The sequence below is a fragment of the Carettochelys insculpta genome, chromosome 29, assembly GCF_033958435.1.
Source record: "Carettochelys insculpta isolate YL-2023 chromosome 29, ASM3395843v1, whole genome shotgun sequence".
Taxonomy (NCBI): Eukaryota; Metazoa; Chordata; order Testudines; family Carettochelyidae; genus Carettochelys; species Carettochelys insculpta.
This window is the reverse complement of record NC_134165.1, coordinates 11,157,606-11,227,676: the sequence shown is the minus strand read 5'-3', so window position 1 is coordinate 11,227,676 and position 70,071 is coordinate 11,157,606. Positions and strand designations below refer to the sequence as shown.

Sequence of the window (70,071 nt, the reverse complement as noted above, 5' to 3'; positions counted from 1 at the left end):
GATGCCATTAACCACACCCACTCCCTGTGGGGAAGAGATAAGGCTGGCAGGAGGGCCAGGGCCTCTGTTTAACCCCTCCCTACTGCATGGGCCAATCTAGAGGACTAGTTTTGTGAGTGAGTCACCATCCACAGCCCACTGTGCTTCTGGGTGTGGTGTGGAAGCTGGGAGTCAGGCCTGCCCGGTTCTGGACTTAGCTCAGGGAAGAGATGGGGGAGGGATCAGAATCAACCCACCGGCATTCTGAGCCCCTGCAGAGAAGGTGGCTCCTGCTGCGTGGAGGGGGAAATGGCTGCTGTGTGCCTCAGTTTCCTCCCAGGGCAAATAACATTTAAGAAGCGTGATGCTTTACGAAATCTTGGCTGTCATGTGCTCAGGGGATCCTCAGCTGAGGGGCCGCAGAGCAGAGTTATCAGGCAGTTATTTTTTCTGGGAGGCAGGAAGTCAGACCTGCGAATGGCTGGGGCTGGACCCAGCAAAACACAAAGCTGTTTCTAGGCCAGCCGCTGTGGTTTGTTGCCCAAGAACATTCCCTGCCGGGATTTTGGTGGCAGAGGTCGTAGCAGGAGGGGCTGGAAAAAGCCCACCATTTTCTTGCTGAAAGAGCCTACAGTATTAACTAGCAGCTGCTCAGAATAGCTGGGGCCACCCAAGCGTCTGTGTCTGTGCAGAGTCTGAGAGCAAGTCAGGGCAGCTCAGGCTACCAAACCACACCCTGGCTGGCTGGGGTTCCTGGCATGCTTTACAGAGGTTTGCCTCTAAAGAGAAATCCCACACTGGGCCGTCCCCCTGCCTTCCAGCCCAGCCCAAAAGGCTGGCCCAGTCCTCAGAGGGAGGGCAAAGGGAATGAGAGCTGGCAGCTCCGCATGGCTTTGTTGTCCTTCTTTTGTGGCTCTGTAGGTTCAACCCACTGAACTGGGTTTTAAAGAGACAGGCATTCTTTTTGAACCACTGTGAAGGAATGCTACAGTTCAGCTTCCTAGGTCATGGTTGTTAGGAATAAGTTCGGAAGATTCCACTGTGGTCACCTAGTCTGACCTGTATAACACAGGCCATAAAATCTTCCTGGAAAATTACTAGAGCATATCTTTGAGAGAAACATCCCATCATGGTTGAAAACCAGAAAAGCACCTATGAAGAAGTAGCTGTTCATTTTTTTCGCCTTCAAATGCTCTCTTTACTCTTATTGCAAGGTGTTTGTATTGATATAATGGTATTATAAAACACAGTAACACTCAGCTTACATACATTGCTTTTCTTCTGTTCTCAAAGCACTTTGCAAAGGAGACGCTTATTATTATCCCCATTTTGCAGAAGGGGAAACTGAGGCACAAAGCAGCAATGTGACTTGCCCATGGTGAGCCAGCAGGCCAGTAGCAGAATCCAGGTCTTCTGAGTCAGACCGGGTGTGCTAGTCTCTCGTAAACATGGTTTGTCATACAGTGTTGGCTAACATGTCTGTCCAGGGCTGCCTTCTACTGGATGCAGAAAAGGTGTCAGAATGGCAGGACTCAGGAGACCTGCCTTCAGTTCCTTGCTCAACCACAGGATGTTCTAATTAAAGTGATACAACTTTTGTATGTGTGCAAGGCCAAAGGGTGTGGAAGAGGTAAACTAAGGCACAGAGAAGGCTCATACAGCAGGTCAGTGGTAGAACTAGGAAGAGAACCCTGGTTTCTTGAATTTCCATCTACTAGTCCATTAGTTTCTTTTGGCTGCATTACACAAAGCATATACGAACAAAGAAGTGTTATTTTCCCTATTTTACAACTGGGGATTTTTGGCCCAGAGAGATTAAGCGCCATATTTTCAGAAGATCAGAGCTCATGTTTAGGCATTTAAATTAAGTGGCCATATTTTTCCACAGTATAGAAGCTGGAAGTAGAACCTATGCTTCTAATAGGGTGAATCAAATCTCATCCACTGAGGGCGGGTCTACACTAGACATTAAAGTCAATTGTGGAGATGCAATTCTAGCTTGAGTTGAGTTATCTACAATCAACTTAGAAGGCTGTCCTCCCTTAATCCTTACGATATTGAGGAGTACAGGGGTCCACTGTCGAACCCAGACAGTTCAATTCTGTGCATCTCTACTACATGCACAAAATTGAACCTCAGAAGATTGATCCTGGCTCATTCGATCTGTCCTTTAGTGAAGACATACTATTAAATCTCCCTGGGGAAAAAACAGCATGCGTTCAGCCTGTATTTACAGCCTGTAATTCTTCTGCATAAGAGGGCAGAGTTAAGGTTGGAGGGACAACCTTAATTATGGCATTTGCTCATTACTAAATGTTTAATTTTGCAAACTGAATAATGTTTTCAACAGATTTTTTTTTGTTTTTGTTTATAAGACAGGCTAGGTGAGGTTTATTGGACCAAATTGCTAGAAGAGACAAGCTTTCAAGCTCTGTAGAACTTTCCTTCAAGGTTTCACAGGATTTTTTTTTTCAATGTGATATACACACACATCCACCAATACCTGAGCTATTTTCACTAAGCCGCTCTGATTTGCAGCCTTGTGAAAAGAGTGCCTAAATGCCTTAGGCCAGGGCTACATAAGAAGCTTTTGCCAGCATGGCAGTGTCTGTTAGGGGTATGGTTTTTCTGAGACATTGCTACACACTCATCCCTTGTTAAACGAGTATTTTACTTATGAGTACTTGCTAAAACGAGGGACACACATACCTACCTTTGTTCACTAGACAAGTGAACTCCCCCCTGCTAATATAAGCCTTACCCCCTACCCTGCAGATCCAACCCGCTGCAGCCTGACCCCCCCCCAAAAGGCTCCACAGCCCTAATTGGGCACAGACTGAACCCCCCACCAGCCCCGCACACCCAACCCGCCACAGCCTGACCCCCCTGCCAGCTCCATGGCCCCAACCTGTCTCAGTATGAATCCCCCGCCGGCCCCACACACCCAAACTGCCGCAGCCTGACTCCCCCCACAAAACCCACTGCTCCGCAGACCCAACCTGCTGCAGCTTGAACCCACCCCCTGCCCCATCCACCCCACAGACCCAACCCACCACCAGGTTTTAACCCTCCCTCGCGCTCATGGCCCCTAACTGCCCCCAAACTTTAACCCTCCTAAATCCTCCCACCCCCCAACCCAAAGTTCACTTCCCTTGCAAAAGCAGCGTCCCATGCTGCCACTCCTCCGCCGAGTTAGGAGCACTCGGAACAGATCAGAGACTTTTACGTGTATTTTAATGGGAATCTAGGGTCCCTTTTACGAGTTTTCACCTATGAGCAGAAAGTTGGGAGCCAATTGTGCTCGTATAGTGAGGGATGAGTATACTGGCAAGAGCCCTAGTGTAGACATGGTTATACCTGCGTGAAAGTGCTTTTGCTGGTATAACTTAATTTTGCACACTGAAACCAGTGTAAGCTATCCTGGCAAACACACATTTTGCTCGTATAAACTATCCCTCCTTCAGGAGAGTATGCTGGTGTAACTAAAACAGTATGACCACGCTGGCAAATCTCTAATGTAGCTTAGGCCTCAGACAGCTTGAAAATCTTGGACTTAATAAATAAAGCCACTTAGCCTTTGCTGCCTGGAAGCAAATGGTGTCTTTGTTAGCTATTGTCTCTTACCTCTGTTTGCCAGAAGCTATGAATGAATGACAGATAATGGTTCCCTTGACGATTCCCTGTTCTGTTCATTTCCTCTGGGGTACCTGGCATTGGCCGCTGTCAGAACACAGAATATTAGGCTACATGGACCTTTGGTCTGAGCCACTGTGGCTGTTCTTATGTTCTCTGTTCTGTAGCAGGGGAAACTGAGGCAGCAACTGGCCATGATGTATCCAGCAAATCAGTGGTGGAGCTGGAGAGAGGATGTGGGCTTCCTGACTTCCAGTTCTATTCTTTAACCACATCCTTCCTTCCCTCTGTGATAATGATTTAATGTAATAATAGGAGTGGGATGCTATTTAACTCCGCAAATCCTCTTGGGATAGATAGATGGTTGGTATGACAGATGCATTGTGCAACAAAACAGTGTTGTAATAAATAGCAAGTCATCTCAATGGCTCATGGGCTGCAGATTGGCAAAATAAAATTTCTTTGAGGCAATCCAAGTTAGAAAGCCACACTCTAAATCTGGGCTGCTCTGGCATTGTAGGCCTTTGTGTTTGGCTATTAAATAAAAGCTTGGTGGCTTGAAGACATGCAGCAATGTCAGAGCCTTGGTTTTTATTAGGAAGACAATATGTCTAGTGGTTACAAGGACAGAGGTTATGTCTAAACCACAGCCTAGGTAATCATAATTTATTTCACTTGAGATGGAAAAAAATAATGCACGCCCCAAGAGTGCTGGAATATTCCCAAAAGTGGGAGGCTGGGAGTCCCACCCACCAAAGTCCTGGCCTCACTCCCAATTCCCCACCCTTCTTATTTCCCCCTGGCTCCATGCTAGCCTGGCTAAAGTGTGGGAATTGGCAGTGGTGCAGGGGGAAAGAGGAGGAGAAAGGGGCAGGTTCCACCCCAGCAAAAGGTGGACAAGCCAGGCCTAAGCACTTTCAAAAAATGGGAGGGCTATGGCTCCGCTTGCTTTCCCAGTTCTGGTGTCCCTGCTCACTTTGAGTGTGTCTACACAGCAGAGCTATTTCGGAATAACAGTCGATATTTTGAAAAAACTTTGTGAGCATTTATACAATGCAACTGCTATTTCAAAATAATTTTGAAGTAGCAGATGGCTTGTTTCGAATTTGGTAAACCTCATTCTACAAGGAATAGCGCCTATTCCGAAATAGCTTTTTTGGAATAGGGGCTGTGTAGACGCAGAATAGGGGCTATTTTGAAATAAGCTATTGCAGAATAGTTTATTCCGAAATAAAGCTGCTGTGCAGACACAGTATTTTAGATTAAACCTCCTGAAATCAGTGCTTCCAGGGGCTCTAATGTGAAATAGACTGTATTGTGTGTGGACACACTGTTTTAGAATAAGTTTTGCATATTTTGGGGCTTCCCTGTAGGGTAGGTGTGTTATTCCAGAACAATTTATTTTGGAATAATAACTCTGGAATAAGCTATTCTGGAATAATTCTGAAGTGGAGGCAAACTGTTAGGCTATGTCTATACTTAGGAAAAACTTTGAAATGGCCATGCTAATGGCCAAATCAGAGAATACTAATGAGGGGCTGAAATGAATATTCAGTGTCTCATTAGCATGCTGCCGGCCACGGCACTTTCAAAGAGCCGCCTTTTGCTCACTCATGGCTCATCTACACGGGGTCCTTTTCAAAAGGACCCGGCCAACATCGAAATCCCCTTATTCCTATCAGCTGATAGGACGTTGGCAGGCTCCCCATGTAGGTGAGCTGCGTTTCAGCCCCTCATTAGTATTCTCCAGATTGGCCATTAGCATGGCCATTTCAAAGTTTTGCCTAAGTGTAGACACGGCCTTAGTGACGTAAATTAAACTGACCTAAGTAATTGTGTGCATAGTGCTGTGTCGACAAGAGAGCCTCTCCTAATCTACTAATCCAGATTCTCTAAAAAGATGTTACTGGTTAGTAGGATCTGTAGTTGAAGATTTGAACCAGATGCCTAGAAGGGAGAGGCCTGAACTAGTCAACTGTGTCACATTATATTATTTCTCTCTCTAGCTAATGCTACCTCTAAAATATGGAGGGGTAGATATGTTTTAAGGCCTAGAATGTGATCTTCATTCTAGCACATGCAGGGGACTTTTAGGAGTACCTGGGCATGAAATATCCTAAGCAGAATTGAAAATATTCAGAATTTGATTATTCTGAGATTGTGAAATGTCTTGTTTTTACGTCTGCATGAAAAGAGAAGCCATTCTTGAGCAAAATGGGTTTAACGGAAACACATTAACTTTTGTACCCAAACGTCAAACAGGAGTAAAACAGGAGAAAACAGATTTTAAAAAATGTACTCCAGATTTTTCTGCAATTTCACCATGGCTGGGTCTACACTTGCCCCCAGCTTCAAAGGGGTCATGTTCCTCAGGACGATGGGAGATTACTAATGAAGTGCTGTGGTGAATATGCACTGCTTCATTAGCCGAATTCTCCCAGGCGGCAACTTTGAGGCATCAGACTTCGAAGTGCTGGCATGCGTGTAGCCACAGGCACTTCAAAGTGTCGTTAGTCCTCAAAAATTTCGAAGTTTGGTGCTTCGAAGTTGCCGCATGGGGGAATTAGCCTAAGGAAATGCTGCATATTCACTGCAGCACTTCATTAGTAATCTCCCATTGCCCTGATTAACATGCCCCCTTCAAAGTTGGGGGCAAATGTAGACAAGCCCCTTGTGTCCTACAGCTTTTTTGATTTCAGCCTTAATGGGCATGGAACATCATGGCCTGCCTTACCTATCATCCGTTCTATATGAGAGAGCCTTTGACCCTTGGGCTGCTCTGCCGTTGATGCCAACCTTCATTATCTATGTGCTGAATATTCCATGTTGTTTAAACTAAATTAGCACTCAAACCAAGGTTGTCTTCTACAACCGTTCTTCTGTGAGGGCCTCACTGCTAACTAATCGGAAAGCTAAAATGACATCCCCTTATTGGTTCAGCAGCTATTTAATGAAGAAATCTGTCAGTTATCACATCCATAGAAATCTGGGCTCTACTATTTATTATTAGTAGCGCTCATTGTCCATTCTATAGCTGTGAAATTAAAGTGTCCCATCATCACACAATTCCTATTAGCATTTACTTAATTAAAAACATCCCTTTGTCTTACCCATTTGGTCACTTCTAATTTCTGCCACTTCTAATTTCTTTAGTGTCCCTCAGCATTCATACACAGTGCTATTCCACCACCTTTGCCTTTATTTCTGTCTTTCTTGAAGAGGTCATGCCTTTCAACACTAGAATTACAGTTCACCAGGTTTCTGTTATCCTTGCAATATCTGGTTTCACTTCCTGTGGTAGTTCTAGGTGTTCCATTTTGTTACCCAGGCTTGTTGCACTGGTGTACAAACACCTTAATTGTTGCTGCTTGGTTTTAACCACATTCCTTGCATAATTGGGCACAATCATTTAACTGCTTACCTGACTGGTATACGACTGTCCTTCTTCTTAATCCATTCCCATTGTCCACTGCCACTCCTTTCTCCAGTTTCTCCCTTTCTTGATTTTCTTCCCTCTCAATGTAAAGTCCAGTGTAACGATTACCTGAGCATCTCCCAACTGTATTCCCAGAATTCTTAGCTTAAAGCTCTTTTAATTAGTTGGGTCAGCTTCCATACCAAAAGCCTATTTCCTTCCCTTCAAGGGGAGCCCATTTCTTGAGAACTGTCCTCTCTCCATGAATGCCTCCCAGCGGTCAAACATCCTGCCAAAATCCTCCTCATAGCACCACTGTCTGGGCCATCTGTTGATAATCTTGTCTTCCCTTTGTTCTCATCTTGTGGCACAATCCCATTGAAGATCAACTTAAGCATCTTCCCCAGCCTGGCATGGTTTCCCTTACTATGTTCAAATCTCTCCCTAAAATGTCCCTCTGCTGTGAGCCCTCTAGAACACAACACCCAGATGTCTAGGTGCTCTGCTGCTTATTGAAATTATTATCATCCTTTACAGTTGCCTTAAGCACATTCCACCTGTTTGTTGTACCCAACTGTTATCTCTCACCTTACGGGGCAGGCGCCATGTTTTTGTTATGGGTATGTATAGTTCCTAGTACAACAGAGGCCTAATCCCTTACTGGGGCTTCTTGCCACCATGATAATAACAATAAAAATCAGTTTGATTTTTTGCTTATGCTGGATCTTTGTATTTTACAAGACCATCAGTATTATTATAATCACTAAAGCTGTTGCACTCTGTTGGCTGGGACACACTGTTATTGGTCTTTTGCTGCTTTCTGACCTTCGGGAGCGAAAATAAAATCCCCAAACAAAACATTCAGAGGTAGAGTGAAGTCACATTTTGTGACAGCAGAATTTTCAGCTGCAGAGAGAAAGAAAAAAGAAGTAAACTGCAGGTGCTCTTAAGACTGCATTCAGCTCCTTCTCAAAGAGAGTCAGTCGAGGAACACTGAGAGGGATCAGACCAGGCTTTCGACTTCTGGGCTCTTGATCTCAATGAAGCCTTGACAATCAACAGGAAGAGAATGTTTCGCTTCATCTCATCTGAATCGGGTAAGCTTCCCATGAACTACTGCAGAACTGTTCTGCTCATTCCATGGGATTGAACTCAGACTGTGGCCACTGGCCAAGTGCCCCAAACTTACTCATTTACATTTATCGTCATGGCACAAACAATAAAAAACATTAAATTGTCTGCAAACTTTGACATCTTCAGTCACCTCTGCTTATTATGTTAGTGTATTGCATTTCCATAGAGAAACTAGCGCAGCAGTGCTCTAGGTTATTACTGGGATCTGCAGGCAGCACACAATGAGAATTTTGTGGAACTGTTGGGAACTGCAGAAAATCCATCAAGCGACAGCAAAGGTGTCTTTGTGCCTCTACCTTGGGCCCATTCATCTCAGCTAGGTGTGAACCGTACTCCCTTAACACCCCCATTTATTCAAAGCGGTGTCAATTTCAACTTAGTTGGCTCCATTGGATACCATAATATTGGGATAAATCAAGAAACATACAATTGGGAAGGCAGTGCAGTAATTCATCCCTGGTGGAACTCCAGACTCATTGTCCCCACAGGTCTTATTTATAAAACATATTCATGCTATTGGAGTTTTTCTTTTAGCTCCAGTTCCTGAAATCTCATGATTAGTTGAGTATCAATCTTAGCTTTCATGTAAAAAATACATTAATATTTGTAGTCCTTGTCATTGGAAAAGCTTGGAAACATGAAATGAGTATCACCTAAAGGCTTAAAACCAAGAGGCAAAGAAGACAGCATTTATTATTTCGAAGCCATCTCATGATTTCTGGGAGCCTGAGTCATGATTTTTAAATAGCTCATGGTTGAGTAGGTGGGAAAGAAAATGGTTTCTATTCTCTCACAGAGCTGGGCCTAACCTTCCTACGAGGCCTGGCAGGGAGAACATTCTCTGCAGTAAGATGGGCCCAGGTCCTTAGAGGCAGCATGTTAGAGGACACAGGGTGTGGTGACAATTCAGGCAGCACCTGGCAGGGGGAGTAGTGTGGGGAGAATTTCAGGGGGATGTGCAACTTCTAGGGAAACATGTTGAGAACATGGAATGGTGTCGTAGGGGGACCTCTGTGTCTCAGAAGTTCATGCTGACATGACTGGGTTTTGGCATGTTGTATCAGTTTCTTGACGCAATGTGACCTCTCAGAATACCACGTTTGTGTCACAGGGAGAAATGGAGCGTGGTCTCATAGAACTACAATGTTCCATAACAATGTCTTGGGGTGACATAAATGAGTGAATTCTGAGATGTGAGTCGTTGTCCCAGTGGGATGTGGAGGGCGATACGCACTAATGGGATGTTGTGATATTTGGGGGATAAGGCTATGTCTCTGTGGCACAAACTGTGACATCTCCAGGTGATGAGACTGTGTTGTTGGGTGATATATGTTTATTCTGAGAACAGACATAAGACCATAAAGAACACCCACCAAAGGTCCATCTAGCCCAGTATCCTGTCTTCCAACAGTGGCCAGTGTCCCATGTTCTGGGGAGAATGAACAGAATCAGGTAGTCTATCCCGTCGCCCATTCCCAGCTTCTAGCAGCGGCTTGGGACACCATTCCTGCCCATCCTGGCTCACAGCCATTGAAGGATCTATCCTCTGGGATAAATGCATCTCGTTCTTTTCTGAACCCTAGTAACATCCTGGCCCCCACATCCTCTGCAAGGAACTGGACTGTACACAGTGCTAATGCTTCCTTTTGCAGTCAGGTCACATACTGACATGACAGGGGCACACAGCATCAGGAAAGGACCTCAGGGAGATGTGTTGGGACAAGGTGTTGTAGAGAGTCGGTGCTCACAGAACAGGACTTCTTGGGGGGATGTGCATGGTTCTGACGAGATCCCGGTGGGGGGAGGGGGGGATGTTTTGGCAGGACAGCGTTGAGGGAGTTGTGCTACCATGACAGTGCCAAGTTTTTGGAGGGAAACTCAGTAATAGGAGGTCAGGGGACACGGCCCAGGGGTATTGTAATGGACTCAGCAGGACCCACTGTTCCAACAGGGTCTCTGAGGAGCCATGCTATCAGCATCACCTCGTGGTGACATCATGTCACGACAGCAGGACGGGGAGCAGGTGATGACAGAGGTGCACCCTCCTGACAAGCTCTGGAAGGGGAGGGTGCTGTCACGACTGGGCCTCGGAAACGAGCCAGGTAAGTGGGCTGCTGCCAGACTCCTATGCAGCAGGGTATGGGAGACATGCAGTCGTGATCACTCTGGGAGACGGAACAGTGACAGATCTCGGGGGCTTGGAGCAGTTGCGTCAGAAGCTCGGCGGGCTATCGTGACAAGGACTCGCCGACGGACGATCGTGACAGACGCTCGGCAGCGGGCTGTCGCGACCGCGAGAGACTGTGCCATGCGGTACTGGTGTGAACGGTGGGGCTGCTCAATGCGGCTCCTCTACTAAATGGGGGCAGAGGCAGGCGCTCGGATCTCGACATAAAATGGCGCCTTTTCCGCCGCATTCCCCAGCTCCGACCAACCCAGCCCAGCCCTCCAGGCTTTCAACGAACCCTCTAAAGCCCCTCCCATTGGTCGAGTTCGGTCTGTTCACCTTTTTGATTGGCTCTGAACCTCTCCTGGCATTCCGCCCGATCGCTGATTGGCTGATCTACCTGCCAGATTATAAGCTTGCCTTCTGCCATCTTTCTCTGGATTGGTTTTACTTCATGTCAATCGAATTTGAGTCCCGTCTAAGAAGCCCGCCTAACAAGCGATTGGCCACGTTGCACCTCAATCATCACTTATTTCCACGCTCTTCAAGCCTCTCGCATACGGGGTTTCCTCAGGAGCCAGCACGATCATTGATTGGCCATCTGCCACGTCAATTGTTATTTTGCCTCATCCCTTCGTTCCTCCCTCAGTCCACCTTTCACCGAATATGCCTTCTGCTTTTCTATTGGCCATAGCTTCTTTCAGTTCCTCCAGCTACCCTCCCTCATTGGGCGGAGCCGCGAAGGGGGCGTATCTTAGGGTAGGGACTTTTCGTGGCTTGCTACCACTCCCTCTTAGGACCCGCCTGGTTTTCCATTCGCCGTTCAACCTGTCATCCGCCATTAGTCCCGCCTACAGGGTGCCTCCTTGCCTCCTGATTGGGCAGATCTGAGGCGGGAGGCGTGTCACGGTTCTGGGGCCGTGTCGCGCAGCTCCCCCCCCAGTCCCTCCCTCGCTAGCCCTTTGGCGGTCACCGGCGGGGTTAGGCTGCCTCGTCAGCGAGTCGGGCTCCCCCGCCCCTCCCCCCGCCCCGAGAGCGACTTGGGCTCGCCCCCCGCAGCGACCATGAGCGGTAAGGACGGGACCATCCCAGCCCCGAGGGAGGCGAGTCCGGCCGACTCCGACAGGCCGGCCCCGCCCCAGCCAGCCCCCACCCCCGGGTCGAGGGGACGTGGGAGGGGAGGGACCGGGGGGAGGGGGGAAGCCTCGGGGGTGGACCCGGGGGTGGGGGCTGGAGACGGGGGAGGATCCCGGGGGGAGGGGGCTTGGAGCGGACCAGGATCCCCGGAGGGAGGGGGAGCGCTCGTGGGGGCGGTCCCGGGGGAGGGCAGACACCGCGTGGGCGAGGTCACGAGGGGAGGGAACTCGACAAGGGGGCGGGAGAGCCTTCGTGCCCTCGTGGCGTGGGGCCCCCGGGGAGGGAGCAAAGATCCCGGCCGCGTAGGGGCGGGGGTTCTTTCGGGGTGGATCTCGGGGGGGGAGGGGCGTCCCTCGTGGGGGTGGATCTCGTGGGGGGTGTCTTGTGGGAAGCCCCGAGGGGAGGAGCGGCATCCCGTGGGTGGGGATCCCTCGTGGGTTGGGTTCCTGGGAGAGGGTGTGAGGATGTGAGGAGGGGAAGGGGAGGAATCTCAGCGGAGTGGGGGGAATGCTCCTGGGGAGCGGTGCCAGGCGTCTAGCAGAGAGAAGTGAGAGAAGCCAGGAGTAACGATCCTGGCAGGGGATGGTGGGGGGCGGGCTCTTTTCCGGTGAGTCCTGGAGGGAAGGGAACCAGGATCCGGGGGAGGATCCCTCATGGGAAAGGGGCTGGGAGGAGTCAGCCAGGGTCCCCGTGGGAATAATTCTTAAGGGGGGTGGCACCCTGGAAGTATGGGGGAGGATCTCAGGGAATGGGGTGGAACCCTAGAGAGGCTGGTGCCTCTGTGGCACTGATTCGGGGGGGGGGGGGAGATCCCTGGTGTGATGGATCCTCTGAAGAAAAGGGCTGAGAGCCTCACAGGTAGCCCTGGGGGGGGGTTGGTAGCTTTCATGGAGGCTCCACGGGGAGGGAGAAGCTATGGTGTGATGGATTCTGTAGAGGCAGAGGGGTGTTAGTGTGGGACAGGATCCGAGAGGTGGGGGAGAGTGCAGAGTATTGTGCCCCTTATATTGATCTGATTTCTCTTGTGTTCCCACAAAGTTCCACCTCATTTAAAAGCGACTTGCTTACAAAATCAGACATAAAAATATACAAGTGCCATAGCGTACAGTTACTGAAAAATTGTTTAGACTTTCATTTATTTAATTATAAAAGAAAATCAATCTCAATTTAGATATTGCGCTTACCTTTCAGTGCGTAGAGCAGTATAAACAAGTTATTGTCTGAAATTTTAGTTTGTACTGACTTGGCTAGCGCATCTCATGGTGGTCGCTTGTTACTGAGCATGATCATCTTTGATGGGGGTTGTGGATCCTTGGGTGGCTGATAAGGCCTGTACTTGAGCCATAAGTTCTGTTACAGTGAGGGCAGATGTTTCCTGGCAGGGCAGAAGGCTTTTGACCATGACTAACAGCCTGTTGTCCTTCCTGCTGCGCCTCTTGTCCTCCTCAGCTTGTCGAGGGGCATGTGCAAAATGCAGGGGGCAATTGCGTAGGACTTCTCTCCATTTTGAGCGATCCTAGGCGAGTGTCTCCCAAGCATCAATGTCTATATTGCACTTCTTTAAGTTACCTTTTAGCAAGTCCTTACAGTGCTTCCATTGGCCTCCTATGTTATGATACCTTCTTTCAGGACCTGTTTTGGTTCGCAATGGTCTGGTTGATTGCCCATTGCATTTTATGTTGCCTACCGTAAAACTAGGCCAGTATCTGGATGAGTTGATGGAAGACCTCTGTTTACCCCCAGGGTACATGTACCACCAGTTGGGAACCACTGTGCAGGAAGGGGAACCTTTGTAGGGGTTGAATCTGGGAGATTGGGAAAGTCTGGAAATAGGAACACTCAGGGAAGGGAGGGAGCACATGGGACACTGAGGAAGGGGTGGTAAGGAGACTGATGGGGAACCCAACAGGGTGGAAAGGGAAGCAGAGGAAGGGATTTGCAAGGCTAGAATGGGGAGGAACCTGAGAGAGACAGGTACCACGTTCGTCCCACTTCTTTCTTCCTGTGTTTCTGTGGTAAGCGCTCCCCTTTTGTCAATTTCTTCTCCATACTCTTTTCTCCTGCTTGCTAGTCCCCTCCCTTCTTTTGGCTTTCCCCTTCTGTCTTCATCCTTTCAAGCCCTCACTTTACTTCTCTTTGTCCCATTGAGTGGCTAGATACGAGGGGAGGTTGAGGCCCTTTAATTACTCAGAAAAACTCCCTTTCACCTTTCTATTCTCACTTGCCTTCTTTCTGTTTTTCCCTTCCTGCATGTCCTCCGGTCCTTTAGCTTTCTTGTTTTGAAACTGTTCTCACCCCTCTTCTCAGCCCTTCTCTGTACTCGGCTTTTTGGGAACCGTTCACGGTATGATTGTAACCGTGTCTCTCGTTTCCTCCCCACACAGACCAAGAGAGTACAGAACAAATGGCTGTTGTGAAGTCTGAGAAAGAAGAAAGCGCCTGTAGTAGAAGCAGTAGCATTGGAGGCAATGACGAGGGCCAGGTGAGTGGAGTCCCAGCACAGTGGGGAAAGGAAAGCTTGTGCGAGGTGTCTTGTGGGACAGCATGCGTACTAGTGAATAGCTGCATAGGACAGCCTCTCATACCCTATCCCATCAATTGTGCACAGTGTGAGATTGTGAAAGCTTCAGACTTGTGTGTGGCAGGCTTCCCTGTGGTGGCACCCATAGCAAAGGGCAGGGGCTAGATTAGGGGGTGGAGAAAGGAGAGCTTTGAGACTGGGAATATCAGTCACTTATTTGACATTGCATAACGCATCGTGTGCATGCATGGGTATAATTTCAAAACAAACATTCCACTGCACACGTCTTCCCCTGGCGAGTGAGCAGGAGAGAACAAGGATGTGACATGTTAGTCAGATTGCTCAATGCACACCTGAAAGATACTGTGATGCTATACTGATGAGCACAGTAAGGGAACACAGAAAGAATGGAATAGTGGCTGTACCGCAAGGTCATATGTAAAACTTCTGCTGGTGCGTCAGTTTTAACATTTCTGCACCTTCTGCAAGAAGTAGTGGTGTTGGGCTCTTCTTTAAACCTCTGTTTCATCTATAGGTTGAACCTCTTTAATCCGGAGCTCTTGTCTGGCAAACTCTCTGTAATCCAGCATGATTCCAGTGAGCTGAATGACCACTTATCATGGCTGTGGCTACGTTTCTTGTGGTCCCATAAAGTTTGTTTCCAGCTACCAATCCTGGCTCTGTGTTCTGTGCTGTTAATTAGCTATAATTCACCCCCCGTGTCTTCCAAGAGCCCTGTAAGCAGCGGAAGTGTTGGAGACTATATGCCCTCCTGTGCTCCAGCCGCAATTAGAGAGGTTCAGCCTGTAGCAGATGCATGTTTGCAGGGTCCGTAAGTGGCTCGTAGTGGTAATATTACCTCTTAGGAGCTCTCCTCTGGAAGATGGGTCAGATATCATGGCTGAGGGAAACTTCCTTGTCTGGGGCAGAACTGTGAAGGCAGTTTCTGATGTCTCTCCTTGTGTTTCATTGCAATCCATCCTCCATTGGTGCTCCCTCACTTGACCATGCCTGACAGCCCTGTGTGTTTGCTAGTTGTATTTTCCGGCAGTGGGGGTGTGTGCACATGTCACCAATGGGCGTTTCCCTTCATTGCAGCTGAACTCTCCTCCTTGTTTGTGCCTGTTTTACACTGCCAACCAGAGTGGCTAATGAATACTTAACTGCTCCTCCTTGTGTGTCCTTAGGAATCCCAGCCTTCACCTCTGGCTCTGTTGGCAGCCACGTGCAGCAGGATTGAGTCTCCCAACGAGAACTCCAACAGCTCCCAGAGCCAGCAGGGGGGCTCAGGAGAGCTGGACCTCACAGCTGCTGCTGCTCAGCTTGCCCAGACTGCAAATGGTTGGCAAATCATTTCCACTGGCTCTGGGACACCCACCTCCTCCAAGGAGCAAGAGAGCAACGGCAGTGAGTCACCACCAAAAAGCCGATCTGTGTCAGCTGGGCAGTATATGGTTGCTGCTGCCTCCAATTTGCAGAACCAGCAGGTCCTGACTAGTTTGCCTGGGGTGATTCCTAACATTCAGTACCAGGTGATCCCACAGTTTCAAACAGTCGACGGGCAGCAGCTGCAGTTTGCCACCACCCCCGCCCAAGTGAATGTCCAGCAGGATGCCTCTGGCCAACTTCAGATCATCCCTGGAGCAAATCAACAGCTCATTACAAACAGAGGTGGGACAGGTAATATCATAGCAGCCATGCCAAATCTGCTGCCGCAGGCTGTCCCAATCCAGGGGGTTGGCTTGGCTAATAATGCCCTCTCGGGACAAACTCAGTATGTGGCAAATGTCCCAGTGGCTTTAAATGGTAATATCACCTTGCTGCCTGTCAGCAGTGTTGCCGCCAGTTTGGCTTCCACTTCTCAGACAGTCACTTTAAGTAGCTCTGGCTCTCAAGACAGCAGCTCTCCCATAGCGACTTCCAGCGCAGCAGTCAGCTCTTCCAACATTGCCTCATCCAGCGCCAGCTCTGGTTCCTTTTTCACCAACGCCAACAGCTTCTCTACCACCACCACCACCAGTAACATGGGGGCCGTGAATTTTTCCAGCAGCGGAACCCTGGGGACGAGCGTTCAGGCTCAGACGCCCCAGAGAGTTCAGAATTCGGACTCGCTACAGAGCCAGGTTTCTGGTGTGGCCCTTCAGCAAGGTCAGCAGAAGGATGCTGATCAAACTCAGACGTCCCAGCAGCAGATCCTAGTGCAGCCCCAGCTTGTGCAGGGCGGGCAAACCATTCAGGCTCTCCAAGCTGCTCCTCTCCCTGGCCAGAGCTTTACCACCCAAGCCATCTCCCAAGATGCTTTGCAGAATCTTCAGCTTCAAGCAGTCCCCAACTCTGGGCCAATCATTATTCGAACACCTACCGTGGGGCCAAATGGGCAGGTCAGCTGGCAGACCATCCAGCTGCAGAATCTTCAGGTGCAGAACCCCCAGGCTCAGACAATCACCTTGGCCCAAATGCAGGGAGTATCTCTGGGGCAGACAGGGAACACCAACACAACGCTCACCCCAGTAGCCTCTGCCTCGCTCTCCAGTGGCACAGTCACTGTAAACGCTGCTCAGCTGTCTTCTATGCCAGGTCTTCAGACCATTAACCTCAGTGCCTTGGGAGCATCTGGAATCCAGGTCCATCAGATATCAGGGCTGCCGCTGGCGATAGCAAATGCCGCTGGTAAGTTGGACGTTTTGTTGAAATGGCTTCTGAATTGTTCTTTTTCACTCTGATCTCACTTCCCATGAGGCGGTGTGTGCTGGTGACCCCCTTTGGACTTAAAAATCACAGCCATTTCCTAGCAAAAAAACTGTTCCTCCTGCTCTTGCCTTATGCACTGGGTGTGGGGCTGTGCCATGTGAATTAGCTTTGCAGGGTCCATTGGCAGTTGCCCTCCTCCTTATCCTGTAATGTTCTGCATACTTATGCTTCCCACATCTGTCCCGTGACTCTCCCAGGTTGAGAAAACACTGCTGTGAGGGGAGGAGGCCAAGGATCTGAAGTGTCCAGGCTATGGCACATCAAGCCAGGGATGAGGTGTTAAACACTCAGTCTGTAAGCGAGATCTGACCTCCTTTTTCCTTGGTTGGGTCATTTGACAAGTTCATCTGATGCTGTATCTAAGCTTCCATTTTTAAAAAGTTTTCACAATTAAAAATCCTGAAATAGGAACAAGGTATTACAGAGGCAGTGTTGACTCCCTGAATCTTCAGAGAATCTGAAATGAATCCTGAGAAGATAGGAACAAATTAACCACCCTCTACTGATGGGGTGTTCACACCAAAATCCAATTATGAAGGTTAACTCTTTTGCTGCTGATCATTTTAACAGGTGAAATGGAGGGAGGTGATTGCGACAGGCCTGTCTTGCCTTCCTGCTTTGGGCTGTCAGCTAGCCATCAACAGGGATTCAGAAGAGATTCCCTTGCTCCCCAGTGCATATCTGGGAAGTGGTCTTCTAATATCCTACTGAAACATCAGGGATATACCACAACTGGCTGGAGGTGTCCAAGCAGGCAGGGTGGACCGTAGCTAGGTGGCACCAGACGTCCTGTTTGTTTCAGGTGCTTGGCTGAACATGTTCCAGAATCACGGAATTATAGGGTTGGAAGGGACCTCAGGAGATCATCTAGTCCAGCCCCCTGCTTCAAGCCGGATCAACCCCCACTAAATCATCCCAGCCAAGACCTTGTCAAGCTGGGACTTAAAAACCTCAAGGGATGGAGAATCCACCACCTCTCTAGGCAACGCGTTCCAATGCTTCACCACCCTCCTGGTGAAGTAGTTTTTGCTAATATCTAACCTCCTCCTTTCCCTCTTGTTCTGCCATCTGACACCACTGAGAAAAGTTTCTCACCCTCCTCTTTAGAGCTCCCTTTCAGGAAGTTGAAGGCTGCTATTAAATCACCTCCAAGTCTTCTCTTCTGTAAACTAAACAAGCCCAAATCCCTCAGCCTATCCTCATAGGTCTTGTGCTCCAGCCCCTTAATCATTTTTGTTGCCCTCCGCTGCACCTGCTCTAGCAAATCCACATCCTTTTTATACTGGGGGGCCCAAAACTGGACACAGTATTGAAGATGTAGCCTCACCAGTGCCGAATAGAGGGGAGTAACCGCTTCTCTAGATCTGCTTGAAATCCTCCTCCTAATGCACCCTAGTATGCCATTACCCACTGTTTACTCATATCCAGCCTTTCATCCACCATAACCCCTGGGTCCCTTTCAATCGTACTGCTGCTGAGCCAGTCGGTCCCCAGCCTATAACAATGCTTGGGATTCTTCTGCCCCAGGTGCAGGACGCTACGCTTCTCCTTGTTGAACCGCATCAGATTTCTTTTGACCCGTCTTCCAGTTTATCCAGGTCCCTCTGGATTCTGTCTCTACCCTCCAACGTATCTACCTCTCCACCTAGTTTGTGTCATCTGCAGACTTGCTGAGGGTGCAATCCATCCCTCATCCAGGTCACTAATAAAGATGTTGAACAGCACTGGCCCTAGAACCAAGCCTTGTGGCACTCCGCTTCAAACCAACTGCCATCCAGATATTGAACCATTGACCACTACCCGTTGTCGCTGACCATCAAGCCAGCTTTCTATCCATCTTATAGTCCAAGGATCCAATCCATATTTCCTTAACTTATGGACAAGAATGTTGTGGGAGACCATATCGAAAGCTTTGCTGAAGTCAAGGTATATCACTTACCCATGTCCACAGAGGTTGATACCTCGTCATAGAAGCTAATGAGATTGCTCAGGCAGGACTTGCCCCTGGTGAATCCATGTCGGCTACTTTTGATCACTTTCCCCTCTTCCAAGTGCTCCAGAATGGATTATTTGAGGATTCCCTCCATTATTTTCCCAGGGATTGAGGTAAAGCTGACCGGTCTATAGTTCCCTGGATTGTTCTTCTTTCCTTTTTTAAAGATGGGCACTATGTTTGCCTTTTTCCAGTCATCCGACATCTCCCCCGATCTCCAAGAGTCTTCAAAGATAATGACCAAAGGTTCAGCAGTGACCTCTGCCAATTTCCTCAGTACCCTTGAGTGCATTAAATCCAGACCCAGGGATTTGTGTGCATCTAGTTTTTCTAGATAGCTCAGAACTTGTTCCTTTCCCACAGATGGCTGCCCTCCACCTTCCCATACTGCATTGCCTAGGACCGTCATGTGGAAGTTGACTTTGTACATGAAGACTAAGGCAAAAAAAGCATTGAGTACTTCATCTTTTCCTACATCATATGTCACAAGGTTACCTCTAAGTTTAACTGGTTACTACACATAGTGTCAGGAAGGAGTTTTGCAGAGGTCAAACTGGCAGTGACGTTGGGGGCTTCTCTCCTTCCTCTGGAGTGCATGGATGACTTGCTGGGATTATCTGGATATACTTCATTTAATTATTTCCCTGCCTCTGCAGGAGACTGGTACACCTCAATCCCTCTGCCCGTAGCACATGGTAGTCTAATCTCTTGTACTTTGGTCTCATTTCCGTTAAGTGCGCAGGTGGTGTTGGTGGCCTGCGATATTCAGGCCAGACCAGATGATCTGAGATTCCTTCTGATCTTAAACTCTATGGCTTTGTGAAGTGTGGGAGTGAAGCCCAGGGAAGGAGGGAATTGGGAGAGACCTCACCAGACAGAGAAGAGGGAGATGGCCAGCGAGGAGGATGAGGAAGGAAAAGAAACACAAGGCAGAAATGGCAATGATTCTAAAAGGGAGGTTGTTCTCCCACTAGGTGATGCTGGGTATGGCAATAAAACCCGAACCAATTACGAATCACTAAAAGGCTTTATTTAGAAACACAATGTCTTGTATTCCTGATCTTTGTCCAAACGCCCTATTGGGATCTATTGTACGTTGGAGGCAGTATGTGGTCGTAACAGAGGCCTAAACATATGTAGACCATAATTAAAAGTGGAATTCAGTGCTTTCTGTAGTGTGTTTGACACCCCTAGCCCAGGGCTTAAGCCACCTAGAGTTACAAAGTCTACAGGGAAAGAGTCAGATTGGGGGAAGTTATAATATTTCCTCATCTACAATTAGGAATGTTCAGACTGTGACTGTGTCAGTAGAAAAGGATGGTTTAAATGCTGTGATCTCACCTGGAGAACTTCAAACATTGAGACTGGCACAGAGCACCCTGACGGTTTTCACTGAACTGATACTGTCTTCTCCCAAATGGTTCCTCTCGACAATCGAAACAGCAAACCCTCAATGTTATGAACCACAATTTAGAGGACTTCAGGAACAGGTGGGGCCAGGGGCAGGGTGTCCATTGTTCCCAAAGTCCGTTGGGGTCTGTAAAATCACCGCCTCTCCCCACAAAAAAACTTGACAGACTTACTGCCACTGCAGCCTGGAGGAGCCGACACCCCAGGGGTGGGGTGCGTACACAGGCAAACTGTTACTTGCATATGCCCCCCATCCCTGTGGGGAGGAGTGCGTGGCAGCTCCAGCGGCGGCACCACCAGGCCACATGTGGCGGGGTTCAGTGGCTTCCCCCACATTTAACAGACTTTTGGGAATGGCGGACACCCCGCCTCCCCATTAGTCCATTAAATTGAAGGTTCCCTGTAGTTGGTACAGCCTTATAGGGTGTCATATTGCAATGCACGTTTGTGGTCTTACAAGTCCCGATATTTGGAAATTTCGTTCCTCCTTTTGAGACAGAGCGGTACTTAAATTCCTTCGGTGAAAGAAATTAACGCTGAAAAGTAACATTTTTAAATTCTTGTCTTTTCTGAGTTAGGATTGTGTGTGTTTCATAATCTTAGGTTATGTCAGCTCTTGCAAGTGAGCAACAAAACTCTTAACACCCTCCCTCCGGAACAGCAAAACATTTTGCTGTGGCAAGTGAAAGTTTAAACACCACCCGTGCCAACAAAGTGCATGCTGCTCATAAGGGCTAGAAGTATTTTATCTGCAAAAATGCCAACAAACGGCATTTACGCGCATCAGCTTTTAGCGACAGGGCAGTGTTGATGCAATCTGGTCATTACAAGCTCCTCAGCGTAGACCTAGCCTGAGTTAGTGCAGCCACTCAAGTGAGTCACGTAATTTAGAAGCAATTTAAATGTTGTGCAATTCAACTTCTGTTTCCTTCATGAAAGAGAATAAAGCCACTTCCTTGGAATTGTTTTGCTGAGTTTTGTGACCTGTTGAACCGCTGTTATATTGATCTGGGTTTTGTTTGTCTACGAGCTTTTTTCATAGCTGATGAACTATAATTGTAGGTTTTCCACTGTACGAAATCAGTGAAATAGTGTGTGTCTTTCCTGTAAGTAGTTGGTGCATCTGCTAAGAGTGACTGTTCTCGTCATTCATCTGATTTCTTTGTTCAGTGGATTCATGAGTATTGTCGAGTACTGTAACGTCATGATCCTTCCCAGTATATCCTGTGTTGCCTGCATGGAGCCTGTTCAGCTTGCTCCATTTTAAACAAGCTAAGGTACAAAATACACACTGAAACCCATGAGCAGCTCCTCATTCCTGTACTTGTGAGAGAGTTCTGCCCTTCAGGGGTGGGTTGGGGAGGAGCTGCCATGGAGACCACCCATCAGATCTCGTGTTTCTGAGCAGTCATGTTCCTTTTTTTAAAGCCCAGCAGCTGCATGTTAGTGTAGAAAGAGAGCTGCTTTCGTGGAAATCACCTGATTTGTGATGACGTGTTTGCTGCCGTAATTTTTAATTGTCTGACATAATGCATTCTGCAGCAGAGCTAGCCAAAGGTCTTTGTCCTCCATTTGGAGGAGATGATGTTTTGGTAACACTTTGGTTTACTTAGATGTTTAATAGATAATGTGGTACAGGCTTCGAGGGACACAAAGGCACCTAATTGGGTGTTTCTGTCCAAGCTCTCATAAATAAATTATAGGCAGAGCTGGAAGTGATGCCTATTGTTAAAGTTGTCTAACATTTTGTCTTTGAGCCCCTGTTGCTTACAACTCTGCCAGATATTAACAGCTTGTGCTGGAGCTTTCAATGGTTGCACTCTGCTTCAGAGCTGATTTTTTATTTGTTTGAAGTTTTGGTGCGAATGGTAAATCTGCATCACAAGGTGAGGTCAGTGCATAGCAGTGTATAACAGTAGTGCGCCAGCCCTTGCTGTTCACAACAAAATCTGCCTGGATCTTCTGAATTAGAAGACTCGGATCATCATCATTTGTATGTGCTTGGCAGCACTTGTTAGAGGTTTACTGTTAAAATTGCTGTATGTTCCACTTGCACTAAGAATACCCACTAACCCTGTATATTCCAGGCCTCACAGAGCTAGAGCTGCAGGTGCAGAGGAGAAGTAGCTGCCATTCCTGTCCTCAGGGAAATGGTGAAAGCTGGGAGAGCACAGCTATTGGCTTGGCTTTTCAACTATCTGTGTGTACTTCTTGGCTTCTGGTTGCATTATTGAGTAAGAATACTGTTTTCTTCATTCAGCTGAGTGGAGGCAGGGGCTCGCTTATAGGGAACAGAGAGCTAGAATCCTGGTCTCTAATGTGAGCTGCTCAGAGCTCCTCCGCAGCTGTTCAGAGTGTGTGTGTTCTGCATACACGCACATGCGTTTTCTGTAACCACTAGACTACATTGCCCTCCAGAGCTAGGGAATTATGTAATCCTTACTTCCAGTGTTTCCCTGCTCTGAGCGCATAGCTGGGTAAGCCATTGGTGAGGTGAAGTGTGTATTGTATGCACCTTTAATGGCTAGTCCCCAAAGTAAAAAATGAGTCTGCTACTGCTGTTTCACTCTTTTTAGCTCCACTGATGATGCCTTATATGGTGGATCTGTTGGCTCAGGTTTCCAGCACTGCTGCTGATCCCTGCCGGGGCTTGGTGTGGCTCCATGTGGTACAATTTCTGGCTTTCAGTTTTCTCTTAAAATTCAAGAGAATTAAAAGAACTAAGATTCAAAGTCAAGAGCTCAAGAGTTGGCGGGTACCAGAAATAAGGGTGCCTATGCAATCTTAATTGTGCTCTTGTGTGTTAGGCAGTTGTTGCTTCCATGGTCCCAATACTTGTTTTGTAAGACTTCTGCTTCCTTCATTGTTACAGGGGAATAGTAAATGGGGCAGAGGGCTAGAAGGGGAGAGAGGATGTTTTCTTGGCAAAAGCACTGGGTTGGGACTAAGGAGAGCTGACTTCTTTGGCTGTGTCATAGACTCATGATGTGTCTTGGGCAAGGCTCTTTTGTGTATGCAAAAGTTGTTAGAATTGCATTTGCATAGACTACCTTAATTCTAGCATTCCCTAGCTCTTTTTTGTGGTTACTTTGCCAGGAAGCCTTGACAATATCAGTGGCCAACAATTCTCAGCGGTGGTCACATTCAGAAAGTATCCTTAACAATTTTCAGCCACAAGGGTGTTTATAGTGGCATTTGCATGTAATAAACATATAGCTGAAATTAGGTTTCATTGTTATGCTGAGGCTTCAGTAGTGCCAGGCCAGGTGGGTAGAACACTAGACTGGTTCTTAGGAGACCTGGGGGTATTTCTGTCATGACCTGCTGGGTGACTTTGAGCAAACCACATAACCTCCATGTTCCTCAGTTTCCACATCTGAAAAATGGGGCTAATGATGTTTATCTCCTTTGCAAAGTGCTTTGAGATCCACTGCTGGGAAGGGCTAGGTAAGAGCTCAGAGGTATTATTATGTATTATTATTATCATCCCAGTAGTCACCTTCACACCGTGGCTGTTTCCACTTTTTTAATAGGAGTGAGGATTGTTTTGATGACATGACAAAAGGGGTTTGTGGTCAGACTTTGTCCTGTATGGACAAGTTCAGAATTTGTTTTAATGTTACATGCTTGTAGAGTGGGATTGCAGCCTTCAGATGTCACCCATTTAAGCATCAGAGAAGGAGATATGACTTCTACTATCCATCTTTGAAAGAACTCTTTAAAATGTCACTTGTGTCAGAAATTTACCCCTGCCTTGAGCAAGGAAGCCAGTGTGAAGACTGATCTCTTTTTGTGATGTAGCAAAGTCTGGAAATTTCTGGGGCATATGACACTTAGACGCACTTGAGGCACTGTGGTTTCCTTTCCCCTTTCTGCTTCAGTTTAAGAAACCAACCTTTTTAGCTTCAGGTCGTTGTTTGGCAGATTTACTGTCGTTGTGTCCTTGTGGGTCTTTGGCTCTGTTGGTGAGAACCAGGAGAGGTGTGTGTGGATGTGGGTGTTCGTTCACTGGTGTGGACCAATGACTGCAGCAAAGTTCCCCGCAGACGGGGCAAGGATCGAAGGTGCCTGGCCAGAGTTTATTGCCAAACAAGGTACAAATAACACTTGATAGGTATAGTATGCTGTACTGATTCACTTCATATATGCACCTGCTGCAATGGACTGACACAGAGAGTTGAAATTCCACTGCCCCCTTAGGTCGGATGAAGATGGTCCCTCTCAAGATATCACAGTATGTACAGGTACAAACAAAGCATACTTCACTGCTGATGTATCAGGTTGCCACCCTCTGACATTGTCGGGTTACTATCCATTGATGCTGCTTAGATACCATCCTGTACCTTGTGGTTTGGTTAAATCATCTCTTATCCATCATGCTGTCATTTTAGACTCTTTCCTGACCCTAGGTCTGTATCTGTGCAGAGTAGGTACCAAGGTCTTTTTTTAATGAGCTGGTGAGATCTTGTGATTTCAACTTATGAACTGTACCCATTAGCGTTGTGTACCTGGACCGATTATCAGCGAGTGTTCTGTACTCTCAGCCCTGTCTGAGCCAAGTTTTGTTAGCTGAGGCCTGCCCCTTGCTCACAGCTTAGCTTTGTATTGAGCCATGTATTGAGCCATTGTTGCTAGGCCTTGGACCTCAGACCAGGTCTGTGCTGTGAGACTTAGGCCTTACATCTTACTACATAGGTCATTAACTGTAAACTCAGTGGCATGTGGTAAAATGCACCAGGCTTGCATCTTGGACGCCTGTTAATAGTAAAGCACATACAGGTTAAACCCCCTCTAATCCGGAAGTCTCTCATTTGGCAAACTCTGTAGTCTGGCATGATTTTACTTAGCTGGATGACCACTTATCGTGGGTCTGGCCAAGTTTCCCACAGTCCCTCAAGTTTGTTTCCAGCCACCAGGCCTGGCTCTGAGTGTTCTGTGCTGTTATTTAGCTGTAATTTACCCCTAAATGCGTTCTCAAAGCTCAGTAAGCATGGGAAGTGTTAGTAATGTTGCTAGAAAATATGAACACCCGAGGTCCGACATAGTCTCGTCCGGCACTGGTCAGGCCCCAATGGTGACGGATTAGAGAGGTTCAACCTGTAGTATCGTGGGATCCAACACTAGCAGTGTGTGACTGTTTGAGCGTGACTTGGCTTGAAAAAGAAGTATGTTTTCAGAATAATGTGGCTGGTTAGTTCACTATAGCAGTAGCCACTATAGTATAATTGGAGATCACAGATGCACTATTCAGAGCTGCTTTGGTTTTGGTGCTGGTTGACTTCAAGGTAGGTCTGTTGCTTGGTTAAAGTACGTACTCGGTAAACAGAGGACTGTAATGGGTTCCCATTAGGCATCATCCATGGGAGGTGTTCATGATCTTAACTGAGGAATGCATGAGTTAAAGTACTCACTGAGGTGCTTTTTTGTAGTGCAAAACAGCTGAGCACAAAAGAGGAGGCTAACAAGCCCATGCAGCCAGCTGGGGGAGAATGGTGCTTACAGGGTTCCCTGTCTTCCAACCACAGGGGGCTAATGGCTGGAACAAGACTGCATTTTTAAATTTGCAAAGCCTTGTTTACCTTTCAGAGCTGAAAGGAAGTGTTTTGTGTGGACTGCTGGGGACAGCACATGCTCAGAATGGCTACTTTTTGGGCCAGGGCAGTATTTCCTAATCAAGGAGTCTGGCTAAAGGGAGTGGCCTTTTGCAGCATTCCTAAGGCTGCTAAAATCTATACCAGGGAAGTACCCTGAGTCTGTGTCACCCATTTCCTTTCCTACAGTCTAGGTACATCTACACTTACCAGGAGATAGAGCCCAGTCAGAATCGATCTTCTGGGATTCGATGTCACTCACCTAGTGGGAACTCACGAAATCGAACTACCAGAGCTTGGCAGTTGACCCCTGTACTCCTCATTATTTCAAGGAGTAAGGGAGGTCGATGAGAGTTTCTCCCATCGAACTCATTTAGTGAGAATGACCAGGTAAGTCTGTCCTAGATAAGTCGATTCCAGCTGTGCAGTTGTCATGTATCTAGGATCGACTTCCTGGTCTAGTGTAAACCTGTCCTCAGTTTGCGTGTTGTTTGACAAAGGGTCAACTTGAACCATAATCCTGTGGAGCAGTGAGAGGCATCTTAGGCTAGTGAGTGACCCCATGAACGAATGGCCCTCTTTCAGCTCAGTGGACCACAAGATTGTCATAACCAACATGGTCTCCTGGGATAGGGCAGTTTTGCTAAAAGTGCTTGTGTATCCAGTATGTGAGGGGTGTGCTGATTGGACCATAGCAGCACTTGGATTGGATGCAGAGGGAGCATATGGTTTCCACAAGGTTGCGTGCAATCAGCACGCACCTCATTTGGTTCTCACAAGGTTGTGTGCAATCAGCACGCACCTCCCTTCACGTTCCCTTGCTTTATTTGTTTGTGTCACATTTGTAATACCAATAGGATGAAAACCAGCAGAATATGGCAACCCTGTGTGTGGGCAACAGTAAACACAGTATCTCATGGGACACACATGAACCCTGATGGGCCACATGTGGCCCTTGGCCCGCAGGTTACCCACCACTGCTGTTGTCATAATCAACAACCACCACCATGTGCTCAGCACCCATTAGTGTCTTCTGCCTATCTCACTATTTTGAATACTAGAACTGCAAGAGATCTCAAGAGGTCATTAAGTCCAGTCCCTTGCTGAGGAGGATGTAAAATTTCCCCATGTTCAGTTTTCTCTGTCATTCTTTGCCTCTTTGTACCTCAGTCCCTTGTGATTAGTTTTGCAGCAGTTTGTTTCCTCTGGCTTCAAATAAGGAGTGTTTGGCTTCTCCTGGATCAGTTAACAAAGATGGCACTGCTCCATTGAGTCTCTCATGCATCATTCATGGTTCAGCCCTGTTTGAGAAGATGAACAGGAATTCTCTTTTTCTCCCACTGCCTGCAAAAAACCATACTCATAGAAGGAAGTGGACTTCAGGCTTCAGTGATGTGTTTGAATAGGTGCATTCTAAGGCTTGGTCTACACTAGAGAGTTAAATCAATTGCAGATATGCAGTTCTAGCTGTGGCAATTGGATAGCTAGAATTGACTTATCTGCAATTGACTTACCTGTCCATTTACACAGAGGGAGGTTGATGGGAGAGTTTCTCCCATCCACCCCCCACCTTACTCCTCGCGATATTGAGGAGTCCCCAGGGGTCAGCTGTCGACCCCAGATAGTTTGAGTTTGCATGTCTTCACTGGGTCTGCAAAATCTGGGTCGATCTTCCTGTTTGTGCGCACATACCCTAAGCTATTGAATGTAGGAGACGAACCCACCAAAATGTAATTTTAAAGGCATTGTTAAAGAAATAACCCTCTGAAACCTGTTTCGTTGTGGTTACCAAATGCATTCCTAACTTGTTCATCTTTGTCTCATAACTCTTCTTGTGGCAGTTACCCATAGCACAAATACATGTTGTTGTTTGTTTTTTTTTTTTTTTTTTTTTTTTTTTTTTTGAAGACCGTATGTCTGGGGGAGATGAAACCTCCATATGGTGCATACTCCTGGGAGGTGGGAAGTGGGGGTAAATTAGTTTACACTTCAGGGCAAGGAGCCTTGCGACAGATCCCTTTTTAACTTACTGTAATTGTTTAATTTATAATATAAAATGACAAAACTTCAACAAATAATTCAATTGCGCGTTATTAACACTCTCACTGCTTATATTTAGGGGCAACCTACAGCTAAATAACCACACAGAACACTGAGAGCTGGGGATGGTGGCTGGAAACAAACTTTATGGGACCATGGGAAGCTTGACCAGCCGAGAGTGCTTCTGATTAGGGAGGTACAACCTGTACTAGAAATAAGAAGAATATGTTGCCTCATTTTGAAGCACTGTATTTGCATTGGCTTTCATACTGTCTTTTAAGTCAGAAGCAAGCATATAGTAAAGCTGTTAGTGAAAATGCCCGTCTTTTATAGTGACAGAGAGAGAGCGCCTGCTTTTTTTGTTTTCATGTCTTTTATATAAGTGTTCTGAAAAATTTCACTCCATTTGAACTCCATCCGTTGCAGTATTGAGGTTGTGCCAATTTTAAAGTCACTTTTCCTTCTAATGCCAGAAGTGAAGTTTCTGAGAACTGTAACCAAATTGATTTCTCAGACAAATACTCCAGGGCTGCTGCAAATTGTAGTCTGTTCCTTAGCTTGCACGCACATCACTGTAGAGCTTTGACTTGTACAGCTTATGATTCAGGAAAGTATTAGCAGCTATACTGGTTTGACAGCTTTGGTGTTCTGTGCAGCTATCCTGCATTGTTTATATCAGATCTGACTGTAAGTAGCATCTGCTAACAAGTGATTGGTAAACTCGGCCCGATCTACCCTAGACCTTAAAGTCAATTGTAGATATGCAATTCCAGTTACTGCAGTTGCTGGAATGGACTTGACTTACATGGCTGTCCTCATGGTGGGAGGTCGATGGGAGAACTCTCCTGTCAGCCTCCCTTACTTCTCTCAATATTGAGGAGTGCAGGGGTCAGCTGTCGACACCTGATAGTTTGATTTTGCATGTCCCTGCCAGGTGCACAAAGTCAAACCCCAGAAGGTGGACTCTTACTGGATCAGTCTTCCAGGTAGTGAAGACATATTCTCAGTTGCCATTCTGAATCCAAGCTTGTTCTCTTACAGCAGGAAAAAGTGGCTAAAGTTTTGTTTTATGCCAGATAACTTCATTTTTTCCCCAAAGGAAAGAACTCGATTTAGCTTGCAGCATAAAACCTCTCACAGTTAATAGATATCATAGAACTAGCTGAGTAGATTCAAGTCATTAAACACCAAAGTAAAATACAATTACCCAATATGCTTTAATGTAACTTGCAATCAGCATACTCTTCCAGGGAGTATCATGTGTTCCCCACTCCGCTGCCTATAATTCAAAAGAATTAACATAGACCATCACCACTTTACACAAATGACAGTGATTGCAGATTAATGAATTCTGCAAATTAGCAAGCTAAGCAAACAAGATAAAAATCAAGGGTGTTGCATTTCAAAGTGTATTTTACTTTATGTGGCTAGTATAGTTTAATTTTATTTGATCCTTTATATTATCTATAGGGCTATATATTAAAGAGAGATTACAAATATCGGATAGCAGAGGATCTTGCTGCCATTCTTGGCTATCAAATCTGTTGAGAAATGGAGAGAGAATAGGGGTCTTGAGAGAATTATTGGGTTTATGAGCTAGAAAGCTTGTTTTAATGGTTTTCTGAAGCTACCAACTACCACAGACCAAAAATAAACTTACTTACACAGAAGCATTGCATGTGTAGGAGATATTTGTGTGTGTTTGGATTGGTCACTTTAATTCCTCTTTGTTTGTATTTGACAGTGTCTCTGTAGTTTAAAAAAAGTATGGTTTTTGTCTTTGTAATATCCCTTAAATTTAAGAGTTAAAATTTATTTTCTCATGTAGTAAACTATTTTTTCTTTCCTCTTTCTCCAGGCTAGGTTTAACTGTTGCAAAGTTTGCATAAGACACAGTTGCGTTCAGGTCTTGTTAAAGGTGACTATTGTGGGGTTTTGGTTTGTTTCCCCCCTCCTCCCCCAAGGTCAACAGTGAGGGATCTAAAAATATTCTGTCCAGAATCCAGCGGGCATTCCTCACCCAGTTTTAGAACATTTGGGGGGAAAAAATAATTCCAACGTACCCATTTTGCTCAGCCCGGTGGCTTGAAATACAAGAAACTACTTTGTCTGTAAGACCTTTTGCCAAGACACTTGGTTTCAGGTCTTTAGTTTTTAATGTCAGTGATACAGAATCAGCAGAGTGCTTACAGCATTTTGAATCTGACCCCATAGACAGCAGTAGTTGCCCTACCCATCTTCATGCACCCTTACCTACTGCTCCACTGTCCAGAGATATGCAGGGTTCTGCTTACGAGCGCTGCATTCATACCCTATATGCTACTTACAGTAAACTCTTTCATATGCAGCAGCCCCAGGACTGGGAAGCGGCCAGATATTCAAATACTTTGGATAATAGAGAGGTATATATATCTAGCCATACATAACACTAAAGGAAAACAAGATTCGATATTAAGAAACAAAAATGTGTGTAGAGTACTTTAGTTACCCACAACAGTAGCATTGGACACTGTAAGCTTATACTGTATTTGCTTTATTTATTTGTATTTACTGTCACTGTACTGTACTTACGGAAAACACAACTAAAATTTACTTATGCTTAAAAAGCCAGTTATTTGAGAGTTCTGTATGATAATTGCTGATATGAAAGAGTTTACTGTATATGGCCCTGAGAAAGTAAAATGGGCCACAGCTGTGTGCTGATTGTGCTGTGTGTTGAGAACCTCTGATCCATGTTCAAGGGTTCTGTAACCTTAACCTTCAGAGATCCGGATGGCAACCATGACAGCGTTGGGTGGAATGGTTTGACAAGTGATCTGTGTCAGTGGTTTCCAACCTCGGGTCTGTGAGCACCTGAGGTCAGGGGGAGATAAATATAAATGATCATAGAAAATAAGCTTTAAATAAATTGCAAGGTTACAATCCATTATTTTTAAATTAAATATCTTCCAGTAATGTTACTAATTGCTCTCTGAAAATGGATGTTGTGGTTTCCTTTTTCCATTTAATGAAGTAGCTACAGTTGGCTTTGATGGGGGTCTCTGAACAGTTTGACGGGAGGTGCTGGGGTGGGCGGGGGTCCCTACGATTAAAAAGATTAGGAACCACTGATCTTTGTTAAGGAAGATGATAAAAGTAAATTGTCAGGCTTTATTCACGCACCCGTCCGTCTCTGTGAAATACCACTGTATTCTGGTGGTGACTTCCAAACATTCTGATAAGTGGAGAATGAAAAATCCGTGTCTTTTTTTTTGCCCCCCACTCAGTGGTTTTTCTTCCCGGGCCCCTTGCAATAGTTGTTTGATATTGTGGGTAGAATCAAGTAACTATCTGCCAGAAGGAATCTATTTTTTTTTCTCTTTATGAAATGCCATCAAAAGATGGAGTATAATGTAGGGTTATTTTTCTTGTTTTTTGCATAGTTGAAAATTAGCATGAAACTAGGAGTCCAGTAAGAACAGACAGTTAGGGTTTGCAGCCCCATTACTAGGTTTGTACATATCTTCTCTGCACATTTTAATTCATGTTAACAGCAGTTCCTTAAAGATAGCATGTAAGTGTTAGTGTGTACACGCAGGGCCGTACAGGCTGTTGTCAATTTATGAAGTTAAAAAAAAATCCCAGTTTTACTCCTTTGTTTTCAGAGCGTAAACATCCAGCAAGAACTTGAGTAATGAAAATGTTCTGTCCTAAAATTGCTAAACTTTGTGGAGAACGTGGAATGCTGCTGCTAGCTAGATAGAGGAGCTGCAAGCCAAGACTTTCAGAAGGGACTGGAAAGCTTGTGTGGGATGGTTGATTTGGTGGGCTTTTTTAGGTGGATGGTGGTTAACTTGAGGCACCTTTAAAGGGGCTGATGTTATAGGTTATCAATGTGCAGTCTAGGCTGAGTAGGCCACATGCCTGGCCCTCCTTCATCTCAGTGGGTTGCAAGATTGTTCCTAACCAACCGGTCTCCCAGCAGAGGCAGTTATGCTAACTCCCCTTGTGTACCTAAAATTGGCGAGATGTGCTGGCTGGGGCAGAGCAGCCCTTTGAGTGCACACAGAAAGGACCACCCGGCTCTCTGTCAGTGCAGGGTGCAGTGAGCATGCACCTTATCTTACTTGCCTGCCACTTCAGTAATTCAGGTTGGGAAAAATTGATGCGGATGGAAACCAGTGGAATCTGGCAACACCGAACGTGGGCAACAGTAAACAAAATGACTCATGGGCCACATACAGAACCCTAATGGGACGCATGTTGCCCACCCCATAGAAACTACTGAGTTGCCTGTCGCTGCTCTCCTAGTGTAGGTGCGTTTGTTGATCATCCTATACCTGTTTCCCAAAGGGAACAAGCTGTATAGCAAGAGCACTTACATGGTGGTGGTATTGCATCTCTCTTAGGGATTTTGCTGGTATAGAAATATCATTAAAAACCAACATACTTAACTGCCATTCCTATACCAACAAAAGTGTCTGATGTAAACCTGTCCTGAGTCGCTAGCCACTTTTTAAAAAAAAAAAAAAAAAAAAAATCACCTCAGTTCATGGTGGTAGCGTCTTTAAATGATCTAACCAGTGTATTCTGGAGAAGGCGACTGCGTTCCTGTCTAAAAAAATATTACATTACGTTTACCACAGAAGCCCATGCCAGTACAGCCTGAAAACGATGGCCAAACTATCCTAAATGCTTAAATTGAATTATGGGAATGGGTTACTCACTTGGATTTTTAGTCACAGGTTATTTTCGGTTGGTTCTAACCTAGTCACTTAGCCTAGAGTGGTATTGGTAGTTTCCTTTCCGTCCCTTCGTTCTTCTGTAACATTCATATCGTGCTGTTCATTTTATATATGGTCATAGAAGGCCTAAAGCAGTACTGAAGAACTTGGAGTTGATTGTGCCGTGTTCAGGCTCTACCAAGTGACCAGATCAGCTATTGAATTGCACTGTGCTTCAGGAAGTGGTGTGCAATGCATGGTTTGCTTCTGAGAGATCCCTTGAGGGATGCTTGTTCTAGGGCTGATAGTTTGTTGGGTGAATTTGCTGCTACCTAATGTGACTGGCAATAGAGTGATAGGTGCTGCTTGAATGCAAGCAACTAGCTGGGGAAGGCAGAGGGTCTTGCATGGATTCCTGACTTGTGGACCATCTGGACCTCTTCTTGTAGCAGTGGGACGATAGAAAGATTGCTTACTTTCCCGACTTGCCAAAAAAAATGCACGTTTACTTTGACATAGCTGCATAAACTCGAACATTGCGCCCAGGTTTGGGCTGAAGTGTTTGTTTTTTCCTAGTGCACCAATGCTACACTTCCACCGGCTTACCTAACATTGGGTCTGATTCCAGCGGGTGGGAACTGAGGAAACTCCTCATCTCTCCTCTAATCTGTATTCTTCAAGTATTCACTGATATTACAGATTGTGGTGGCTTCATAGTTGTCCTCCAGGCCTCTAAAATTGACAGTCCTATCATGCATTTACTTTGTCTCCTGCTCTGCCCTGTATCTTACTCTGGATGTGTGTAAGTTCCCGCTTTTGAAGGATGTACTGATTTTATTTGCAAATTGTGACTGAGCTCCTTCCTTCCAGAAAAAAAAAAAAAAAGTTTCTCTCCTTCCCTGCAAGGCCAAACAAGCCATCAGGTAAGTGAATCTGTTTTCCCCACCCGCCTTTGCTTTAACGGCTGCTCGTGGCCATTGCACTGGTTCTCACAGCCTAAGGTCCCATGTAGACTCAAGGGTTTACTGTGATTACAACAGTAAGTGGCACACTTAGTGCAGGCAGGTGAAACCACTGATTACGCTATTGGCACTTTCCCTACTTTCAAACAGTGGTCAGCTCCCTTGGTGCAGATACCGGCTTTGCCTGTAGGCAGTAGAGGTGGTATTGCTGCTTCTGTGCAGGCAGCTAGAAGCAGGACAAGCCCCTTGCTTACTTTGGAGGTGAGGAAGAGAAAACTCGGTGGCGGGGGGGGGACGACACTGACAGTCACAGCAGTGCTGGTCAGTTTCCCCTCTCCAGTGCGCAGCAGGTGGCCCAGAGCCAGTCTCTTGGCTGCTCCTTCCCACAGGACCCCAGAAGATAGGAAACTGACCGGCACATCACTAGTCAGTTTCCCAGTTCCCATCAGGGAAGAGGAGCCAGGAGGCAGGCTGCCGCCTGGTTCCCAGTTCCTCCGGACTTGTGCAAAATTTGAGTTATGTGAGGTTGCCCAGGAACAACCTTCGCGTAACTCAGGGGTCTACTGCATCTGAAATTAGCCATTTATTCATCTATTATATAGTTCTTAGTTTGACCCTTGGGTCTTCTGAAATATCCTTATTCTGACAGATTCAGGACTGTAGTGACACCTGCTGGTAAAAAAAGACTTATTAATCAAGTGAGAATGGTCTGGTGAAAGGGTCACAAAAGTTGTGTAATTAGTATTGCTGAAAATGTGAAGCTGTTTTTCAGCTGCAGGAATAGATTACAGTTAATTATATATTGACTAGATAGTTTTAATGTTTAAACTTTGACTGTAACATCTTGTATCTCAATTAAAATGTTTTTACGTTTGAAGTATCTTAAAGTGAAGATTTTAGATGCCTGAGTTTAAACCTTGATTTTTTTTTTCTCCCTGTTTTGCAAAGAGAGGTGATCTTTTCACTTCACACCCAGTCCCTCTACTGGTCTTTTTCTTTCTTTAAAGGCTTTGCCCTATGTCTGTCTGTATGGTGTTAGTGAAAAAAAATACATTCCAACTATGACGAGTGAAGCTTTAAGGTAGTTTAACATATCCTTTAAGGTAGTTAAGGGAAATCACAGCTGGGTTGAGTTGCAGAGCTGCTTCTACAAAGAGTGTGCGTGGGTGCTGCATTTACAGCCTCTGAACACTTGTAATCTGTAGCTTTGCTTCTCTTAATGGTCGCCTTGGAATCCCAGAATAAGAATTGGATTTTCAAAGGGGCTCAACCTAGTCTAAATTACACACATGAGAGTATGAGGCAGCTGTTGAAAACAGATCAGTAATTCCAGGCTAGCCGGGCTTTTGTCTCTTCCAGGCAAGTTTCTCCCAACACTTATCTTCAAAACAATATCCCTCTTTTCTATGATTTTGTTGTCCCCCCCCACCCCCGGCTTCTGCATATTACATTGGCACTTTCATACTCTAAGATGGCACAGTACTTAGGACAAGGGAGATGCAAATATATAGTGAGATCCCTGCCCAGCAAGCTTTCAATCTAAGCAGAGGAATCCAGCAAAGGATGGCAGGGGACACAAAGATCTCAAGGGGTGGAATGGCTGTGTAACAATGAGCAAATGTGTACTAGAGCTGGGAAGAAAATTCTCTCGTCTTCCAAGACCTGAACTAGTATGTTATCCACTGAACCATGCTGCACCTCTACTCCTCAGTGCTCTCTGTCTTGAGGGAGACTTTACATCAGGAATTTTAAATGGTCCCATGTACTCTAATGGGTTTAAATTAGTCCTTGATAGAAGGGTTTTGTGAGTCCTGTACGGATCTGTTGTGTGTGTACTTGAATTGCTTTTACTAACCTTAGAAGCTCAGCTTGGGATCTGCTGAAATTTATCTAGACTGCTATGTCGTGTGCAGATCTCATTCATGCGAATTGTCTGTGTCTGCCTATGAGTTCTTCTTTAGCTCAGTTCCTTAACCTTGTGGTGGTGTTTATTGATTTACATGGCCATAGATAATGTCTTAAACGGGACTCTAATAAAGACAAATTTCTCATCCCACTTGATTGTAATCTGTATTAATCGGTGTGCTTAGTTGCAGTATCCCGAGTTCTTCTCTTCGTAATCCTTCTTTTTGTCACTAAAGTAATTCCATACTCTATCAGCAGCCTGAGTAGTAGCTTAAATGACTGTTAAGGAGAGGGCTGGCCTCTCCTTTTGAGAATGAGCACTGCTCAGCAAAGGCTTGATTCTCTTTTGTTTATGTGTGGACACTGGCAGCCATTTAGACTGGAATCAGTGCAGACTGCAGCAACATCACTGAATTCCCACTGTCCTGCAGCATTTGCATTGTTCAGATGCGCCTTAGTGGGGCTCATTTCCACACGATGTTGTTTTCGATTAACTGCCTGTGGGCACTTGCTCTAGATAGAGGCCACATATGGAATCTTACAGCCGAATAAGTGTCCACACATGGAGTTACTTGGGGACAGCTGTTGCACCTGAAATTCACACCCATACCTTAATCAGAAACCACTTTCAAGTGTAGCCAGGTCTTTGTGAAATTGACACTTGAATTCCAGCTTTAGGGCCCCTTCTTGTGGTGCTGAATCATCTCTGTGGTCTGTTAAAGGGGAATGGAAGATCATAGGTGGAACTGTGGGCTGCTGATGTGGTACTTTGTATCTGGGACAACTTTGTTTTAAATTAGAATTTCATGAGCAACTACTTTCCTTAAAGGGGATTAAAGCTGGAAAAGTCTTCTGCTATAAGAGAGTGATCTACTGTAAGGTTAGACATTGAGACATGTTTGCTAAATAAATGCCTTCCAAAGAGTAGTGCATTGATTAGAAAGACTTAATACCAACTTATAAGCAGTCATGTAGCACCTTAGAGGCTAACATATTTATTAGGTTAAGAGCTTTCATGGGTAAAACCCACAAAAGCTTCTGATCCTAATAAATGTGTTAGTCTCTAAGGTTCTGCAGGACTGCTTGTTAGTTGTGAGGCTACAGACTAACGTGGCTACACCTCTGAGACTATTAATCACCAGCTGTGAGGGTTGAGATATCACCACTCGGCAGCTTGTTTTCACCAGGGTCATAAGGAGGCGCTGGCTGTGTTTGAGGCAGGGATCTCTGGGTGCCAGTACCTGGACTCTGGCATGAAGTTGATAGATGCCAGCCAGATGCTGTGAAGGTGCCCAAGAGAAACCCTAGGAAGAACTCTTACTAGGGAGAGTAGAAGAGTCAACTTCAATGCCACAGAGCAAATAGCAGAAAGAAATGGATGAGAGAGGTTTCTGTCCTGTGCCACCAGCGTTGGAGTGAGGAGCATGTGGGGTTTTTTTTTTCATCTTTTTTTTAAGTAATATGTTTTCCTCCCCCTCCTCCTGCCACCATGCAAACTCTAAGAGGAAAGGGAATGCCAAGTTTGGAGACCTCTCCTAACCGTACCCTAGTGCTCAACATGAGATTCCTCCTGCCCCAACAGATAAGGAAGCTCACAGCATATTAATTGTCTTCAGTCTTGCCTGCAGAAAAACTGTAATGGAGTGGTACCAATTGCAAGCTGACTGGAGCCATACTGTCTTCATTTATTTGCTCTGATTCAAGCCATCTGTGATGGCTGTTGGTGTAGTGCATGTGTGTAAACCCCAAGCTGCTATAAAATGGTTTGCACGGACTCCGCCTATTCCCGTTTCCTGCAGGGTAAGCTGCACCTGTGCGGACAGCACTGATGATGGTTGTCTTTAAAATCCAGTCCCTGTTTCATGGGAGGATCTATGTCTATCAATCAAACGACCCCAGATTTGCACCTCAAACAATACCCAAGAACCTGAAGCGATATTTCAGATTTGAAGCTGTTCCCAGTATGGATTTTAATGAAAGAATAAAAAATTTGGCATTAAAGAGCAACTGTAGTGCAACCATAGCTATGCTACAGCTATTACAAGGCCCTAATCACTTCATGCATCAGTCCTATGAAAACACAGGAGTTTGAATCTGTTGTTGGACCTAGTGGCATATGTTAATTGCAGCTGAGAACAGACTACGCAGCCTGCTGTTTTTGCGCCGCTTACTGTTTTTTTCAGCATTAAAATAATCATGCAGTGGAGCTTGAAGGGAAATAAAACACTTGAGAAGTGTAGCTGGGGTTATTGAAGAAGCAATTAGATGACAGCATAAGCGTGGAGCAATAAAATGGAAATGAAAATTGATAGGCTTAAAAGCCTGCCATCCCTTCCCACCTCCTTCAAATGTTTCATATGTTCGCCTGTATTGGGAAGCTCATTGGTGACACGCTTTAGTTCCTATGGTTTTTGTAATTAGGTTTCGCTCCTTGAGTTAGAGAATGCCTCACATGAACCACGCCAGACAATATTTCAACTTTATATATCTTTCTGTGCTCGCGGTAATTAGCCAACTAGCAAGCTCCAGCAATATCTTCACTGATAGATGCTACTAAAACTACAGCCTCTCCCGGGCTGCTTTATTTATTGCTGTTTCTCATTTTACTGTGGGGAGGGTTTGCATCTGTTTTGTGGATTAGCTCCTGGATTGTTGCTTTAATCATTTAAAACTAAACAGATATTAAAGGAAAACTGCTTTCATTCAAGGAGTCTAAAAGTACCAACAAGGGAAACTTTTTTTGCCTCGAAAAAATTGTGAAATACTATTAAAACCTCTAAAAGTTGTGCACATCTGGGCCTTGTGTTGCAAGTGAAAACTGACAATATTTTCTTCCATTACTGCTTGTTGCCAGTGTCTGAAATAATGCCCTTTTTGGTGTGTGACTAGGGGTGGACTCAGAAATCACAGCTTTGCAGTGGAAAGATTACTTATTCCATACCCTTCATGCTCCTTCGTCTTCACCTGTAAGTTCATCAAACACACAATCTTCAGCTGCTGCCTTGAGTTGAGGTTAATGTTAGCTATTGAGTATGAGCCACCTTGACAAAAAATGCGGGCTGTGCTGTGTCCTAACTGTCTCCCCTGCCCACAACACACAAGTAACAAGCTTGTTATGTGTTTGCTGTAATACTATTCTCTGTTATACCCTGTGTAATACTCAAGAATCTGCCCATTTCAGAGCTGTGCTAAAGGAACCTCGTATTAAAGGAACACGTATTTAACACAGCTTGAACTTTTTACACAGGCAAACATACTTTAAGTGCTTCAAGAACTTTTCAGAACTCTCCAAACCCAGTTTTCCGTTAATCCTGAGTCTGGTTTTGATGCCTTTAAATCTGAATAGCAGGAGATTTGTGTAGTTTGTCCCTGGGCTTGCCAGTATGTTTAGAATCTAAGACTGAAGTTCTGAGTGGATTTTATGCTTGCATTTACTACCAACAGAGGTTTGCCTAGGGAAATACTATGTAATATAACTTTGGCTGTAGATTTTTATGTGTAGCTTTAAATTGGTAAAGACTTTCTGGGAGTATGGAACGAGAGAAAAGTCAAGTTGCACTCAGTAATCCAGAGTATATTTTATGTATTTTCAAAGCCTTGGTTATGCAGCCTAGTTAATAAAGTCTCAAATTTACAATCACGTAAGAGGGGAAGAGACATTTTAACTCTTTTGGCAATCGAAACATCTGGGCTGAAACCTGGCCGCCTTGGAGTCAATGGAGTTTTGCTACTGACCTTGGGGGGAGTTTCACATGCTTGTTTTGTCTGTTTTCCTTCAAGGGGGAGAGCGTGAGTGCATGCGTGCATTACCAAAATGGTTTTAAGCAGTTGGCAGATAACAATATTGATTTACTTAATTTTATCTTCCTGAGAAAGACACATGCTCAGTAACTGCCTTAAGCCTCAATAACTCAGCCAGATCTGTGATGTAATGAAAATTTGTTTTGAGCCCCACTCCTGGGGCCGGTTTTGGTACAGATGCCAGTGGCTCACTAAGGGGCGTGGCGGGGCAGGAAGGAGGCCTGGGTTTGTTCTTTTTGTCCCTTACAATGGTTTGTGCAAGGTAACTGGGTGGGGGACACATGGTGGGAGCAAAATAATTTCCCAAATCTGAGTTGAGACACCAAAAGGGTCTGTAGAAGGGTAGCTGACTCCTGAGCTGTGGCTGCCTTAGAAAAATACAGGGGAAGAATTCGCCAAGATGAATCCATAATAGAGTCCAGCTGACCCCCACCAAGTACCTCCTCTGGTGGTAATGTTAGACCATTTGGTCAGGATTTGTTATGTCTACACTGAGCAGAAACCTTGTGCTCTTAGCTCCAGCCACTTGTATTTAAAGCGCCTTGGGGCGGGCAGAGCTGCTGTGTAGATATCATTGTGGACTTCCATTTATGAGCTGTAATACAGTAAACTCTCATCTCCAACAGCCCCAGGACCTGGAGGTTGCCAGATACTCAAATATTCTGGATAATAGAGAGGTATACCTGGCAAGGTTTAACACTAAAGGAAAACAAGATATTAAGAAACAAACAAAAACGCATGCAAAATACTTCATTTACCAACAGTAGTACTGTACACTGTAAACTTTCACTGTATTTGCTGCATTTATTTGTATTTACTTTCACTATACTGTACTTACGGAGAACAAAACTAAAATGTACTTAGGGTTAAAATGCCGGTTATTTGAGAGTTCCAGATGATAGAATGCCAGATATGAAAGAGCTGACTGTCGTCATAATCCTTCAGAGGTGGAGCATGAAGCTCCGTCACGTGTCTAAAATGCCAGCTAGTTATTTGTAGGTTTTTTCCTTTCTTTTTAACTTCCTCGGTGCTTAGGCTTTGCTGGTTAAGATGCCAGTCCGGAAGTAACGCAGCTCTTCCCCTCCAGGTGATCATGGTGCTCAGCTGGGCATTCATGGCACAGGAGGCGATGGAATGGCAGATGAAAACGCTGCTGTGGAAGAAGGGGAGACCAGTCCAGACCCACAGCCCCAAGGCCGCAGGATGCGGAGGGAAGCCTGCACTTGCCCATACTGCAAGGACAGTGAAGGAAGGTAGGATTTACTAACTGGATACCTCACTCTGTAATTGGGATCATGATGATGATGATGATGATGATGTCAAGGAATTTCAGAAACCTAGAGCTATGGAGGCTGTAGATCACTTGACAGCCTCGGCCTTTGAGAACTAGGGCTATGTCTACACTAGTCCAGAAGATCAACCTCCTTAGGGTTGATCTTTAGGGGTTCAATTTCACATCTGGTAGGAACATGCGAAATTGACCTTTCGAGTCGCAGCCAACCCCAGTATGCCTCACCAGGAGTAAGGGAGGACAACCAGCTCTCCAGTTGACCTTCAGTAACGACAGCCAAGTAAGCCAAGCCCAGATATATTGATTCTAGCTACGCAATTGCTGCAGCTACCATTGCGTATCTGCAGTCGACTTACTTTGCCTTGTGTAGACATAGCCTAAAGTAAATCCAGGCTGTAAAATGGGTTGGCTGGTCACATGGTGGCAGTAATGATCTCTCAGGAAGCCTAGGCCAGGTCTGGTGAAGGGTGGGAAGCAGCTTTGGGGCACAGGATGGGTAGTGCGAATGGGTTGGTAATATAACCTTTCATCCCCGACCACCTCATTTTAAGCTGGCGTGGACTCTCCAGTCAGAGCTCTGACCAGTGCAACCTGAAGTGTCCTTTGCACCAGCTCAGCAGTTTTGCCGCTTTGGAAGCTGTTGTTTTCCCCTCCTGTTAGCAAGGGCAGAGGGGCTCCATAAACTAATGCTTTGTTTCCTCTGTGTCCTCCTAGGGGCTCTGGGGACCCAGGTAAAAAGAAGCAGCACATCTGCCACATCCTGGGCTGTGGGAAAGTATATGGCAAGACGTCCCACCTGCGGGCTCACCTCCGGTGGCACACTGGGGAGAGGCCTTTCGTCTGCAGCTGGATGTTCTGTGGCAAGCGTTTTACACGCAGCGATGAGCTGCAGCGGCACAAGCGCACGCATACAGGTAAGCCTGGGAGCCTGCCCTGGCTCTGGAAAAGGAGTAACCGCCAGGCGCACACAGTGCTAGCAGGTGGGGCCACCTGAGCGCGTTCTCTGGCCTTGTTTTGAGGTTGCAAGGGTTTCCGAGATCATTGTGGTGCCCCAGCTCGCCACTACGTACCTGGGGTTCACCCCGTGTGCATCATTAATTGCTTTGAATTTCTGCAGTGCAAGAATATGTGCAGGTTGTCTCACCAGCTGTAGAGACTGAGACTTATATTTGTTGGCAGCTGCAGCAAATGAGTCCCGGTCAGTATTTTCAGCTGAGCAAAGCAAGGAACAGGCAGAAGTATTCAGAAGGGGTAGTAGTATTCAGAGTATGGGGAGATAAATGCGAGAGGGTCTGAGAGCCCACCATGGAGCCAGAGCCAGAGAAGTAACACATCAGAGCTTGATCGCCCTTGTGTGTCCACGCTGAGTAAAGCCCTGTTGAAGACCATGACTTTAATGGGGCTCAAAAAAGAACTAGCTAAATTCATGGAGGTTAGGCCCATCAGTGGCTGTTGGCCAGCACGGGTAGGGATCATGTCCCCCAGCTCTGTTCAGGAGACGCCGGAAATAGATGAAATAGGCTGTTCTGTTCGCTCCCTCTGGGGCCTCTGGCATTGGCCAGTGTCAGAAGATGGGTTACTGGGCTAGATGGACCTTTTGGTCTGACCTAGTATGGCCGTTCTTATGTTAGGAAGTCAGTGGGAGTCTGAGTGCTTGATTCCCGGTTCAGGCCCACAATATTTTCAGGGAGAAGGGGCGTCTTAGACCACATAATATATTCAGTGTGGCGAGTGAGTAAATGAATGAATTCTTCCTCGCTGCATCCCATGTGGTTCTGAGACTTTGGTTGTAGTGCATTAAATCAGTGTGGCTTCTGGTCCCCTGTACTCTTTAACCACCAGTTACCTTAAATCTGCTTTGTTCAGAAGTTGTATAAAGCAAATGAGGGAGGCCGCAAGCCAAGGGCTGTGTCTAGATTACCGAGAACTGTGGGCAAAAGGTACTCAAATTGTACAATGTGTTTGCGTAACTTTTGCTGATGGTTCTGTCAGGAGAGGCTTTTCCGATATTTGGCCCATCCACATGGGACCAAATATTGAAAAAACCCTCTCTACTGACACATCCCTTCTCTCTCATGGAACGGGGTGAACAGGGATGTGGACAGAATGCTCCCAACCTGGCAGATCTCTTCTGAGAGCGCTGTGGTCTGAACGCGCACTCTGTTGATACAACTTCTGTTGATGGAAGCCTGCAGTCCAGCCAGTCAAGGGTATGAAAATTCTTGGATGTTAGCTGCTTGCAAAAGGCACTGACTGTAGGTCTTGTGAAAGCAGAGCTCTGCACCTCAGAAATAATCTATCTTTAAGAGCTTGGCTTCACTACCCAGATGATCGACATTGTCAGAGGTTCAGTTCCCCACGCCTAGTGGGGATGCGTGAGCTCTAACTATCAGGTGTAGACTCCTGTACTCCTCAGTCTTCCGAGGAGTAAGGGGAGATCAGTGAGAGCATTTCCCCTGTTGACCTCCCTCAGTGAGAATGCCCAGGTAAATCGATTGTCCGTAGTCAATTCCAGCTATGCCATTTCTGTAGCTGGAATTCCCCATGTACAGTCGACGCTAAAGTCTAGTGTGGTGCTGGCCTAACTGAAGGGCAATTGAAAAGTGCGACATCCTTCTGTCCCTTAATACCTTCCGAGGTTGCTCTGTGAGTTTTATCCAGACCAAATTGCTGCCTCTGCAGGGTTGGGTTTGTCCATTTCACCCTTGCTTGTATGTTACAATGTGGCTCTTTCTGGCGGAAAGGTTTGGCTTCCCATAAGGCCGTTAAGCAAGTGTGTTATGGAGATGGCTGAGCAGTTCCACTCTCCTGTTGCTGTTTGCAGGTGAGAAGAAATTTGCCTGCCCGGAATGCCCAAAACGCTTCATGAGGAGCGACCACCTGTCCAAGCACATCAAGACCCACCAAAATAAGAAGGGAGGCGCCGCCGGCAACGTGGCCATGAACGTCTCTGCGGTCTCCATGGACTCAGGGACTTCAGAAGGGAACAGCGGGCCGACGCCCTCTGCCCTCATCGCAACCAACATGGTGGCCATGGAAGCTATTTGCCCCGAAGGCATCGCCCGTCTTGCCAGCAGTGGCATCAACGTCATGCAAGTGGCAGATCTTCAGTCCATCAACATCAGTGGCAATGGGTTTTGAGACGGCGTGAACCACAAGATACAGACTGTGGAAATCTAGGGTTCAAGGTAGCATGGGTCCAGGAGCCGACTAGAGAGGGAGCAGCTAAAAATGTCATTGCTAGTGAGCAGAGAGGGTGGGGTCAGTTACACCTTCTAGCACTAGCCCCCAGTTCCTCTTCGCCAGGAACGCTACCTGGAAACAAGCCCCAGTGCTTGGGGCAGACCTCTGAGGCCCAGTGAATACAGAGGATGCCAGAGCTTTTAATGACTCAATTCTTCCTCCCCCTGTCCCATAATGTCTTCCCTGCCTTTCCCTCAGTAGGTATCCCGATGCCATCATGCCTTGGTAAATGTATATGATCATCATTGAAATACTTTTTAGCGCAGAAGAAAAGATTCTATATTATTATTATATATAAAAAATATAAAATGTGTTCATTTGAGCAAGGAAAAAAAGTTGCTGCGACCAAAGTGTTTGGTCTATTTTGGATGCCTTATCTTTGAACAGATGACCCCATGGATGGTTCATAAGACAATACCCAAGCTGTTGTTCAGATGCTATATTACATTTTACATTGTAACCTTATAAAAATAGCCTTTTGTATGCTCTGCTTTTAGGTTTTTTTGTTCTCCTTAATTTTTTTAAATTGTTTGGGTGAGGTTTTCTTCATATAAAACAGTCACCCTCCTTCTTCCCCGACCCTAGCCCCCTCCGTTGCTTTATTTTAAATTGTATTTGCCACCGAGATTCTCCTACCCGAGTTATTTTAACCCTTGCTCTTTTGTTCTGAGCATAATGTACATGGAAAATTGATTCTAAAGGTTTTTGTGCAGGTTCACTTGATCTATTTACCAGAAAAGGGTCCGGGACCCATAATGCATTTGTGGGGGATGGGTCGGGGAGGGAAAAATTATTATTAGGGAGTCTTGAGCAAATTATTTTTCTGCAGTCCATCTTAAAAACAAAATACCATTGTCTGCATGGCCAGGGCTGGTGAGGTGAAGATCTGTCGAGTGACAGAAGCAATGACCTAGCTGAGAATACAGTAGAGGAGACCACTGGTAACACTGTGTCCATCCAGAGTAATGTACCTCATGCAGTTAACGCATAGCATGGTGGGAGGCTTGTTTGCATCCCTGATCTGAGGGTTACTGCAGAGGAGCTGTTGCTGCTGGTTGTGTAGAGGATGAGTAGAGATTGACTGTTGGTCAGGTTTGTAAAGGGAAGGGAATTTGTCTGCCAAGTGGGCTTCAGGCACAGGGTGCTTAGTGGACATGTTACACAGTCCTGCATTGGAACTGTTTCTCAATGGGAGGCATGTCTCTTACCCAGATTAAATCATCACGTCATCTTGCAGCGTTTTTGATTCCAACACTACGGTGCTTTTCTGGCTCCAGGGCTTCCCCGGCTACAGGGCTTCTCCATTCTTTCAGTGATTCCCAAACCTGTCACTGGAAACAGAGGAATTTCCCCACCATCTTTTTCTCTTACTTGGTCTCTCCTTGGGAGGTTTTTTTTCAAGCCCATGGTGGGGTCTGGAGGCTGTTAGTCCTGAACCATACTAGACTCCTTTGTCCAACTCACTCTTCCTCTCCTTTCACTTCTTGCTGTAGCCACAGCAAAATGGGGTCCCCTCTGGCTCCCCTGGGCCCTCTGTGAAGCCCAGTCTGAAAGGAGCGAGCTACCAGACAACAGTATAAAAGAGCAGTTAGGGGACAGCATGTGCTGTAGGTGGGGGAGGGCTTCAGGTTCTAGAATCCCTCCAGCAGAGAATTCGGTCGCTTTCAATGGAGCCATGTGTCATTTGCGCTTGTGTATTTCAGCACTTCAAGGGCTTGGGTTTTTTTAGCAAATTTTTGGTTCAGCGACACCTGATGGAAAGACAAGGCCGTGAAGACTCCTCTCTGAATAGGTTGAATTATATTTAATTATAGCACTGAGCCATGTGCTGGTGGGTTTTCATATAAAAACAAATGCAGGGGACTTCCGTATAGTCCAGCCCCCTGGTGCTCAATAGCTTATTAGTGCAGGCAGGTGGCAGTGGTTTTAAGTTGTAAGCTGGATCGTCTGGCGAATCCCTTTGCCGGGGAAGATAGAAACACGGGGGTTTGCATTAATGAGAATCGAGGCTAAGCTGCAATAGAAGCCAAGACCCCAGTTTGGAAGAGTGGGACAGAAGAGCCAGTGTCTGATGTGTAGGAAGGTGTTTATGGTTGAAACTCTGCTGGAAAGTGCAGCAGCTTTGGAAGTGAAAAACTAAAATCCTTTCGTGTGGGTTGCTGTTGATTGTAGAACTATATAATACAGATCAAAGTGTTTAAAATGCAAATCTGGTACTGGGTGTGGAGGGGAGCATGAGGACCGAGTTAATTGTTCCTCTTGAAAAGAGGAAGCGGTACGTAGTGGGTGGGAGGGCAACAGCTAGTGCTATTATAATGGAATCAGCGTCTCCCTTCACATTTTGGTCCCCAGGTTCTTGCTCAATTTCAGGGCATGTGTAGGTGTCACTCTCTTCCATTTCCATTTCATGCTTTTTGCTGGGCGGCTTCTAATTTGACCTCTATGCGTGTGTGTGGAATAGCAGGACAAAAACCTGTTTGGTAGGGAGAAACCCCAAACAACACTGGGGTGAGAGAAAACTTTATATGAACCCGAATCTCATCTGCATCTGATGCTTACTTTTGCTCGAAAAAGTGAGGATGATTCTGGTGTATATTTTATATAGACCTTGCATATAAACACTTTTAACCTGTTCTGTCAAAGGATAACCAACTTGAAATGAGGCAAATGGTATGTACTTAGGGATTTTATAAGAAAGTTCAGGAATAATGAATGTTCCTAATTATTTCATTAGCGCTCCAGAGCCACTTTTCTTGAGAGCCATTCCTTGGCACAGTGGGAGGTGCTTTTTGCTCAGCTGAACAGCCGGTTTCTTCCTTGCTCTAGTGTTGCTTGGAAGGTGAGGCAAATGATGCAGGTTAGTAACAGCAAGTTAGCCACAGCGTTCCAATCCAACAGAAGTTAACCGTGTGGTGCTCAGAAAATTATATATAGCTGCTTGGACATCATGCCGCTCTGGGATCTAAGCGTCCCTCTGCCTCAGACCAGCTGAGTTCTAGAGAACTGACTTTTCCCTTTGATGGTGGCTAGGCTGGGGAAACAGATGTTAGACTAGTATTGTGGGGAGAGCAGTTAATAAATCATTCTAAACCAACCAGGGCTTTGTTTCCATTTGCCTCGAGCAGCTTATAGTACTGCAGACGGGCAACTTCTCTGTGAATTCCCTTCTCTTCCCAGAGGGCCAGATTCTGGCCCCTCTCCATGGGATGCGCTGCAACCCAGAGCACCAGGAGCGGGTATTTATCATCAAGCTGCCATTAAAACACACGAGCTGAAGTCCTGGTTGCCAAGACAAAAGCAGGGCTCTGAAGAGCCAATCACTCAGAAGTAATTTTTGTGTGTGTGGGTTGGGGGGGGCAAACCTCAGCTCTACTCCCCAACTGTCTAGAATCCTGTTGTTGTTTGTTTTTTTTTTTTAATGCCATATGCAAATTCCCTGCAGCTGGGGGGTGTTACAGGTTCCTTTTCAGCGCATAATTAAATTTTTGGCAAGGCTCGTTTGTCTGCCAGCTCCCTTGTCTTAGTGCTGGGTGTGGCTTCCTCACTGGGGTTTGGAGAGAGATTTCTTCCACAGCCAATTCAGGGCTGCTTGGTGGCCTTCCTTCACCAGACTCCGTGAGGTCAGCACCTCAGGATGCCTTGTCAGTTTCAGACACCAGTACCTTCTCTTTGTGCCTGGTCTTCAAAGCAGAAGTCGGTGCAGGCAGCAGAGTCCTGCCAAACTGTGAAGTGTGAACACATTTTTTTTTTTTACCCCCCCCCCCCCTTTTTTTTTTTTTTTAAATCTAAGTCCAGGGAGGGAGGAAGCTTAGCGATCGCTAAGTTCCTCTGGCCTATTTCATTTGTCTCTCTCTGTTGGGATTTGTATATTTTTATATAGGAAACTTTAAACATTTGTATATTTTTAACAACCTGTGAAGCACTATGAATTCCCCTTGTCAGATGTCAATATCTTCCGCATGTTGTAAATACTGGAAGCTACCGGTGGTTGGTAGAAAGCAGTATTTAAAAAAAAAAAAAAAAAAAGAAACCAAACAAAACACCACACTGTGAGAACAGCTATCGGAGAGCATTGCCAATTCCTTCTTATCACGTACGTTCTTCAATGTATTGAGATCCAAGGTACATTTAGTGACATAGTGGAAACAACATAGGTTACATCACTCGGTGGCAATGTTAGTTATCCAGTATGTCAAATGCAGCTGAGCCCTGGCGGGGAGCCCTGGTCTCGACTGCGAACATGATCTGCTTTCATTTTCTGTCCACGTAGCTGTCAGCTAATCCGGGACTCTCACTTAAAAGCCTGGTATAATGTGGGAAGTGTCCAAAAGGATCCCAGGTTGTAATCCTCTTGTCTTCATGTGGCTGTGTAACCTAAATAGACGGGCGAGTGATGGTCAGCCTGGGCAGTGTCTGTCTGTTCCAAACCCACCATCTTTGAGGAATATATTCTTGGGTCAGAAGTTTCTACAGGATTCATCATTGCAGCGTCATTGTGCAATGAAACTTCACTGTAGAGGAATGGTGATGGGTTTTTTCCCCATTAGGGAACCGGAATGAATCTAGTTTCCTGTGGAAACAAATCGCCCTGCATGTCTCCTGCTCCTCCTGGTCTGCGCTGAAAACTCAGACAGCCTTCTGGGCTGTGAAAAATTGCAGGGCCCTGGGTGCTGTAGTTAGGTCACCCTAACTCCTGGGACTGATGGGCCAGTCTGTTGGCCTAGCTCCTGCCTCTGCGAGGTGAATGAGCTCCATTGACAGAAGCAGTTTTTCTGTCTGCATAGGAAACAGACGCTTTGGCACTGCTGCCATGTTGCTGCTGGAGTGGCTGTAGGGTAGTCACAGCTCTTCCGTGTGTCAAATGGTTGATCCAAATCAGCCGGCCTTTGGATTATTTTGTAGAGTAGAACTAGAGATGCAGCACCATCGGGAGGCTTCGGGGAAGTTTTTAAAAGGCGTTCTGCAGCTTGGCGATGGAAAGCAGGTTTAGACTGTGCCTTGAATCTGTGGGAAGTGGCTGGTTCTACCTGCAAGAGCAATACAGTTCTTAACCTAATCCAGGCAAACTGGAGGAGAAATCTTTGCAAAAGGCAAATTACCGTCAGGCCCTGTTTGCTGACTCAATGCACCAGCTAATATAAAGAACATGAAGTGTCGGAGAACCTCCTGGTCCAGATCCCTCAAAGGCATTTCCAGCTCCTAACTTTCATTGATTTCAGTGGAGGTAGGAGCTTGAATATCTGTGGATCTGGGCCTTTTGGGTCTTAGATCAGACTCTCTTTCTGAGAGCTGTAGGCAGAAGAAAGGCAGAGGCATCTCCTGGGAACCTGAAGATAACTTTGAAAAAACGGGATTTCGCAAATCACAGCTGACCGATCACAGTGTGTGCCGACGGCATCGGGAGCCTCGCTGCCATTGCTCAGCTTACCTGGCCTCTCCGTTTCCATTGGACAGTTGCTCATTAATACCAGTTCCCCTCTTCTGTTAATTCGGCCCGCCCAATTGGTGCCGAGGGGGCAGGAGCTGGCTCCTAGCAAGCTGAGTTCTAGGTGTCGTACAGGGCTCAGTGTCCTATGGTGATAAGTCTTGGGTCGTTGCGAGGATGTTTAAGCAGCAATGCTGATGGCCTATCCCAAACTCGGTATGGGGGTGGGAATCTTGGCCCCATTTACAACCAAGGCAGAGCTCCCTTTGATGTCAGTGGGGCTAGGTTTGAAACCCCCCTCCGCCCCCCGGTGTGTGTTGCTTCCATTCAATGAATTGCACTGTTCATCCAAGCACACGACTGCTTGTGTGCCTGAGGCTCTCAGGTGGGATGGGGAAAGGCCTGTCTAACTTCTAGATCCGCAGTTGCCTGTGGAATTCAATGTGCCTTTTTATACAGGGTTTTCCCAGTGGCCAAACCATTTGCAGGCAGGATTGTACTGGGCTGTTTTTACCAATTTTTTTTTTTTTTTTTTAACATCGCGATGGTTCAAAATGGTCTTTTCCAGCTTTAATCTCCCCTTGGTCCCATATTTCCTTCAATTTGACAAGCAATTCACTTCCTCTCCTCTCTTGCCCTATCTTCCTCACCCCTGCCTGCTAGGAAATAACGTGTCCATTATTCTATGCATTTCAACGGGTTGCATGCATGGGGCGTGGCTCATTTAGGCCAATGCCTGTTGCTTTTGGGAGCTAACAGGGTTACCCATGCACAATCCCTGTCTTCCTCCCCATGTTTCACCAGTACTACTTTTCCCTGCTCCAGCCTCCCTCCCCACCCGCCCCACCGGGGCATCCAGTCGCATTTTGGGTGCCGACAGCCCACACTTTGCTCAACCTGTAACACTGGCAATAATTCTCTATCCGTGTAAAGACTGTTTTATCCTGTAATAATGTCTCTGCTTTTTTTTAATCCAATTGCCGATATAATGATGTCTGAAACACATTTTAAAAGTGCTATTTTTTTTTTTTTGTACAAAGATTAGATTAAAATGTAGTTCGGCTCATTTGTAAACAGATTACAACTTTTGGGAGTTTTTTTTTTTAATGGTAAATAAACAAGTGTCTACAGATGGCAAGGTGCAGTTTGTGCTTGAGATTCGTCTCGGGTTCACGCGCTGATATCCAATTCCTGAGGCCTTGCCTTGGCGGGACTACAGTTGAATCCGTCTGGCTGTGGCTTGGGCCCTGTTGGAATCTGGAGGAGAGAATCTTCATCACAGGTGAGACAAACCCACTTTGCGTGTCATGCTGGGTCAGACCCGTTGGTCGTCTCACCCAGTGTTGGGTTTTCTAACAGTGGTCTGGACCACGGCTTCACAGGGAGAGTACAGAACAGGGCAGTGTTAGGGCGATCCATCCATCTTCCGTGCCTGTTTTCTGGCAGTCAGGAGGTTTAGGATCATGCTGAGCATGGAGTTCCATCCCTCGCCATCTTGGTCAACAGCTGTTGATGATCCTTTTCTCCTTAGAATCATAGAACAGCAGAACTGGAAGGGACCTGGAGAGGTCAAATCCAGTTCTCTGCCTTCTCGGCAGGACCAAGCACCTCGATCTTACCTAGTTCTCGTCTGATGCTGGTTATCATTTTGGCTGTCCTAGCATCCCGTAGCAATGAGTGCCACGGGTTGTGTGCAGTATGGAAAAGCACGTCCTTTTGTTTTGTAGAAAAGCCACCTGTTGCACTGGCTGAGCTCTGATTTTTGTATTTGGGAGGAAAGGATAAAATAATTCTCCAGTCAGGATTTTATAGACCTCCGTCACATTCCCCCTTGTCGTCATCTCTTGTCTCAGCTGAACAGCCCTGATCTTTGCTCTCCTTTCCTAGAGAGGCCATTCTGTACCCAAAGTTGCCCTACTCTGAACCTTTTCCAGTTCCCCTGCACCCTGGGGTGAGATGGGCAACCCAAACTGGAACTGTATTCCTGGTGTGTTTGTAGTGCTCACACCCTCTACTGGAGATTTCCTCGGGGCCTGTCTCCCCAAGCCTGCTTTCCTCCCCATCGTCATAAGATCCAGCTCTTAGCAGCGAACAGCAAAGCACTTAAACAGGCAGCTATAAGGATGGTCTGGTGTCCGTCAGGCTAGTGGCAAACCTCAGAACCAGGGTACCCTGTAAGCTGAGTGCTCGGGTGGCTGATCAGGAGAGATTCAGGGGCCGCCCAGCTAATTGGCAGAGCACTCACAGTCAGCAGTGTGGTGGTGGTGGTGGTGGTGGTGGTGCGCATCTGCAAGTGCCTTGGTGCACAGAACATTTATCCCGCCCATGGCTGTTCAAAATAGAGGGAACCCTGCTCAGGATCCAGGTTTCGTGAGGCCGGCTGCAGGGCTGTACCCACTGGGTCAGTCTCTCTCTAACATGTTAGTCTTTTGACCCTGGGTAATGTCTCTTTGGTTGTGGGCTAAAATGTTCATCTATACCAACCCCCCAGCACACTCCCCTTCAGTTCCACGCCGCTTCTGGAGGAAGAGGAGGAGGGGGGAGGAAGGAGGCATGTGGCCAGTGCCCCCCACCCCCACCTTGGAGCAACTGCACCAGTTGCCCCTGCTTCCGTACAACCTCTCTGAGGTATTGAATCGCACACATTGCCCTGGTCTGCGGTCTCCCCCGAAGCCATGGTCCAGGCCACTGTTGGAAAACCAACACTGGCGAGATGACCCACGGGTTGGACCCAACATGACGCACAAACTGGGTGTGTCTCACCCATGTAATGTCACGTGCAATGTAAACAGTGTGCGTGGATGGGAATCCCAGTCCCCATCCCACACCCTTCCTTAGATGCTACTCAGAGCTACTGGGAGTGTGTTTGCCTCAGCTAGGCCTGGGACTCCCAGTTGATTACCCCTCTGGCTGAGAGCTGAGGCACTGCTGTCCCTGTGGGAATGGAAACAGAGGCGCTTGTCTTGACCTTACCAGGCAAAATAGGTGCAGAGTTGGGAACAGCACCCGAGAGCCCATCTACAGTGCAAAACCAAGTCCAGTCCAATGTTATTGACTTGGACTTCGAGCATCCCATTCAACCAAGGCTATCTTGCCTGTCCCCACTAGGTGGCTGTGGTCAGTGGAGTACAGCTTCATTGCTAGGGGTTGTATGGGCTCAGGGCATACCCTGCAGTCCCTGGAGCAGATGGGAATTCTGGGCTTGGGGCCCAAGGTCTTGGGATGCAACCCTTCTTCCAGGTGGTTACGGGAGCAGGTTGACAGCCTCTCACTTCCCCTTTCTAATTGGCTGCCCTTCCCCATTTTCCCACCTCTTAGGAAGATCAGCCAATCAGGAGGCCTGCAGGAAGGAGGCAGAGGTTCCCATTCCCCCCCTGCCCCAAGGAGCAGCCATTCTCACGGGTGTGCTGCTGATTTTCCCCCGGGGATGGAGCAGGGCGGAGGGCTGAAAAGCTGTGTCATGATTTCAGAGGCGGGGGCTGCAGGCAGCTGGCCTGACTCTAGGGCAGGAAGGATTTGCTGGTGCACCCAGCACAATTTCAGCCTCCAGACAGAAAACTCTGGCAAAACTCAGCCGAAGGTCAGCTCTTCCACCCTGTCCTCCTGCTTCAGAGCCTCGGGCCGGATCCCAACCCCTGCCCACGGGACATCTACCCTGCAGCCGGGAGGGAGCCACCCAGCCCCTGTAGGCAGCCAGGCGTTCGCTCCACTCTGGCTGGGGTGGCTCAGACTACCTGGCGTGTGCGCGCTGCTCCTTTTGGTGCGCTGGCTCACAGTGGTCTGTCTGGATGGGAGGCGTGCTACCAGCTGCAGGGTGGGCTTAGAATCCGAGGGCTGGACAGGACCTCAGGAGGTCGTTGAGTTCAGCCCCCTGCTCAAAGCAGGACCAAACCCAACTCAATCATCCCAGCCAGGGCCTTGTCAAGCTGGGGCTTAAAAACCTCCAGGGATGGAGATTCCACCACCTCTCTAGGCAACACATTCCAGTGCTTCACCACCCTTCTGGGGAAATAGTTTTTCCTAATATCCAACCTACCCCTCCCCTTCTGTGACTTCAGACCATTGCTCCTTGTTCTGCCGTCTGTCACCACTGAGAACAGCCTCTCACGAGGCTTTAGAGCCCGGCTTCAGGAAGGTGAAGGTGGATATTAAATCCCCGCTCACTCTTCTCTTCCGCAAACTAAACAAGCCCAAGTCCCTCAGCCTCTCCTCATAGGTCATGTGCTCTAGCCCCCTCATCATTTTCATTGCCCTCTGCTGAACCTGCTCCAGCACATCCACATCCTTTCTATAGCCTGTGACAAGGCCTGGCTGATGACTTTTATACCTTTCAGAGGGTCAGTGCCATCACTTTATTCATAAGGGGGCTTTGGGGTAGGATGACCACATTTCCCCAAGGGTCCCCCACTCCCCAGGGGCCTGGCCCCACCTGCTTCCTGAAGATCAGTCGAACTCTGCTGGCCGCTGCCCACTGGAATTTCCTGCCCACCACCCAAGTCCAGCCTCTCCCCTGCTTCAGGCTGGGGTCTCTGCTTGTCTATCCCCCCCCTGACTTTTTACAAAGGAGGGTCCTTGTCCTGTTTGCACTGCTGGCAAGAATAAGCAAAGAAAATGCCCACTTTCCCCCAAACCAGCTGGGACAGAGCTTAAAACAGGGCAGGAGACTGGCCTTTCGAGCAGCTTTGATACAGTCCTATTTGCTTTTCCCAGTGCTTGCTGAAATGCAACTGCCTCTGGGGTAGGGGGCAGCCACTGAAAACAGCCACACAGAACGTCAAGCCCCTGGGCCTGATCCACAAAGAGATTTAGCCCAATCCGGCTGCCGCCCAGTGCGGTGGGGGCGTGTTTCTGGAGCCAGGGTGATTGTGCTTGTCCTGTGACCCCTGGGCTGGGAACACACATTGGAACTGAGCTCTCAGATCAGGGCCCCGGGTACGGAAATTACTGCCCGCACCCAGCTGGCTCTGAGCAGGCAGTGGCCGCTGATACAGAGCCCGTCGGGATCTGGGGGCTGAGCGCCTGTCTGCAGACCAGAGGCCAAGGTGGGGAGTGGGGCCCGTGGGGGCTGAGTCCCAGGGCGGGGGCAGGGTCGGAGCAGGGTGCGGGGGAGTGCCACCCTCCTTCCCTGCGCTTCTTTTGCTGCTTCTGGCCACTGACGGCGTCCGGACCCCATCCCACGCGCGGCGCCGGCCAAGTCCTTCCCACCTGTGCTGGGCCCTGGGGGAGGGCTGGCCAGGCTCACATGCACGCTCCAGGTGCTGGGAGAAGGACCACTGGCTGGATGGGGTGACCATGCACCGGGTCCTCCGACTGCTTTGGGGGCTGGGCCTCTGGCTGAGCCTGGGGCTGCTGGGTATGAGGCAGGTGGGGGTCCCCGGTGCTCTGCAAGGCAGCGCAGGCTGGGGCAGACAGACCAAGTGGGGGGCGGGGTTGCATCCTGCACCCACCCAGCCGAGCCTCCTGTGTGTCTCTAGGCGTCCTGAGCAGGAACCGGAGCTGCGTCTTCTACGAGATCCCCCGCAACCTGCAGGGCTCCATGCGGCACCAGGGGCGTCTGCTGGGGGGCCCTGAGCAAGGCACCATCCTCTGTCTCTACAGCCAGTGCTGCTTCGGGATTTGGAACCAAAGCCAGGGCTGGCTGGAGGTGGTGATGCAAGGTGAGGGGATGGGAGGGGCCCTTTTGGCAGCCGGGGGGGGCGGTCTGTATGAGACAAAGCCCCTAATGTTGGCATGTCTGGTCACCCCGAGCAGGGGTAGGTGGCCTAGGTTCGATTTCAGCTCTAGGGGGTGGGGATCTGGTGGTCAGGGCATGGTCTGGGGGGGCTAGTGGTTAGAGCTGGGTGGGGCTGGATGGTTTAGCTCAGGCACTGCCTCAGGGGATTAGGAGCAAGGCTGGGAGACCAGCTTCTGGGTTCGAGGCCTGGCTCCCCCCAAGGGAGTAGGACCTAGTGGTTGGAGGTGAGGCTGAGAGACCGGCTCCTGGGTTCTAGGCCTGACTGTCCCTCAGGGGAGTAGGACCTAGTGGTTGGAGGTTTTGGGGCAGATCACTTCTCACCTGGCCATGAAATGAGTCTAAAAGCAGCAGGTGGGTTTATTTCCCTGGCAAGTTCCCCTGGAGGGAAAGGCGGGCGGGCAGGTGGGCGCGTCTCGGTGGTGGTTGCTCCTGCTGCGGCTGGCTCAGGCTCCCGGGGAAGGGTCTGTCCAGCCTTCAGTGGCTGTAGGGTCAGGGATCAGACACCAGGCACTGCGGCTGGGGGTCCCGGGAGCTGTGCTCGGTGGGGAGGTAAAGCGGAGGAGGGGCTCAGCTCCCTGATGGCTCTGTCTGTCCATCCGTCCATCCATCCGTCTGCGGACGGTCAGGTTGCTGGGGCAGCGACAGAGACGGCTGCGACTCCCCGGCCTGCGAACCCAGCCCCATCCACACCTTCGGGGCCACCTTCCAGCGCTGCCTGTGCCATTCCGACCTCTGCAATGCCAACGTCAGCGGGCTCGGGGCCCCCGTCGCGCCACAAGGTGATGGACCCCCAGGGAAGGCGCCCCCCAGCTGGGGGGGAGGGCGGGGGGGCTGGGGCCCCTCATGGCTGGCCAGTGGAAAGGGGCATTTGGAGCAGATTCTGCCTCCGTCTGCCAGTACAGGGACTCCAGGATCCCCAGGAGCCCTCAGGGGCTGGGGGAGCCTGGCGCATGGACCCAGAGCTCTCCCTTCGTCGTGCCTCAGGGCACCCCGGCCCAGCAGCACTAGAGCTGGGCTCTGAAGCTGCTTCCCCTGCAAGAGCCATGGGGCAGGAAACTCAGAGCCCAGGACCAACATCTGCCAGTTCCACCACCAAGGTCCCAGGCCTGGGTCTCTGAGGGCTCCGGAGTCCCCTCATATCAGCTGGGCCCCAGGCTGGTGCCACGAGAGGTCTCCTGTGGAGAGGAAGCTGCAGAGCTGGGGGAGGCACGTGGGGGGTCAGATTAAGGGACATCTGCAGAGGGGGTGGGGCAGGGTTGGCTGGGGGCCTGGACTGAGGGGCGCAGGCAGAGCTGGGAATGGCTGAGGGGATTGTGCTGGGAGCTGGGATTGAGGGGCACCGGCGGAGCTTGACGGAGACAGGGAGGGGTGTGCAGGGGGCTGCAGGCCGGGAGTGAGAGCGCGGCAGAGCTGGGGGTGGCAGTGGGGGTGGGCAGGGGGCGGCAGGCAGGGAGTGAGAGCGCGGCAGAGCTGGGGGTGGCAGTGGGGGTGGGCAGGGGGAGTCAGGCCGGGAGTGAGGGCGCGGCAGAGCTCGGGGTGGCAGTGGGGGTGGGCAGGGGGAGTCAGGCCGGGAGTGAGGGTGCGGCAGAGCTGGGGGTGGCAGTGGGGGTGGGCAGGGGGCGGCAGGCCGGGAGTGAGGGTGCGGCAGAGCTGGGGGTGGCAGTGGGGGTGGGCAGGGGGCGGCAGGCCGGGAGTGAGGGTGCGGCAGAGCTGGGGGTGGCAGTGGGGGTGGGCAGGGGGCAGCGGGCTGGGAGTGAGGGCGCGGCAGAGCTGGGGGTGGCAGTGGGGGTGGGCAGGGGGAGTCAGGCCGGGAGTGAGGGTGCGGCAGAGCTGGGGGTGGCAGTGGGGGTGGGCAGGGGGCGGCAGGCAGGGAGTGAGGGCGCGGCAGAGCTGGGGGTGGCAGTGGGGGTGGGCAGGGGGCGGCAGGCAGGGAGTGAGGGTGCGGCAGAGCTGGGGGTGGCAGTGGGGGTGGGCAGGGGGCGGCAGGCAGGGAGTGAGGGCGCGGCAGAGCTGGGGGTGACAGTGGAGGGGTGGGCAGGGGGCAGCGGGCAGGGAGTGAGGGCGCGGCAGAGCTGGGGGTGACAGTGGGGGTGACAGTGGGGGGTGGGCAGGGGGCGGCAGGCAGGGAGTGAGGGTGCGGCAGAGCTGGGGGTGGCAGTGGGGGTGGCAGTGGGGGTGGGCAGGGGGCGGCAGGCAGGGAGTGAGGGCGCGGCAGAGCTGGGGGTGACAGTGGAGGGGTGGGCAGGGGGCTGCAGGCAGGGAGTGAGGGCGCGGCAGAGCTGGGGGAAGGCAGCTTGCCAGGCTCTGCCCAGGCTCTGCCTGGCTCCAGCCCTTCACGTTCACGAGGAGGGGAAAACGGAGACAGACACTGGACAAAGCACAAATAATTGCCCTTGTCCTCCCAGCCGTGTCTCTTCCCCCTCCCCCGGCCCCTGGGGCCTGTCCCCTCCTCTGCCACCCCCAGGCATCCCCTCTGCAAACTCCCACCCCTCAGGCTGGGAAACGGCCCCCGTCTGCAGTGACCCTCCTGCCCCCCTCGACCCATTCCAGGCAGGCTCCTCCCCGCCCCAGCAGGTGCACAGTCCCGGGGGAGACCCCGGCTATCTGGATGCTCTCACACAGACGCTGCCCCGCAGACCTTGGGGAGGCGCGCCAGGCAGGGGAGTGCCAGTACCAGAGCTCTGAGTCACGCTGATAAGGGGCTGGGAGGCAGGGGAGCCCAGTGCTCACACGGGACCGGGCTGGACCGCAGGGACGAGGTCCTGCCAAGAGCTGCCGTGGCCGGTGCAGCACCCGGAACAGTTGCCATGATCCTTGGGGGGCTGCTGGACCACTTGTGGGGAGTGGGGTCCAATGAAGGCAGCCAGGACGCTTGGGTTTGGTGTGTAGTAGTTAAAGCAGGGAGCTGAAGGGCCAGGACTCCTGGGTTCCAGGGCCGGGATTCCTGGCCTCTAGCCCAGCTCGAGGGCAGTGGTGTGTAGTAGTTAGAGCAGAGGTCTGGGGGTTTGCATCCTGATTCTTACTCTACCCCAGGTCCAGGGCTGTGGGATGGGGTGGCTGTGCATGTGGGGGGTGGGGACTGGACCCACAGGATATCTGTGCTCAGAGTGGCACCCAATGGGCTGCCCTTGTTATGCCAAACCCTGGGCTCCTGGCCTAGATCGGACACAAAGGCCGCATGCTGGACCCCTGCCTGGCTCCCCAGTGTGCGCACCCGGAGTGAGAGAGAGGCAGCTGTCAGCTCTGGCCCCTTTCATGCTGTAGCCAGGGCCAGTCAGATTCCAGAGTGTCAGATCTCGGGGGGCCTCTGAGGGGAACGGGGCTCATGGAGCCACACCCCCAGCAGAGGGCAGCCGGGTGCACAGTGCTGTGGGGGCCGGGGGCAGTAGAGTGGGGGTACAGAGCAGCAGAGGAGGGGTACTTCCTTGGGCTCTCTGCACCCCTCCCATCTCTAACCCGCTCACTGATGCAGCCGGAGGAAGGACCTGGCCATGGAGAGGCTCTGCCACAGGACGAGCACCTCGGCATCTCCCACCCTCGCCCCCTGCTCTAACCACTCGACCCCTCTCCCTGCAAGGGGGCTGGCTTGGCCTCCGCACCCAGCCACAGCTGCTCCCAACCCAGATCCCATCCTCTCCCCACGCTGGAGAGAAAACCCAGGCGTCCTGCCACCCAGCCCCCCTGCTCTGACCACTAGACCAGGCTGCCTGCAAGAGGACTGGCTTGGCTTCGGCCTCTCAGGATGCCCCACTGAAACAGGCCAGGGCTGCCTGCCTGCTGCTTCAGCAGCATGCCCAGGGCTGGATTCGGTGTCCCCCCAGCCCCAGCCCGGCCCCCGCAGCTTTGTAGTGCCTGGACCCAGCTCCTTCCCCCACACTGCTTTGATGGGCTGCCGCAGGGGGAGGACACAGGAATGTTGGCGGCTGGGGGGGGGAGCGGAGAGCTGTCGTTCCTCCCGGATTTTAATTAAAACTCCAGCAGAGGAGCAGCCCGTGGGCGGGACGGGGAGAGAGGGCCAGATGCGAGGGGCTCCGGCAGCCCCCAGCCAGTCTGCACTCCTCCGCACTCCAGGAAGGGGGCAAGGCGGGGCACTGGGCCCCTGGGAGATAGGGGATCCTGGGGCTGGTTGAGGGAAGGGTCAGAGTGGCAGTGGGCACCCCAACAGGACACCCCTGGGGTGACAGGGCTGGGGGTGGTGCCTCCCAGGGAACGGTTGGCTTGCTCAGGACACGTAGCACAGGCCTGAGGGCGGCTGGATCCCAATGCCGTGGGGGTGGGGGGGAGCTGTACCCGGGGTATCCTGGCCCCTTGCTGCCCACGGGCCAGGTCTGGCTGGGTTCTCACTTGGGCCTCCCCCTCTTTGCCTCTGCCGCAGCCTCGGCTGGCTCGCCTCCCACAGGCACCATCTGGATCACCGTGGCCTGCCCGCTGCTGCTCTTCCTCTGCTGCCTGGCCTTCTTAGGTACCCCCCACGCCCCGGCCCCGCCGTCGCGCCGCCCCCATCCACCTCACAGGACGCCTCTCATGGCACCTGGGCCCCATTAGCACAAGACCCAGCCACTGGAGGCAGGGAGCGGCTCCCTTGTGCAGCTGTGGGGCAGTCGGTGCCCCAGCCAGCAGGGGGTGCCCTGGCCAGGGGCGCGAAGCCAGTTTATTGCCCACGGTCCTGCACACTGCTGCCCTCTGCTGGCAGCGTGGGTCTCCCCATCTCTCTACACGCACGCTCTGCACTGGGGCCTGACCCACAGACGCACGTCCCGGGGTGATGAGGGGGGCTCAACACCAGCCACTCGGAGTTGCTGTGGTTGCTGCTGAGCAGCCTGGGGGCCCTGCAGCTCTGGGTGCTAGTCCCAGAGCACCACACCGTAGCTGGGGGTGCCCCGGTCACCCCCCTGGAGGAGCCCCCGTGTTACTACGGCTTTTTCCCCTCAGTGCTGAGAAAGGGGACGGTCTTTGCCGAGCTGCTGCACCAGGAGAGCAGGGAGCCGACCAAGGTCACCATGGAGCCGCTTTCCAGCCACAAGAGGGAACCCCCCAGCCAGGAGCTGCCAGAGCTCCAATTCCTTCAGGTCTCGCGTGGTGGCTGCGGTGGGGCTGGCAGCACGGGCTGGGCTGGGCCTCCAGCTGAGTGGGTGGCAGGCTGGTTTTGCAGGGAGGCATGAGTGAGCTAGCGTGTCCCTGACGTGCATGTCCCTGTCTTGGCCAATGCAAGCAGGTGTTTGTGCTGCCAAGCTGCGAGCTTCCCCGTGGGAGTGCCAGGCTGGGCCTCCAGTGCTGTGAGCTTCCCCATGGCAGTGCCAGGCTGGGTCTCCAGTGCTGCGAGCTTCCCCATGGGAGTGCCATGCTGGGCCTCCAGTGCTGCGAGCTTCCCTGCGGCAGTGCCAGGCTGGGCCTCCAGTGCTGCGAGCTTCCCCATGGCAGTGCCAGGCTGGGCCTCCAGTGCCGCGAGCTTCCCCATGGCAGTGCCAGGCTGGGCCTCCAGTGCTGTGAGCTTCCCCATGGGAGTGCCAGGCTGGGCCTCCAGTGCTGTGAGCTTCCCCGTGGGAGTGCCAGGCTGGGCCTCCAGTGCTGTGAGCTTCCCCGTGGGAGTGCCAGGCTGGGCCTCCAGTGCTGCGAGCTTCCCCGTGGGAGTGCCAGGCTGGGCCTCCAGTGCTGTGAGCTTCCCCATGGCAGTGCCAGGCTGGGTCTCCAGTGCTGTGAACTTCCCTGCGGCAGTGCCCTGTCTCGGCTAAAACGGGGCTCTGTACTCCCGCTTCCATCCCAGGGAGCTGAGAGGTTTCCCGGGCTTGCCCCTGGGGCCAGGGCAGCCTGGAGGCAAGTCAGTGGGTCACCCTGTGTGTCTGTGCCCCCCACAGGTGCTCCAGGATGGGCGCTTCTCCGTGGTGTGGCAGGGCACCCTGCACCAGACACCGGTCGCCATCAAGGCCTTCCCCGACACCTGCTCCCAGCACTTTGTGGCCGAGTGGTCCATGCACAGTCTGCCGCTGATGAACCACGACAACGTGGCCCGGCTCTTGGCAGCTGGGCGAGGAGGGGTGCGCGGGAACCTGCTGGTGCTGCAGCTCTACCCAGCGGTGAGTGGTCGCTCCGTGGCAGTGCACCAGCCCATGGGCAGACTCGAACCGGGGATCTCAGTGCAGGAGCCGCTACAGTGCGAGCTAAAAGCTGGCTGGCTCTCAGCTGAGGCTGCAGAGGAGACTCAGTCTTTCTCTCTGTGTAAGGGGTCTAAGTGCCACTACAGGAGAGAGTGAACCACACCCAGCTGTGTGGGTTGCACCAGCCCTAGCCATGGGGGCAGAGGTGGGGGGGTTGGTGCTGCCTTCTACTGGGCATGTGCAGAACTGCATGGGGTGGCTGCTCACGTGGGGGAGATTTTTCTCTGGGACTCTGCATTGTTCTCAGACATGGAGACGGAACATTTAGTGTGTTCAGAAAAGTCTTCTGCTGGGGGATGGGACCAGCCGGGGAATCGTCCCGGGGAAGGGCTGGGAGCCCCCTGCGCACTTGGCATTGACTGACCAGTGTCCTGGTGCGCGAGGGTCAGGGCTGCCGCTGATCCGACAGGCCCAGTGAGCTCCTGCTTGCTCCTGTGAATCTGCTGAGCTGGGCCCTGTCTGCCCCCAGGGTTCCCTGAGGCACTTCCTCAGCCAGCACGTCAGCTCCTGGGATGGCACCGTCAGACTGGCCCTGTCGCTGGCCCGGGGGCTGGCCTTCCTGCACGAGGAGCTCTGGCACGATGGTGAGGGGCTCCCAGAGCCTTGGGGGGGAGCCGCAGGGCCGTGGGCAAAGCCCTGCCCGGCCAGCTAGAGACCAGGCACAGCTGGGCCCCTGCTTCCCTCCCACAGCCTCAGCATGGTGAATTCGCCTGTCCTCAGGGGCAGCCTAGGAGCTGGGGCTGTGGGGGCAGATAGGTCACCTGGCCCAGCAGCCCATCCCTCCACTAGCCAATCCCAGCCAAGGCTCTGCCATGTTCCCCACCAGCCTGGCCCATGCACTGAGCTGGTGAGGTCTCTGCAATGTCCCATTCTCCGTGCCTGTCCCAGAGTTGTGGGGGGGGGGCAGGATTTGGCCCTTCTTGCCCCCTGTGGCATTGAGCGGCACAGTGCCTTCCCCAGCTGGACCCTCCCTAACTCCCACCCCTGGGTGCCAGGCCTGCACAAACCCAGCGTGGCACACCGGGACCTGAGCAGCCAGAACGTGCTGGTGCGGGAGGACCAGAGCTGCGCCATCGGGGACTTTGGGCTGGCCACGGCGCTGCCCGCCCGCCTGGAGCGATGGGGCGGCACCCGCCTGGAGGCTGCTGTCAGGAAGGTAGCGCTCTGTGTGTGTGTGTGTGTGTGTGTGTGTGTGTGAGAGAGAGAGAGAGAGAGAGAGAGTGCATGAGCGAGCTGCTGTCAGGAAGGTAGCTGGGTGGTGTGTGTGTGTGTGTGTAAGCTGCTGTCAGGAAGGTAGCTGGGTTGTGTGTGTGTGTGTGTAAGCTGCTGTCAGGCAGGTAGCTGGGTGGGGTGTGTGTGTGTGTGTGCACACGCACGTGTAAGCAGCTGCTGTCAGGAAGGTAGCTGGGTGGGGGGTGTGCGCACACACACACAAACAGCAGCACTTGTGCCCTGGCTCAGACAAGAGGGCCTGGGTCTGCCTGCAGAGCCAGGTGGGAGATATCTGGGCCACCCCCGGCTCCACATATCTAGGGCAGAGTGTGGAAGTTTTAACGGAAGGCGCGTACGTGATCACATGGGGCACGTGTGACACCATCTGAGCGTGTCAGGAAGTGACTGGGTGGCGGTGAGCAGGGGAGCCCCTGGTGAGCAGACTGTTTGGGAGGTGGCTGGCTGCCCCGTCCGGCATGAATTAACCCCGTTCCCTCGTGGAAGCCCCGCCCTGCTCCGTGCAAACGGTTGCACCAGCGTGGGCGAGCTCCCTCTCCCACAGCTGCGAGTGGTGGTGGCGGGGAGCCAGCGCTAACCTGCCTGCCCGCTCCCAGGCGGGGACCCAGCGCTACATGGCCCCGGAGATCCTGGATGACAGCCTGGACCTCCAAGACTGGGGCCGTGCGCTGAAGCAGGCCGACGTCTACTCCCTGGGCCTGGTGCTCTGGGAGATCCTGACGAGATGCTCCGTCCTCTCTCCAGGTGAGCAGCTGTCGGAGCTGGGCGTGGCCCCGCAGACCCCAGCGAGGTCGTGCCAGGCACCATCCAGGCCTGGAGCCCATCCCCCAGGTCTCTGCCCTGCACAGCTTTAACCATCCCAAGCAAAGGGGCCTCTGGAGCACTGGGAGATCCCCCAACAAGCTGGTCCCTTCCTGCAACCCACAGCGCCTCAGGCCACACTACATGCCCCCCAGCTCAGCCTGCCACCCTCCAGCCCCTAGAAAGTCTGACTCCCCCACCCACCCCATCTCCCCCTTCTTGTACCCGCCCACCTCACGCCCTATCAAATCAAGTCCCTCTCCTCAGCCTGTCTGGCGGTGCCACCCGCAAATCCAAGTGCTGGAGGTGCTGCCACCTGGTGGAGGTTTGAAGAAATCTCCCTCTCTCTCTCTCTCTCCCTCTCTCTCTCTCTCTCTCGGTGCCTTCACGCGCTGGTGGCTGGTGGCCAGGCTGCCCAGCTGGGAAATGGCTCTGGAGCCAGAGTTACACATTCATAGGCTCCAGATCCAGGGGTGTGCAATCATTTACCCTCTCCCTGTTCTGGGGGAGCAGGGACAAGATTGTGATCCCCGTATTCTGGGCCCAACCCGCCCCCACCCCTGGTTTGGAGCAGCCTCAGGGTGGCTCTAACTTACACCCTGTTCCCGTGAGCCCTGGGAGGCAGAGAATACCCATAATGCCGTGTGCTTTGGCCATGCTTTGATCTGCTCCCTGCACTGAGGCTGGAGCAGAGACTTCACATGGTCACACCAGCCACACACCACCTGCAAAGCCCACTTCATGGGGGGCACCTCTCCAGGGGGGCCAGCTGGGTACACAGAGAGGCCCCATGTGCGCGAGAATCACGTTCCTTTCCTTTAAGGAGAATCCCTGTCGGCCGGCAGCAGTAGTTGGGCCTTTATCCGCTTTGCTGGCTTTCGCTTGAGAGTGGCATATGCTCACACCCTGAGCCAGCCACTGGTGCCCAGGGCATCATAGGGACTGGGCAGGCAGGAGCCATAACCATTTCACCCCCAGAATGAAACCCCATTTTCTCCTCCCCAGGCTGCGGGGTATCCCCCTTCCAGCTGGCCTACGAGACGGAGCTGGGCAGCAGCCCCACATATGGACAGCTGAGGCGACTGGCTGTGGACGAGAGGAGGAGGCCAGCCATCCCCAACTCCTGGAGTGGGGCAGGCCAGGTATAGGGCCCTTGTTGGGAGGGGCAGGGATGATGGGGACAAAAGAGGGGGGACTTTAGCGAGAAATGGGCGAGGGAAGAGGGGACGCAGGTGGCATGGCTGCCAGTTTAAAGGGCCGGCACCCAATACATCAAGGTCATGTCTCTCACACACACACACACACACACACTCTCAAGACCCTTTGGAGACCCTCCCCCCGCCCCCCTTTTATGATAATCCCTGGAGGCTTCATAGCCCTGAGCCCCATGGGTGTGGGGAGGGGTCTTGTCTCTGCTGCAGTGGGTTCTTTCTTGGGGTGACCCCTCCCAGCCAGCCCTGGGTTCCGGAGCCCCCCACGGCCTGAGAAACCTGTCTCCCCTCCTGCCCTAGGTCTCCATCTGCCTGCGGGAGCTGCTGGAGGACTGCTGGGACCCTGACCCCGAGGCTCGGCTGACGGCCGAGTGCACCCACCAGCGGCTGCAGCGCCTGGAGGCCGAATGGCCCGCAGGGGTGAGCTGAGCTGGCCAAGGCACTGCACCCCCCGCCCTTCTCCCCAGTCCTTGACTGCTTCTGGCCACACTGCCTGGGCCTGGTGGAGGAAGAAGACCTCTGGGGTGAGGGACAGCTCATGCCACCGCTGCTCTACTGCCTGAGCTGTATATAAACCCAGCTGCCTTGCGTCCTGCGGCTGCATGGCCTCAACCTGCCCTCGTTTTCTGGATGTTCATACCCACTTGGGCTGGATTCGAATCTACCAGTGCCCCCTGCTGGATGGGATCAGAGCTGCCCAAGCATGCATTGGAGCAGGTCCCCCCCAAGGGGAGCTGACACGACTCACGTCCATCCCTCTGGCAGGCAGGTGTCCTGGCCGGAGGTTGTGGCCATGTGGTTGCAGCCATGGATTTATTCCCCCAGTCAAGGGGTCCAGCCCCAATGCTGCTCAGCCACAGATTTCTGTGTGGTCGGTGGCTTATGATCAATATTTTGTGTGCCCCATATTTCTGGGCCCATTCCCACACAGCTGATATCGGAGCAGCCTCAGGGCTGCTCTAACTTACATGTTGCTCCCATGGGCTGTGCGGGGAAGGGAATACCCATATGCTTTGGCCATGTTCCTGATCTGCCTCCTCTGCTGAGACCACAACCTTCACATGGTCAACCCAGCACCACTGACAGCCCTTGAGTTACCCCTGTCCCTGCACTACACCCACGCAGCTGGGCACACGGACCACATACATGCAGGTGCATGCCCCCCCAACCGGCCACCACTGAGGTGTCACGCTCCACACATGCTGTCCCAGCCCTTCCACGGCTGTAGCTCTCAATCTTCCTGGCTCTGGGCTGTGTTGTGTGTGCACAGGAAGCAGGACTGGATGCTGCCTGCCCATAACAGCCATGCTGGTGTGGGGAAACTGAGGCACTGAGCAGCAAAGTGACTCACTGACAGGCAGCAGAGCCTGGATTAGAACCTGGGTCTCCTGAGCTATCCACTAGGCCATACTGTCCCTCACAGCGCTTAATTGGGGGCACAGGTCTTTGCCTCTGGGAGTTGGGCATGCAGTGGCACTTGGAGGTCAGGTTCAGGCTCTTCTAGTTCTCACAGACCTTAGACCCGTCACCCCCACCAGAGCACCAGGGACCAGGCCAGTTGGCTTGGGATAGTGCCACCTGGGGGGGGGTGTGATCCCTCTAAGGTATGCTGGGGCACCACATTTACCATCAATCTCTGGCCATGGACACTGAGGGGTTGGCCCTTTCTCCTTACCAGCCTGGGAGAGGGGACGACTGTGCTCCGCAGCAGCCTGGAGTCAAGGATAATATTCAGCACTCACGACTAAGGTCCATTCCCCCTCGTTTTGCAGCTGGGGAAACTGAGGCACAGAGGTGCCAGGGGAAGGGACTCCCCCAGGAATAAAACCCAGTGCCCAGATTTCTGTGCTCTGGCCAGGGCAGCGCTGCCTCCGGCTGCCGACGCAATGCCAGGCTTTGCTGGCCAGCGGGGCGCTGTACCAGCTGCCTCCCAGCAGGGGATATCCGCTGGTGTTACGCAGCTGAAGGGATGGTCCCTTGTCAGCCCTGGGAACTGGACTGCAGGCCCACTGAACTGCTCTCGGCTGCTGGTAAGGATGTAGGATGGCTGCATATCTCCTTCTGTCGCTTCTCCCTTGCAGGGCAGAGGGGGCAGCCCCAGCCTGACAGGAGGGCACTGCAGGAGGCCCAGGGGAGGGAGGGAAATGGAGAGAGGCGGCTGCGGGCCAGTGAGGCGGGGATGGGCACTGGGGAGGTCAGACAATGGGGAAACAAGTGTCTTGGGGCTAGTGCCTGGGACTCCAGGGTTCTGTTCCCAGATCTGGCCCTGACTCATCATGAGACTCGTCCATGGCCGCCCTGTGCCCCAGCTCCCCCATCTGGGGCTAGCGACGTTGACACGCTCACGCCCCGAGGCTGGTGAAACGTATTCCGTGGTGCAAAGCGAATCCGGAAACCCCACCACCACCTATGCGCTCGCCCTGCAGAGATGACCCAAAAGGAGCCACGTGGCCCAGGCCGTCTCCCAGCGCCAGACAGGGCCGGGAGACGGAGATGAGGTGCCTGGCGTGTGACGTTGAATGTGCGTGTGGACAAGACGGCTGGCTAAAAATAACGCCTGAGCAATACATCAGCACGGACTGCTCTGATCTGGGCTGGGAGCAGTGGGGTGGATGGGCTCCCCTGGTGCCGAAGGGCGAGGGGTACAAAGGATACACAGAGATCACTGAGCCCCAAACTTTTGAGAGTGGCCTCCCCCCCGCCCCCGCTTGTCTATGACCCCTGCGCCCCAGAGCCAGGTCCGGGCATAGGGCTGCAGACACGGGGTGGGGAGAGACATGGGTGAGGGGGCTGACAATGAGCTTGCAGCTAGGGGTAGAGCTGGGGTCAAGAGCAGGGCCAGAGTCAGAGAAGGATGGGGGAGGGACCGAGCATGGAATGATTAGGAAGCTGGGTAGCGCCCCACTCTGCACCCTCCATAGGGGCTGGACCAGGCCAGGCCCTGCCGCTCCACCCACCCATAGCTTCCTCTGTTCCCCTGCCCCTCTGGGGGCATGTGCACCCACTGTCTGGGGAGCTCTTGCACAGCTCGTAAGGCCTGGGCGCTGCGTAGCACAGCCAGAGAGCGGCCCCCGCTTGCGCCCCAGCAGCTGTCGAGGCAGGGCTTCAGAACCGCCCACTCTTCGAACTCGCCCGGGAGGGAGAATCCTCTGCACCCCTTGGACCTTGTTAGCCCTTTGCCTGCTGGCCTGGCCAGCCCGGGAGCACACGTGAGTACTCACAGCCTTCTGCTCGCAGCCCGGTCCTGGCGTGGCACACTGCAAGGCAGGTCTCCCCGTGTCTGGCTCCCTGCATCCTCCCCTCGATGCCAGGGGCTGCTACAGTGAGAGGGACGGGGCTGGACAGGCACAGGGTGGCAGGAGGAAAACACCCAGGCCTCTCTTCTGCTCCACACAGTTCTCACCCTGCTGTCGTCAGGAGCATTTGAGCATCTTCCAGTCCAACGCCCGCCCTCCCCCATTGCATCCCCCCCGGGGGTGGAAGTAACCTAAGTTTCTTGCAGGTACTGTTGTATAGCCGCCCGTGAGGGTTGGAGTGCAGGGGGCTGATGGCTGGTGGTTGGGATGTGTGGGGGTACAGGGGGTCCTCAGGGCAGGGGGTCAGGATGTGGGGGGTGCAGGGCTCAGGGCTGGGTGAGGGAGGGATGCAAGAATCAGGGCTGAGGGACTCTGGGCAGAGGGTGCACGTAGGAGGGAGGGCAGAGGGACCGACACCCTCTTGGGCCTGCCAATGCGGCTTGACCCTCCCCTTCCCTCGCTGTCAGGGAGCGGGAAGAAAGTGCACAGTGCAGGCTGCTGGCTCCTCTGCCCCCTGCACCCCAGCCGGGAGGGAGCTGTGCACTTTCCTCTCAAACCCTGATTTTTAACCACCCCAAGTCACTTCCTAGATCCCAGTCCAGGCAGAACCAGCCGGCGACTTTTCCAGGCCTGCATGGGAGGCCTCGGGGGTGGGGCTTTTATCTGTCATTAATATTCACACGTCTCCTGCATTACGAATATGAATACCAAGGCGGGCTCCAAAATCCCCCTTTTGTCCTAGGTCGGGGCATTGTCTGTCCCCATTTGTGTCAAGAAGTAACTCAGGCGCAGGGGCAGTGAGGCATATGCCCATGTTACCAGCAGCGTAAGAGCTGGACAACAGAGCCGCCGTACTCACCCTTCCTTTCCATAGCAGTTGAACCCTGGCCAGGGTTTAGAGAGGCCTCACCTCAGGGCACTAAGCAGAGGGAATCTAGAGATCAGTCTGTGTCTAGCAGCCTCCATAAAAGATCCATTATTACACTCATTACAACTCTGTCCTGGCTCCCAGCTCCACCTGTTCTGAGCCACTCCCCTGCCAGAGGGGAACAGAACCCAGGAGTCCTGCCTGCTCTGCTCACTAGGGACCACTCCCCTTCCAGATCCAGCAAGAGAACTGAGGAGTCCAGGCAGCCAGCCCCACCTGCTCTAACCACTAGAAACCACTCCCCTTCCAGAGCCAGGGAGAGAACAGAGGAGTCCTGCTTCCCAGCCCCCACCTGCTCTGACCACTCCACCCCACTCCCCTTCCAAGGCCAGAACCCAGGACACCTGGCTCCCCGTCTTCTGCTCTAACCATTAGACTGATCAGAAAGCAGCCTGACCACTGCAAAGCAAAAATGCAGGCCTGTGGCATTTTAAAGACTAACAAAACAACGTATGAAGTGCTGAGCTTTCATTGACCAGACCCACTCCGGAAATGCTGATAAAAGTAAACTGACAGGAGAATTTAACAGAAAGATAGAAAACAAATGAAATGAAAGCTGACGAATCAGCAACGAATGCAACTCTTCCAAGAGATTCCTCCAGCTCCAAATCCCTTTCCCCCCATTTAGATCCAGCACCCCTCTCCCCCCCAGTCCCGTCCTCCCGCCCGCAGCACCCCTTAGGGACCATGTGCAGCCGTTGCCCTTGGAACTGCTGTCAGGTGAGCTTTGCTTTCCTGCAGCATCATCCGAGTTGCGTGTAGCTTGGCTGCGTTCCAGAACGGGGCCTGTGTCCTCGTGCCACACCCTGCTTGCCAGCCTGGCACTGACTAACCTCTCAGGCCCTGATCTCACTGCATAAAAAAGCAAGCATGTTTGGGGGTGAGGGGCACTCGGAGGGGTGCACCCTCAGCTGTGGCTTGCAAAAGCTCTTGCTCCCAGATTATCACAGACTCCCACTTTTTAAAGACCTCTTGAAGCTCGGCTTGATCCCCTCTGACTTCTCTCCTGGACTGTAGCGAGCCACCAGGGGAATCTAGCTGCGGGGGAGCTCATGGCCTTGCTCCCTAACTCCTTTTGGGGCTCTACCAGTGCTTGCATAAGGACCAACATCAGAATATCGGGGTGCTTCACTCTTGTTAGCAGATTTTAGCCTTGCAGCAGCCACTCTCGCTCATGGAGCGTGATCCCCAGTTATAGGTGGGGAAACTGAGGCACAAGGCAGCCTATATGACTGCCCCAGGTCACGCAGGACAAATGTGGCTGAGGCAAGGATCTATCTCAGATCTTCAGGCTGGGGTCCTGTCCACCAACTCATCCCTCCTCGTGCTCCCTCTGCGTCTCTAAAGCGCACTCATGGATTTCAGTGGCATGCGACTGGACAGCCAGAATATTTCTTTGTCACCTTTCCTCTGAGGATCTCGAAGCATTTCCCAAGCATGAGTGAGTTAAGCCTCACAAGCCTCCTCCACACCTTGCCCCTTCATGCTCCCGCTGTGGACTGGAGTTGTTATCCCTGTTTTCCAGATGGGGAAACTGAGGCGCAGATCACTTGATGAGACACAGCCAGTTGCACAGCAAATCAGGAGAACCCGGTAGTCCCAGATCTTGCTCCCC

The 70,071-nt window shown here is 50.6% G+C and overlaps 2 protein-coding genes across 2 annotated transcripts; both read left to right on the top strand.

Moving 5' to 3' along the window:
* The first annotated feature begins 11,363 nt into the window (after positions 1-11,363).
* SP1 (Sp1 transcription factor) lies at positions 11,364-50,214 on the top strand. Its single transcript, XM_074979755.1, has 6 exons — positions 11,364-11,399; positions 13,850-13,947; positions 15,174-16,656; positions 40,230-40,395; positions 41,148-41,347; positions 43,258-50,214. Exons 1-6 carry the CDS (start codon positions 11,393-11,395, stop codon positions 43,572-43,574), a joined length of 2,271 nt encoding a protein of 756 aa, XP_074835856.1. The 5' UTR covers positions 11,364-11,392; the 3' UTR covers positions 43,575-50,214.
* Positions 50,215-54,393: 4,179 nt separating this feature from the next.
* AMHR2 (anti-Mullerian hormone receptor type 2) lies at positions 54,394-64,822 on the top strand. The gene is made up of 11 exons (XM_074979756.1): positions 54,394-54,454; positions 54,576-54,758; positions 55,462-55,614; positions 59,211-59,297; positions 59,768-59,904; positions 60,691-60,909; positions 61,460-61,574; positions 61,986-62,146; positions 62,817-62,964; positions 64,027-64,163; positions 64,533-64,822. Exons 1-11 carry the CDS (start codon positions 54,394-54,396, stop codon positions 64,659-64,661), a joined length of 1,530 nt encoding a protein of 509 aa, XP_074835857.1. The 3' UTR covers positions 64,662-64,822.
* Positions 64,823-70,071: the final 5,249 nt, after the last annotated feature.

What these genes read in the sequence shown, in the direction of transcription:
- SP1 (XM_074979755.1), top strand. An exon ending in GGCGATAGCAAATGCCGCTG is followed by an intron (nt 16,657 to 40,229) that starts GTAAGTTGGACG and finishes CTTCCCCTCCAG; the next exon opens with GTGATCATGGTGCTCAGCTG. An exon ending in TGCAAGGACAGTGAAGGAAG is followed by an intron (nt 40,396 to 41,147) that starts GTAGGATTTACT and finishes GTGTCCTCCTAG; the next exon opens with GGGCTCTGGGGACCCAGGTA.
- AMHR2 (XM_074979756.1), top strand. Translation starts at nt 54,394, where the DNA reads ATGCACCGGGTCCTCCGACTGCTTTGGGGGCTGGGCCTCTGGCTGAGC. An exon ending in GCTGAGCCTGGGGCTGCTGG is followed by an intron (nt 54,455 to 54,575) that starts GTATGAGGCAGG and finishes GTGTGTCTCTAG; the next exon opens with GCGTCCTGAGCAGGAACCGG. An exon ending in CTGCTGCCTGGCCTTCTTAG is followed by an intron (nt 59,298 to 59,767) that starts GTACCCCCCACG and finishes TTTTCCCCTCAG; the next exon opens with TGCTGAGAAAGGGGACGGTC.